This window comes from Pteronotus mesoamericanus, unplaced genomic scaffold, assembly GCF_021234165.1.
Source record: "Pteronotus mesoamericanus isolate MK-2021 breed Mesoamerican mustached bat unplaced genomic scaffold, CSHL_Meso_final contig_221, whole genome shotgun sequence".
In the NCBI taxonomy this organism is placed as follows: Eukaryota; Metazoa; Chordata; class Mammalia; order Chiroptera; family Mormoopidae; genus Pteronotus; species Pteronotus mesoamericanus.
This window is the reverse complement of record NW_026555092.1, coordinates 8,559,128-8,614,738: the sequence shown is the minus strand read 5'-3', so window position 1 is coordinate 8,614,738 and position 55,611 is coordinate 8,559,128. Positions and strand designations below refer to the sequence as shown.

The following is a 55,611-nucleotide window of genomic DNA, read 5'->3' as shown; positions in this document are numbered from 1 at the left end:
TAAGATCCACATACCTCGCAATTAGTCCAGTGCCCTCCGCTCACCCATCTTTCTTGGCTTGGGCTAAAATAAGACTTGAACCTTAACATTGCACTTTTAAAAACCTAATTAATAATCGGCAGCGATATGGTAGAACAAAGGCCCTGGAGACTGCAAGGGCTTTCCTCCAACCTTAGCCTCTTCACTCCTGCCAAGTGCCTACAGAGGCTGGGTAGAGGCCATTAGCAGGAAATAGCACCACTTAGAATGTGAAGGAAATAGAGGCCCTAGCCTGGGGAATAAAGATTTGAGTATAAAATATCCCCAGAGGGTGCAAATTGTATTCTCACTTTGGGAGAGATAGATTGCTCCCGAATGAGTAATGGCATCTCTGGTTTTCAGTTAATTTCCCTTTATGACTTCTCCCATCTCTAGCACTTAATACTGTTGGCACTTAAAAGAGCCAAGTCTTTTTTTTTGCCACTGGTTGGTTGAGTTTTGTGGACTGAATTGTCAGGTGGGTTTGGACAGGCCAGGGCTTTTGTCAGAGTTGCTTCTAAACAGTGCAACTACGAGCTGTTTCTCACAGGTAGACCTGGAGTCTGCTGCTTGTTAATACCTCAAGGTGTGTGATTGGGAGACCGAGGTGAGGGCTCTGGGCAATTTTGGGCTGCAGGCAGCAAAGTCTGAGGGGAAAGCTGTCGGGCCATTTGAGTTGGGACAAGATGGCTCCTTCCAAGAGACTTAGGGTTTGACAGCTGTGTCCCAGGACAGAGGGAGGAGCCACACTTGAAAGACAGCCCCTATTCCTGTGGAACCGAACGAAGCCAGGTCTGAGTTCTGAGCCTGCCCTCTGGTCAGTTGTCTCTGTACCCTAGACCCATAATGATCTGTCTCCAAAAAAGCTCCAGGTGGGCACCCATTCTCTGCATCAAGCCCTGAGCTACCCAAACTTTTCTTCAGGCTTCAACGTCTTTTTCTCACTTGCCTCTGAAACCCCGTAGGCTCTTAGATTTTTCTGTCACTTTTGTCCTCTAGAGCAGTAGTTCTTAAAACAGGGCAATTTTTGCCCCCCAAGGGACATTTAGCAATGTCTAGAGACACTTTCGATTATCACAACTGGAGAGATGCTATGCACACCTAATGGACAGAGGCCAAAAGCGCTCAAAGAATTAGGTGCTCCAAAATGTCCTTAGTGGTGCTGTTGAGAACCCTCTGCTCTAGAACAGTGATCCTCTAAGTGTGGCCTCTGGAACAGCAGCAGCAGCATCACCTGAGAACTTGCTAGGAATGCAAATTTTAGATCCCCACCTGAGACCTACTGAATCAGAAACTTCGGGGAAAGGAGGTATTCAGCCATCTGTTTTAACAAGTCTTCAAGTGATTTTGATACAAGTTGGAGAAAGTTTTCCTCTTTCCAAGAAGAGCCACAAAGGCACCTCCTGGTCACTCATTAATGATTGTCCTTATTAACTATATAGCTGTTCTTTTGGGGTTAGTGCTGTATGCATTATCTCACTGGATTGTCACATTTGGGTCAACAAGTTCAAAAAGAACTAACAGCCAAGATCAACCAACGGGGCAATGGCAAAGCCAGGATGCAAACCCAGCGAGAGCCCTTAGCCCATCACTATGATGTAGGCCTTAGTGGTTTTTAGTCCTAGAATGCACGTAGAAGCACCTTGGGAGCCTTTAAAAATCCAGATGCTTGGCTCGTACCCTAGACCAATTAAATCAGAATCCCTGGAGTAAAAATCAGTATTTTTTAAAGCTTCCTTAACTGATTACAATGTGCAACCAAGGTGGAGGACACTGGTATTTGCCATGGCTATGACTATAACCAAGAGGATGGTAGAAAGCTAAGTTGCTTCCCCTGCTTATCACATGTTCTGTATGGCTAAGAACACTTCTCCCAAAGCCCATGGCTGACCTAAAACTTGGGGGCTTGACCAGGGAGCAGAGGCTGATTCACTGGTCATTTCTGCCTTGTGGGAGTTGGGGGTTCTGTGTAGAAAGAAAACTGCTGACTTTTCCTTCAAAGCCTCAAGTATAGCATCCGAAGGTGCTGTGGCCGGAAAGGACCTTAAGTCATCTAGTCCAGCCTTCTTTTACAAAAGGGGAGACGGTCTAGGTGCAGTTTTGCCAAGGTCACATGCACATAAGTTCGTGATATTCAGGGAGCATTTATTCAACATCCCTCTATGGCAGACACTGTACTGGGCTCCGAGATTACAGACTGAGTCCTAGGCTCTTTGGGAGCTCACAGAACAGAATGGTGGGGAGAAAAAAAAGAGGGCTTCTCACGCTTCTCCAGCAAGTGTCCTTAATTGGCAGAGGAGAAAGAACTGGAGCCAGTAGGAGGGACTCCTGAAATTAATAACTTTGAAATTTTACCGTGAATTTGTAAAATGGATGATTCTCCCACCCCACAACTTTTTAGCTGGAAATTTTTCAAACATAATTATCTATACACAGACAGCCCCTGGCATACAATGGTTCGTCTTTCCCCTTTACAGTGTACAAAAGCAATACATGTTCAGTAGTAAGTATACTTCCAGTTTTGAATTTTGATCTTTTCCTGCACTAGCAATATGTAGTAAGGAACTCCCTCGTGATGTTGGGCAGGGGCAGCAAGCCACAGCTCCCAGTCAGCCACGCAGTCATGAGGGTAAACAACTGACCCTCCAGAGTGTAGTATTAAGTGCCCTTTGGACTTAATGATATTTTCAATTTGCGATGCGTTAAAACCCATCTGTACATTCCATCTGGGTTCCGTAATCTCTGTCTCACATGCACACGTGCTGGTATATATAACTTTCAGTGACTGTTGAAAGTAAGCTGATGACGTAATTCTTTACTCCCAAATATTCCTAAATACTCCAGCAGTTACCTACTACGAACATTCTCTTCTATAACCACAATACCATTACCACACCTAAGAAAATTAACATTGATTCCATAATATCTAATGATCATATTAAAATTTCTTCAGTATCAAAAATGCCTTTATAGCATTTTTCAATCTAGAATCAATCCAGTTTTCATGCATTTGGTATTCTGTCTCCCTGGTGTCTCTTAATCTAAAGTAGTCCCCCTACCTCTTTTTCCCGGTGAAATTGACTATTTAAATATGTGTTTTGTGTATTGCTTCATAAAAATAGTTGTGCTTGTTTTACATTACTAAGTGTTTTAAATCACTGAGCACCAAGTAGAGTTGACACTCCAGAAAAATGTACCACATTTATTTGTGCTTTGTGTCTTCTCATGTACATGTTTTAGTAACATATAAATAAGCAATTCAAATACAATCTAATCCATACTGTCGGAGGTACACCAACAAACTAGGACGCGGTACCTAAGGAGCAGTTAGAGAAAATTTTACTAAAGAAATGACACTTAAAGTGAGTCCTAAAGGATGAGTGGAAATTAGGAAGAAGGGAGGGAGACAGGAGGGGGGTAAATACAGTCTTGGGGTAGAAAAAACATGGATAAGAAACAAGGATGAGCACAGATCAAATCTGGTGTATTCAAAAATGACGCAGCACACGGGGTAACAGCATATTGGGGGAATGACAGATGAGTAGGAACCTTGAAAAATGTTGGAACCTGACTGCAAAGGGGCTTCAAAGCTGGGCTGGCAGCTCCAGGTTTTGTCCTTTGGAAAGAGAACCAGCAGAGGTTTCTTGGTTGTGGTCAGAAGACCACTCCTGAGGACGCTTTGGTTCCGAGTGCCCACTGAGAAGATCATGTGGGGAATGGTTGTAGGAAGTAGGGAAGATAGTTGAGATTGCTGTCTTTAAACATCAAAAGGCTATCTTGGAAAAGAGACACCATTCATTCTGGGAGGCCTCAAAGTGCAGAGCCAAGACGAGGTGTAAGGAGGCCGGTTTTCACTCGGCAGAGAGAGCAGCTGAATCAGCGGTGTCCAAGAATGGTGCGGTGTCCTCCCCTCCGGAGGCGCGCGAGCAGAAGCTGGGTGGCCGTTCGGCAGGAATGCCTGTGTTGTCTCGATGTGGAGGGTTAGAGCTGCTCGTCGGAATCCCTGCGCAGCGAATTTTTAAAATACCCATAATCAGGTCCCACCTGCAGAGAGTTTGCTTGAGTTGGGCTGGCGTGGGGCCCTGATTCAGGTGCAGGTCTGTACACTACCATTTGAGAGCCGCTTGATTAGGGGGACCTCTGTGGTCTTTTCCTGAGACTCTAAGATGGTAATTTTAGGATTAGACGAATTGGTTGGCTGTGAGTGAGGCCTGGGTGAGGGCTTCTGGAAAACCAGGGGCGGGGGAGCCAGCAGGAGGTTGAGAATCCTACGAGGGCACTTGGGACCTGCTGGAGGAGCCGCCGTGAGCTGCTTTCTTTTCCCCAGTTGGCCCTCAGACAAGCCCAGTACAGCACAATAAAGGGCCAGCGAGGTATGGGGCCAATTGGAGGGGACTGCTTATCATCTTTCAATGTCCCCAGCTGAGCTGGCCTAAGGGCAGAATTTAACCGAAAGCCCTGTGGCTTCCAAGACTAGTGCGAAGGGAGATTTGTCTTGACTGTCAGAAGATTCTGTGCTAGGGATTCTGGACCCCACGGGCCCAGATAAGGGGAAGAAACTTTCTACAGGCGTTACTGCCACCCAGGCTGTTTAGGCCCTGGCTGGTACGGCTCAGTGGGTTGGGCGCCGGCAAGGCACATGCCTGGGTTTCGGGACCAGGTCCCCAGATGGGGGCGTGTGAGAGGCAGCCGATCAATATATCTCTGAAACATCAATATTTCCCTCTCTTTCTCCCTTCCCCTCTCTCTAAAAATAAATAAATAAAATCTTTTTAAAAAAAGAAAAACACTCCAGAAAGTATAATTAATGAGTACATTCAGTCCTCTCACTTGGAAGAAGGGGAATAGGTTTAACCTTTTTGACTATCTTCTGAGTAAACTTTCTCAAAAGTGTTTCAACCCCCAGAGGGACGAAGATCCAAACACCAACTAGCCTTGGTTTAGATCAAGGGAGGAACTTCACACCCTACGAATGTCATCCCTTCAGCGGCTCCTGCTGTGCCTCTCTAGGGCTGACCATGGTTCTGCCTTCTTACTCAGGAGGCGTGGGTACGTTCTGAATCATCTCTGTCCTGTATTACTAAATTCTGCTTCATTTTCCCCACAACCTTTCCCTAGTTGAGGGGTTAGTCATCCTTCGTGTGGACTCACAGCACCCACCCACCCATGTTGTCCCCAGCTCCTAAACCCGTCCAACTTCTTGCCAAGACCATCCCATCTGCTCCTATAATTAGATCGCCCTCCCTCTTTGAACCCTGGACATCCAGGTGGTAAAAAGGGCACAAGATACACTGGGCCCTGAGGCTGGGAAGATCATTCATTCACCACATATTTGCTGACTCCTGACATGATCCAAGCCCTGTTGGATGTAGAGGTAATTTATAACACAGTCACTGTCCTCGTAGAGCTCACAGTCTATCGGGGGAAACAAACAAAATCAGACAAGTGCAGTAAATCTCAGTAAAAGCTATAATAAAGCTATCACAAACCACATGTGAGCCCAAAGGAAGGACACTCCCCGTGCCCCTCCCCCGCTACCCCCCCCCACAGTGTTAAGGAAGGCCTCCAGGAGGAAGCAACAGTTGAGCTGAGATGTGAAATTTAAATAGGAATTCTTCAGACAAGAATTCCTAGTTAAGGAAGACTTGTCATAGGTGGGAATGACCCAGGACCAGAGGCTAGTTCTGCTGAGGTCAGACAGGCCATCCCCCGTCCCATAGGACAGACTTAAGAGTGAGTCAGTCAGGCCTTAGAACAGGTGTTACAGGCCCACAATACAGCCAAAAGCCTGGCAAGGGCTAATCACAGCCCCAGTGGAATCCACTGTTATTATAAGGGTTAAATGAGATAGTGTATGTGAAGTGCCTAGCTGAGAGAGAGCACTCAACAAATGGTAGCTGTTATTGTTACTGAACTGCATCAATAGCAGTCATAGCGGCAACTGGCAGAGGCTCTGTCTGGAAGAGGCCCCGTAAGAGGATCTGGTAGAGAACTGTTCCATCTGAGCTGATCCTTTTTGTGGTTGTTGTTCTTTTGTGGAAATGAAGTCTTTGGAGAATTTGATGAAAGCTGTGGACCCTCTCCCCAGAAAAAGGCACATCTGCTCGTAGGAAGCTTTGCATATTTCAGGGACTTCATAGACTCCTGGGAACCTGCTACTCATGGAACCTGGTTGGACACAGCTGTTTCTCACCCAAGCATGGCTGAGAAAAGTTCCCACTATTATCTCACCTTGTTATCACAAGTGAAAGCCTCAGAACATGTTGTTTCAATTCTATGAGTAACCTGTTTGCTTTAAAATACCAAGTGGAACACAAAGGAATTGGGTGGAGGAGGGAGACCAGTGAAGAGATCATCTTAATAGTCCAGGGAGAAGATAGGGCTGCCTTTAGTCATGCAAGGCCCTCCCTGTGTTTGGTGTAATGCTCTGCTCTGTCATCACTCTGAATTTTGTAACAAGGAGCCTTGCATTTTTATTTTGCACTGGACCTCACAAATCATGTAGCCAGTCCTAGGAAGCAGATGATAATGCATTTGGGTGCTTACTATGTAAGCAGCTTACAAGTGGCAGTGCTGGATCTGGAACCCAGGCTGTTTGGGTCCAAATCATGGGCTTAATCGATACTATACTGCCCTCTGAGTCAAGAGGGCTAGTGAGAGTGGAGAGGAAGGGCAAGAATAAGAAATGTTCTGTTTCTTCTGCCGGAACACACTACTCTCCACTTCTCGGCTGTCTCCTTCCCTCCTATTGTCTTCTCAAGTATCAACGTCATTTCCTCAAGGAGGTCTTTCCTGGTCTCCAAACCTGAATTATGCCCCTTTATTCTTTCATTCCTTGTTATCCTTTATGACACTCATCAGAATTTGTCATTATGTATTTATGTGTGTGTTTTCTTGTTTAACTGACAATTCCCCACTAGACTGTTCTCTCTGTGAGTGCACACAGAGAGTGCACACAGTGCTGGCGTGTCCTCTTCTCTCCAGCAGAGAGCCTGGCACATTGTAGGTATTTCATAAATACTGGCTAGAGGTACACTTCACAGGTCAGACGGGATAGAGAAGCGTGGAGAGAGGATGGGGATTCCCAGCCGAGTGATTTGGACTTGAGGTGTGCTTGAGGGTTAAGTGCTTTCCCAGGGCGTCTTAGAGAAGATGGTTTTACGCTGGCAAGCCCTTCCTGACTCCCTTCTCGACTGCAGCCTGGGTTAGGGGCTGGCCATAGCCCACCTCTGCCGACCTGCCCCTAGGAGTCTGACCCGGAAGAAGCTCCTTCAGTGGGTTCTGGAACAGCGTGGCTCATCTCTGGATCCCAGGACTCCCAGGTGTATGTAGTCAGGGCTCAGTAAATGCTAGGAGAAAAGAGGGAAGGAAGAAAATGGCACCAGGCATTCAGGAGGGAAGCTGGGGTGCGGAGCAACAGATCTGAGGACTGGCGTGGAAATGGAGGGCCTGGGTTTGAACACTAAGACCCTAAAGATAGAATGGACAGAGGGACGCTCCAGCACCCTCAGGAGGCCAGGCGCGGGGCGAAGTGCTTTGTTCACAGAAATCCATTTTATCTTCGTGACAACACTGAAGCAGACATTACTATTCCTACTTTGTTTAAGAAATCTGAGGCCCAGAGAGGTGACGCGATTTGCCCAAGGTCACACAGAGAGTGAGCAACCAGTGAAGTCCGGGTTTGACCGAAGGCTCTCAGCCTCCAAGCCCATACTCTCTTCTCACTTTACTCCCGGCCTCTCCCCTCCAACTCCGCACTTCCCTACCCCTTCCCACCTCCCCTCCGCTCCCGCCCCGCCCCACCTCTCCCCTCCCTCTCTCCCTTCCTCCCTCCCAGGCGGCGGCGGCAGCGGCGGAGCCACGTGGTGGGGCCGGGAAGCCGCGGCCGCGGAGCGCCCGGGCGGCTGCCCCAGCTGGGCAGTGCTTCTCTGCGCTGCGCTGCGCCGCGCTCGGTATCTCCGCTCCCCGCTCCGCGCTCCCCGCCAGCCGCCCCGGGGCAGGAGGCGCGTCTGGCTGCCGGCCGGTCAGACAAAGAAGGCGCGGCTTGGTAGAGCCAGCACGCGGGTGGACGGACCATGGACTCAGAGCGCAGGCGGCCCGCCTCAGCCCTGAGGACCCGGCGCTCCCGGGCCCGGCCCTAGGCGCCCAGACCCGCCGCCCGGGGCGCCCAGAGGGAAGAACGCGGAGCCCGCGCGGTGCGGAGGAGGAGGCGGCCGCTGAGCTAGAGGGGCGCCGAGGCGGACGGCCTGCGCGGCCCCTGGAGCCATGGGCAAGTGCAGCGGGCGCTGCACGCTTGTCGCCTTCTGCTGCCTGCAGCTGGTGAGAGCCGCGCTCCCGGGCGGCCGGAGCAGGGTGGGGCGCGGCGGGGCGGGGTCCCAGGGCGTGCGGGTGGGGTGCTGTGTCTCTCTCTGTGGGTCCGGTGAGAGTGCCGGCGTGGGGAAGGTGGTCTGGAGTCAAGGAGTGGACAGGCGGAGCCTGCTTCTGCTGGCCGTGCAGTCTCTTTGTGTGCGCTTCTCGCCCGGCGCTCCCCAGACCCGGAGTGCGCCCTGTGCGCGAGTCCCCGGCCCGCCTCGCGCCTGGGGCTCCACGCTCTGGCCCACACTGTACCAGTGCCCTCCTGTTGGGAGGTGCGCTGTGGGACTGTGGCTAGTTGGGACTGCGGGTGTGCCCGGGGCTGGTTTACGGAGCCCTTGAGGTCCCTGCCGTTTGTTTTCCTCTAGATCACTCGTTTGCATGGGTTTCCCTTCCTCTGGGTTTCTGCCTCTTGGTCTCCGCCCCTGTGAGTGTTTCTCACAAAAGTCTCTGCTCCTGTGTGTCTCTCTCTCCGGGTTTCTCTTTGGTATGTGTCTCTAGATCGCTGACCGTTTCTCGTCCATGTACAACTGTGTGTGTTGGGATCTTGTTGGGATAATAGGCTCCAAGAACCGTTCACTCCTTTGTGTTGTTTCTGCCTCCCTTCACCCTCCTGACTGGGCAGGCCCGGGAAAGGAGAGCCTCCTCCCTGGAAAGGGTCACAAGGAGCTGCCAGGTACCGAGCCAGTCTGACAAACTGGGTGTTGCACTATCCTCCCTGCTCTCTGTGGCCACTGTGGCCACGGGTGTTCTGTCCGTTGTCAGGTCCACCAGAGCATCGGGGCTGAGGGCGGGCAGAACAGCTCTTCTGCCCGGGGCTGACACTGATGGTGGTGGGGATACTTGGGTGCTCTGGGGAGGATGGGAGCGTCTGAGGACACTATGCCTAACCCCAGCCCAGGGAACTCAGGCTGTGGTCACAGGGAGGCTAGTGGAATGAATTCAGAAGCTGAAGGGGACTGACTGTCCTTCAATTCAGTCTCTGGCAGGTGGATTTGGGAAGGTGGTTAAGGAGAGGCCAGGGTCCTGCCTACCCTACAGCTGAGGCCCAACAACAAGAGGCTTTTGAAGCTGTGCTGCTCCTCGAAATAGAGATGCATGGGGACCTCCATGGGCAAAACTCCCAAGTCTGAGTGTGAGTTATGCCTGCCTCGCTGATCTGAGTCTCCACTTCCGCCTGCACCGTTGCCCCTTCACCCTAGGTGCGTACGGTAATACAGAGAAAAGCTTTGAGCCTGGATGTGCAGGCCTCCTCGCTCATCTTGCTTCTCACCTCTTGGGGACACCAGCTCCAAACTTGCCACACACAGACCTGCCCTCTTGGGCAGTGGTAGAAACAGCCCAGCCTAGGTGTTTGTAGCCCTGCTCCCAGCTGTGGGATGCAGGCAAATGACTTCCCTTCCCTGGACCGCCTTGGTGTGCCTATCTGTAAATTGCTCATCCTTGAGGGTTACGGAGGAGATTAATTAAGATCATGTAGAATGGAAACTCCAGAAGGGTAGAAATGATCTGTTTTGTTCCCTGCTAAATCCCCAGCAGCTGGAACAGTGCCTGGCACTCCATTAATATTTGTAAAATAAATGAATGAATCAGTTATTTTGGCAACTCCTGCCTCACAGTAGAAACACCCTTCTTTATGTACTTTGAGGAACATAAAATGCCAAGAAGTGCTGAAACAGAGGATTCTTTTTTTCTGTGTTTGTTCATCTTTAAATTTTAAACTAGGACTTTTTTTTCATTAGAAACTAATATACACATATTGTAAAAATGAGCAAATCACTAAATATTCAAACAGAGCAGCAAATAAAGGTAAGTTTCCCTCCATGCCCAGTTCCATGCCCCAAAGGTAAGCACTACTACTAGCTTGTCCCATGCTCATTCCGTTAATGATAATAACAAGGGTTAGCTTTAAGGAGCACTTACTAGATGCGGGGCACCTTTGTAAGCACTTTTCCATGTGAATCCTCATAATGACCCTAAAAAGTAACTTCCCTAAAGTTCTACAGTTAGGAGCCAGGCTCTGCAGCCAGGCAGCTGACCAGCATCCTCTGCTGCCTTCTTGGTTATAAAATAAGTAGCTCTGGCCCTGATTAAGTCAGTGGTCCGTTGGGAGGTGCTTGCTACTCTCTGTAGAGAGCTGATGGTGGTGGGTGGATGGAAGCAGTCTCCCTGCCTCCCCCTCACCTGCCTCCATAGCTCTCACCAGCTAAGCAGAACCCGCCCCTCCACATAGAGGGTTCACCAGAACAAGGTCTTCTGGAGTTAGACATGACCTGGCTGGGATTCTGAATTCTTCTATGTCTTGGCTGGGTGGCTTTGGACAGCTCGTGAGGGTTACATGAGATAACATGAGGAGGTGCTCAGAAGAGGGATTTGAAAATCGGTCTCTTGACTCTGTTGCTCTGTCTGGGCTGGTTGGAGAGTGGGTCCCTTCAGTTGTCACCCCCAAGAGCCTCTGCTAACTGGCACCTTCCGTAATGTGCTCCTGGATTCTGGAATTCACCAACCTGACATCATCCTAGGGAAAAGGGAGCCTGTTTTCTCACCCAGTGGAAAGGGGCAGAGAAGGAAGAGGCTGTGGGTTTGTTGGCTGAAAACTTTATAAGACGAACTGTGTCATTTTCCTTTTTCGAGTGGGGTTTGATCATTAAAACAAAACCAGTTCTAAACATTCTTCTGCAGTTGGGGTAGACTTGCTTTGCGTGAGGGAATAGGGTGAGAGGGTGTGCTGGTGAGTAGGAGAAGCAGGTGGGCGCTGTCCCATTCAGGTGGACAAGTATAGGGACAAGGCTCCGGAGTTTGACAGGTCAGAACTGGGTTTGAGTCCTGTCACTTTCTAGCCATGTGATCTTAGGCAAGTTGCTTACCCTCACTGAGCCACAGTTTTGTCATCGGTTAAATAGAGATAATGTTCCCAATTCTTAGGGTTGTGAGGATTAAATGCTTCTCATGAACTTAGCACTGTGCCAGGCACGGAGTGAGAGTCAACAAAACTATAGCATCTTTGTCATGTTCACACCACGGAGTGCTTTCTTGGAGTTGTGGCCCAAACTTCCCAGTGCCCCTTTGTACTCTCCCTTTGTCGTGCATAGCAGTACCGGGCCCTGAGCTGAGTGGCAGGAGGCCTGGATTTCAAGCCCGCCTCTACCACTGATGTCCTGTGAACTTGGGCAAGTCTTTTCCTCACTGCAAGCCTCGGTTTTCCCATTTGTAAAATGGGAAGAACCGTTAGTCTGTGTCTCCAGGGTCCTGCCAGCTCCGCCCACCTGGGACCCTGCGGGGAGATCTGGGCTGTCCTGGAGGTTCTGCTCTGTAGACCATATTTGGTCCCTTGCTTTCCTGGATCCTTACTTGATGTATCATCTTGACATTATTACTGCTCTTCAGTCCCTAATTTTTATGTTTCCCTTTCCCTTCTCCTGTCCAGACCCTGCCCTTCTTTCCTAGTCCACCTCCTTCCTGAAACTTTACAGGCCACTCTCTTCTTCCCGTAAGAGGATGCACCGAGGAGATTTGCCCCAGGGAGTCATCATCAATTTCTTCATCATTGCCATTATTACTCCTATTTCTGTAGTCCTGTGCTAAGCACTTTATATGCATTACCTCATTTAACCAAATGAGCTTACATATATAAAGTGCTTGGCAGAGTGCCTGGGACATGTTCAATGATCGCTAAACATTAGCTCTTTTACCATTTTTCTCCTTCTTATTCTTATTCCATACAATGGGAAGTATGTTGTTATCCCCCTTCTCAGATGAGGAAACTGAGGCTCAGAGAGGTGATGAGGTTTGCCCTCGACCACTAAGCTAGTTAGTGATGGAACCAGGATGCGGGCACTCCTCTCCCTGAACAGAGCCACCCTCTCTGCCCTGTGCCACTCTGCGGTTCCCATTTAAGCGGTGTTTGACCTCAGACAGGTCTGTTCATTGCTTCAAGCCTCAGTTTCCTCATCTGAAAATGAAAATGGTAATATTTCAATCGGATCATGCTCGTGCCTGGCACTGTGAGCCAGTGAGTGCCGGTGATACATCACTGCCATAGCTGATTTTGTCCTAGCTGAGTGTGACCTTGGACACATGCATTCACTCCTCTGGACCCCAGTGTCATCCTCTGTCAAAGAGAGTCATCCCTACCTCTCAGTGGTAAAAAGGGCTTAGCCAGGTGCCATATATGTAGTAAGTCCTCAGAAAAACGTCAGTTTTCATTCTCTTCCCTTCTGGAATGCTCTTTGCTTTCTGGAAGGTGGTGGGTGAGGGGGAAAATATGTAGTTTCCTGCTGAGCTGCGAGTAATGGTGTGAAACATGGTCAACCTGATTGATGTCGTTATTAGCCATAGTGATGGCGAAGACCGGAGGGAGACGGCTCCTGTGGGGGCCTGCACTCTGAAGCAGCTGCGTCTGCAAGCTCATGGCTTCCTGGGGAGTGGCTGGCTCTGCCCTGGGTGCTTACAGGCTTCAGAGTCAGGAGCATGAAATTGTCCAGGCCGCTAACCCCTTTAGACAGGTGGGGGCTGGGATGATCAACTCCCTTTTGCAGATGAACAGACTGAGGCCAAACAGCTCTCAAGACCCTTGTGATGCTGGCAGAACAGGGTAGAGTGGAGAAGGGGCCTCCGTGGGACAGGGTGATGGCTCTGGTTCTCCTTGGCAGGGGTGAGTGGGTGATTTTGAGATAAGCTCCCCATAAATGGCAGCTGCTGTAAAAGCTAGCACAGGGATTAAGAGCAACACCTCTCAGATCAGACATTCATTGCTGCCTTTCTTTGTGACTTCCAGAAAGTCCCTTACCCTATCTGAGCCTCTGCCTCTCTCCTATAAAGTAGTCAGAACAACAGCTCCTACCCCATGGCAGTTTGGAGGATTCCATGGGACAGTGTCCGAAGAGCACAGTGCCTGGCCGAGGGGATGTACTCCCGGTGGCAAGCTCTTATTTGCCTTGAGGCTTGGACAAGTCACTTCTGTCCCCATCTTTGCATGGATTAGAGATTTAGTGATCAGTCATGCCCATAAGCTTCTCAAGTGTTATTTTGTTTCTTCTTCTTCTTCTTCTTTTTTTTTAAGGTATTTATTTATTTATTTTTAGAGAGAGAGGAAGGGAGGGAGAAAGAGAGGGAGAGAAACATCGATTGATTGCCTCCCGCATGCCTCCAACCAGGGACCTGGCCCACAATGCAGGCATATGCCCTGACCAGAAATCAAACCATGACCTTTCAGTTTGCGGATGATGCCCAACCCACTGAGCCACACCAGTCAGAGCAAGCTTTAGTCCCTTCCTTCCTTCCTTCCTTCCTTCCTTCCTTCCTTCCTTCCTTCCTTCCTTCCTTCCTTCCTTTTTCTTTTCCCTCCCTTCCTCCCTCCCTCCCTCCCTCCCTCTTTCTTTCTTTCTTTCTTTCTTTCTTTCTTTCTTTCTTTCTTTCTTTCTTTCTTTCTTTCTTTCTACTTTTAGAGAGAGGGGAAGGTTAGGGAGGAAGAGAGGGAGAGAAACATCAATGTGCGAGAGATACATCAATTGGTTGCCTCTCACACACCCTCGACCTACTGGGGACCCAGGCCACAACCGAGGCATGTGCCCCAAACAGAAATCGAACCAGCAGCCTTTTGGTTTGCAGACTGGCATTCAGTCTGCTGAGCCACACCAGCCAGGGCTTAGTTTCTTTATATGGAAAACATATGGCTTGGTGGGAAATAATAATAACAAAAACAATAATAAACAACTTCTTTAATTCGGTGTCTGCTCTGAGCCAGGGACTGTGTTGAGCATTTTGTATACCTGTCTCTTGTTACTGTCTGGCTTATTCATGGCCACGTATTTAGTGGGGACAGAATGAGGATTCAAAGCCAGATCTAGGACTCCTAGCTTCTACCTTGCCTGGCCCATTGGCTCCCCCTGCAAGATTGTGGGGATGCTGCGATGTGGAAGCCAATGGAGAAATCTAAATCCTTCCTCAGCCTCTAGGGGTTGATACTAGATACCAGATATTCTATACCACCAACCCTCATCCTGTACCCATTTCTACTCATCCAACCTCTACCTCTACCCCATACCCATTTCTCCTCATCCCAAGGCCTGTTTTGGGTTTAAGGAAACTATGATGTGGGTTGAGAAAAAGTTACTCAGGGAAGAAATTAACCCATATTGAAGACTTATCAGCCTTCATGACAACTCTATGAAGTAGGTATGTTTTTTATACCCATTCACTGATGAGCATGCTGAGGCTCAGAAGAATGAAGTGACTTATTACCAAGGAAACAAGACACTTGTCTAGGCCTCCAATGAGTGATCAAGGGGTAAGGATTTGAGGACAGTTGTAAAATCTGGACCAAACTGTAATAATTGAAGTCTTTTCTTTCCTCTAGTTTCAGGAAGAGGTGGGTCTTGGGAGAGCAGGCTGAGACCAGACATGTGTTTTTTTTCAAAGCCAGTTCTAGGCCACAGGGAGTGGAGCTGCCTTTGGCCCTGGGAACCCCAGTCCCAGTGCCATTGGCCTCCCTCCTTGATCTGGAAAGGGAGGGGGATGGTGATTTGGAAACTGAGGGAGAGTCTCAGACAGCAAAGCAACATCCCTGAGACATGCTTCTGCCAGCGAGCACCAAGGTTTTAGAAGATTAGTAACTGTAGTTGCAGGTTTTAATGGGTTGCTATGGCCTCCTGACTCCTTCCCCTCAAAGCAGGTGGTGAATCTTGGGGCAGGGAGGTTGACCAGGAAGAGCTTGGGCTTTGGCATCAGGCCGGTGTTTGAGTTCCATCTCTGCCTTTTTGTAGTTGGGTGACCTTGGGCAAGACACTTAACCTCTCTGAGCTTCCACCTGCATTTCTCTAAATCAGGATAATAATCATCTGCCACAAAGAGTTGTAGGAGGCTCCTTTGAGGTAAGATACGCTGAGTATGCCCTGGCTGAGTGGTGGTCTGACATGCCAAAGTTGTGGGTTCGATCCCTGATCGGGTTACATATAAGAATCAACTGACGAATGCATAAATAAGTGGAACAACAAATCAATATTTCTCTCTCTCTTTTAAAAAAAATTTTAAAAAATATATGCTGAGTAGGAGCTCACAAAGGGTTCGTACTCTTGAATGTCCCGGAAATGAGAAAGCAGGTTCAGTGAATCTGAATACTGTGGGGGTAGGAAATGGGACATGGTGGCCTTGTGACCTTGGCCTTGACTGCCCCTTGGTCTTCTTTTCCATAATACGGGGGCTGTAGTGAGAGTGACCTGAGATAATGCAGGGAGAGCGGGCACTGAGCCCGGCGCTCACTCAGAGGGAATCTGAGAGAGAGGTTTGACCCTGTGTGTTCCCCTCTGTAAAGAGAGAAGGTTGGCCTCCAGCTCTGAGTCATCAGTGAGTTCTGTCCCTCCCCGGGCAGAGATCAGAGCTGCTGCCACACGGGCCCACCTTGCTGCAGGCAGCAGCCACTGGTGGCAGTGTCAGGCTCTGGACAGAGGAGGCGACTCCACCTTCGATGGCCTGCTCCAGGCTTTACATCTGGGTGTCAGGTTCTTGGGGACCCAGGTGACACCTTTCCTCTTTCTGTTTGAGTATTTCTACCGTCCCCATCCCAAATGCCCATGTGGCATGTTTGGTAGTAAAATAAAGTCTCAGAGCAGGAGTTCCTGACTCATCATTATCCCCTGGCCGCCACAGGTGAGCTCCCTGAACTCCAGAAAAGCGAAATACCGTTGGGTCAGAGAGTAAGAATTGCCACCAGCTGTTCCTACCCGGAGCTGCATTCAGCAAATATTTGTGAAGAGCCCACAAAGTCCTGGGTATAATCCCAAGTGCTGATTCATCTTCGGGTATAGAATATGCCCTCACCTGCAAGCCAAAACCCCACAGTTCTCTACTCAATTGCTGTGCAACTTTGAGCTGGCTCTGCCTCTCTCTGAGCCTCATTTCCTCCGGTCTGGGACACTGGGGGATGGAGGAGAGAGCATTACAGTGGTTTGCACACTGTCTACAGAGGCTCTGCAGTGGCAGACTGACAGGTGGTGAGTTCCCTGTCCCTGGCAGTGGTAAAGAATTTATATATAGGTTGGATGACCACTTGGACATGCAGTGGACCTAATGGACCCCTTGGAGCCACTGGATGTGGTTCTGGGTCCTGAGAGGACAGTGGCAATAGCATAAAATGGTATCTAGTATGAATAATTAAAATTGTAAGCATTTTTGTGCTCTAACCATGTGCCTCCTACCCCCACCCCAAATCACAGAACCTGGCACAGGAAGTAGGGGAAATGGGAGTCTATAGGCGCTTTTCCCTGGGACTGCTGTGGCTGCCTTTTGCCCTAGAATGGAAGGCAGCTCAGGGGTTTTTAGGGTAGGGATAGTTCTTAAGCCTCTTTTTTTTTTTTTTTTTTTTTTAGACATTGGGGGGGTAGATTCTGCAGCCCCAGCCTGAACCAGATATGTGGGTTTTCAATTACACAATTAAATGCACAATTAGGCATAATTACCAGTGCTCAGAGCCCGAGACTGCTCATAATAGGCGTGTAATCTACTGCAGCCTCTGTTTATACTACTCAGTGCGCTCCCTAATGATGCCAGGATGCCTTCACACTGCACTGTTGCCATGGAGATGAGCCCGCCACCTCCATGCAGGGCTGACAAATGGTGTTCCGGTCTGGGTCCCTGGGTTGTTTCTGAGGCCTCTGCAGCCAGCCAGGTGGGCCAGAAAGGTGGGTCAGTCCTCCCTGCCTTCTGACATGCCCCACTGGTTCGGGCCAGCTTTGGAGCCACCAGGGAGGGCAGGAGAGGGGAACTCCAGCCTCCCCCCACCTCCTGGAGTCCTCGAGCCTTGGGTCGGATGGTCCAGGTGCTGTGAAAGGTCTCGTGATCATCCGTGCAAGCCGAGGTCTGGACAGGGGGCCCCGCATGCAGCTGGTTCCCATGTAGGCCCGGGCCTGCCGTGAACTGGCTTTCGGACCTTGGACAAGGCCTCACCTCTTTGGGGCTCTGTTTCCCATCGTGTGAGATGAACTGCAGGGCCTCTGCACGTGGTGTATCTAATAGAGGAGATTTATTGAGCACTTACAGCACACTGCCTACTGTTGTAACGGCTTCACCTGTAGTGGCTCATCCACCCTCGCTGTCCCTTTATGCGTAGAAGCAGAACCTGGGGCTGCAGGCAGTCCAACTCGAGGCCGCCACTCCGAGCACCTGACATATGGCCTTACCCATGTCATCTCATATCTCCCTTGCAGCAGCCCCAGGGGTGGACCATTATCATCCCCTTTCCGAGGTGAGGGCTCTGAGGCTCAGAGAACTGAAGTCATTGGCAGAAAGTCACACAGCAGTGCCAAATTCCTAACTTTGACTTCTTAGTGGAAATCAGGAAGGGGTAAAAAGATTCCCTTCCACAAGCACATACCAAGGATCCCATTATCCCACCTGGCCTGGCCCCAGTAGCTGCGGAAGCAGGGAGTCCGGAGGTCCCTCAGACCCAGCACTTTGCTTTGACCTTGAAGGAAATTTTGGCCTCATTTTCATGGCCCTGGATGAACCTTCATAACGTATAGTTTGTCATTCCCGTTTAACGAATGAAGCAACTGAGGCTCAAGAAGCTCAAGCGCCTTGCCCAGGGCCTCCCAGCTGGTGAGTGGCTGAGCACGCCTCCTCGCCCAGGGCCCCTGCCCGTTCCCAGCAGGTGTCCGCCAGCATGGAGGATGGGCGCTCTCCCTGCCACACTCCCTGGATCTCCCGGCTGCTTGGCCCGTTCTTAGAGAATGAGGCATCTGGGTGAAAGGGCAGTCTGAGGGTGAGAGGGACAGTGCCCACCTGGCCCAGCTCAGGGTTCTCTCTAACCGGATGGTTCCCCCATTGACATCCAGACGTCTTGGTTTTCTGAAAGGGGGCTGTCAGACATTACCATTGCCCCCACTCTGCAGCCAGGGAAACTAGGAAATTGCCTGAGACCACAGTGCAAGTCAGTGGCAGAGTTGGGACTGGGACTCAAAGCCAATTTAGGGCACTTGTTACCTTCATTTTATATCCCCACCCATCCTTTGGAGAGAGGGGATGGGGGGCTGTGGTGTGTATGTTTGTGTTTCTGTGTATGTATTCAAAACTGCACCCAGCTCCGTGCCTCAGCGTTTGTGGGGCAGACACCAGCACGTAGAGATTTGTGGATCAATAAACATCCCTTCCCGCTTCCTCCCTCTTCATTTATTCATGAACTCTGAACTCCTTGGCTCCAGAGAAACTGCCTGGAAGAAAGCAATTAGAGCATAATTAGAATCACTTCTATTATCAACTCTCAGCGGGAGGGGAAGCGGGGCTGCTAGGGCGTGGGGGTGGCCCTGGGAGTCCCCTCCAGCCCCAACTCCAGCAGCTGCCCATTCAGCTTCTGCTCACCCCGTGGAGCTCAGCCCCCCTCGAGTCCTGGGCACCAGTCCACCTTCAACAGGGAGTGAGGACCTCATCCCCAGAGGTATCCAAGCGCTTGATAAGGCTAGGGAGCAGGGTTTTCTGCTTGCATACTAAGTTAGAGTAGATGATTTCTAAGTCCCTTTCATGCTGAGCTTCTTGGGTGCTTCCTGCCAGGGCCTGGGCTGGATATTGCAGGAAAACTAAGAAGCTCATGGCTTCTGCTTTCCAGAAAACATCCTTGTATCAGGTTGTAGTGAGTGAAGACGGCCATGACAATAGGAGATGCAAATTACCACGAGGAAGCAATTTACCAGACAGGATTCCATTCATAGCCAGATGATTAGTAGTAAAATAACAGTATGAGCAGTTGATGTTTATGGAGCATTTCTGACCCCATAGCTACTGCTCTTCCCCACCAGATGTCCCACCAGCAGAGAGAGGTCACCCAGGAGCCACATCCCTCCCTTCTCCCTGAGAAAGAGAAAAACAAAAGCCACAGGGAGGTGTCAGGCGCTGTGTTTCTCACTTCAGATGAATTTCCTCAATTGGGCGGGACCCCTAGGTGGTAGATACTAATATTATCCATGATATACAGGTGAGGAAACAGGCTCAGGAAGTGACAAAGCCTGCCCAAGATTACACAGTCCTGGTACAGGACTCAAATCAGGCCTTTTGGACTCTAGAACCCTCACGCTTTATGCTTCACTGGGTTTGGCAGTGCAGTTTGCTCTCCTTTGAGCTTCAGTTTTGGCCCAAGTTGTTCTGAGCTTCCTTATTGGGCCGTTTAATGTGCCCAGTGCATCCGCCTCCTGGTTGCAGGTAACACATTGAATCCTCTTGTTCCTCTTTTTGTCTCTCTGTCAGCTGAAGAGAGTGGGAGAGCCCTGCCACTGATCTGGGTCACCGCCCCCAGAACCAGCCTGGCAAAGGAAAGTGAAGGCCTGGCAGCTGAGGGTCTCGGGCCTCTTGAGAGAGGGTCACCATGGATACAGGAGCCCCTGCTGTAACCAAGGAGATAGACCCCAGCCCTTAGGCCATGACAAGGAAGGTGTGGCTTCATGATGGGAAACTGCCGTCCAGGGCCCAGATGGACAGAGGAAGGGATGAAGGGCCAGATGCCGCCAGAGAGGGGCTGTGGGCCCAGTGGGGCTCCCTCCTGGGTGTGGGGACGGGGTACCCGGGAGCAGCCAGGCTTCCCTCTTCCCTTATCCTGCCCCACCTGAGGGGACGTTGCCATGATAACCGGTTCCCCTTCACTGACCCTCTGTAAGGAGCTGTCCCTTTTCTCCCAGTGACAGGTGGTTACCCTGGCAACAGGCCTTGTGCCCAGCAGGGGTCTCTGACTTCCCAGTGGCCCCTTCCTCCACTGCCGCACCAAGCAGCTCTGACCAGTTGGAGGTGAAACTCCAAGTGGGGCGAGTTGCAGATGTGGGCCTTTCACCGGCCCCTCCAGGACTGCCCAGTGGTCACAATAGGTGCCGTTCTGATGTTCTGATTTACCCACCCCCCTCCATTTTATAACCTGTCTATGGCTCCTCCTTGCCTTCAGGAGGAAATCTAACAGGGGGTGGGGGTGCAGTCTCACATGTGCGCCAGAATCAGCTAGAGGGCTTATTAAAATACACATTTCTGGGCCTTGCCCCATGTTTTCTGATTTAATAGGTCTGAGACAGGGTCTGAGAATTTGCTTTCCTAAGAAGTTCCAAGGTGCTGCTGATGCTGCTGGTCTGGGGGCCACACTGAGACTCAGCAGTCTAACCAGTGGACACGGGGCTGCCCAGCGGGCCTGCCATCCCTAACGCTAACCACCTCTGGTCCCTGAGCTCGGGTGGCCGGCTGCATCTCATACCTCAGTGCCTTTGCATATGCCATTCTGGCCTCTGGAAATCCTCTCCCCTCCGCATCTCTTCAAGGCCAGCTCACCCACCATTTCCTCTCTGAAGCTTCTCTGGATTCTGCAGCCCACCCATACAGTGATGTCTCCCTTTGGGCTCTGGCAGCACCTTGCCCCCACCGCCTCCATTACTGCAGGTGCCATACTGTTGGAATGCGTTCCTGTTTCCACATGGACTTTCTCTCCCTTGATTGAGTTCTTTGAGGCCTGGAAAGGTGTGTGAGCCATCTGGACCTCAGGGCCTGGCCCTCAGAAGGCCCTCCTTGAATGTGTGGTGCTTGAATGAAACCCACAAGCCGATGGAAAACCCAGGTGCATAGCCACAAAGCTTCATTTACTCAGCCCGTCAGATACTCATTGTTGCTCAGTCCGGGCCAGGTACTGTACTAGGCGCTGGGGGTTCAGTGGTGTGGGAGGCACAGTCCCTGCCCCTGTGGGCTTAGATGCTATCAGCGATCTAGTTGCGACGTGGCCAGTGCTATGCAGGAGAAGAAGGTGTTGAAGGATCTGGGTGTTACAGAGAGGGCTTCTTAGAGATGGTGGTCAGTGTAGAGCTGAACAGTCTGCAAGCAAAGCACGAACCTGTGCGCAGACCTCTCTGCATTGACTCCTCACTGCAACCCTACCAGGCAGAAACTGTCATCCCTGTTTTACAGATGAGCAAATGGGACCCAAGAGGGGAATTCGCAGGGCCACGTGGCAGAGCTGTGGTTTGCCGGGATTCCAACGCTAAATCCCAAGCTCTCTCTGTCCCCCTGTGCTGCCCTCAGCCCCCTGTGTGGCCTGAGACTCTGGTTTGGGAACCTGTCTTCAGTGAGGATTTACTAGTTTACTCATGACAGATCCCAGGGCCCCCTGCCCAGTCAGCCCCAAGCCCACTTTCAGGACCTGCCAGGGTTTCTCCAGAGGACAGCCTGCGTGGCTACCGTGAGCACCCTCAGGCCCCAGGGTCAAAAGCCTACCGACTGTGTGGGGGAGGAGGGCAGGTGTGGGTGTTGCCCACAGTGTGTCCAGACCTGTGTGTGAGGCCCTTGCCCAGAAGGAAGCCGGAAGGGGCAGTGCTGGCTGGAGCTGGAAGGGGCTACTTTCTTCTAGCACAGAACTCGAAGGAGTCAGAGAAATTTAAATTCAGAGCCTGGCCTTCCAGACCATTATGCCTGGGTAAGAAGGTAGAACATATTTTATTTAAGAGATTGTTAGCTTACTTTGTAACTTAAATATTTAGACACCCTTGCTTCGGTCCCAAAGACCCCCAGCGTTAGAGAGAAAGGTCTGGACGTGGTGTGGGGTACAGGCAGAGGCCCCCACGTGCCTGATCTGCCTCCGGCGGGTCCGGCTGCTCCAGCCTGTCACTGCCTGTCTGTTGTCAGCAGCCCTGTGTGCCACCTGAGTAGGCTGCTGTCCCCAAGCTGCTACAAGCTGTCATCCCCAAGATAGGCCATCAGGGACATGGGTCCCCCACTACAGTGAGATGTTGTCTGGGGCTGATCCTGGGCATCACACTGTGGTTGTCAGCTGTGACAGGCTGGGCTGGTCACCCCCACCCCGGGCCTAATGGGACAGGATTGGGGTGGGAGGCGGGGCAGGGCGGGGCATGGTTTATCAAGGCCTGCACCAGGCGATGTTGGGGCGTCCTACTTCTGCTATTCCTTAGGAGTGTGAGTGCAGTCAAGTTGCTCAGCCTCTCTGAGCCGAGTTTTTTCATCTGTAAGATGCCTCTTAGGGCTACTGAGCAAACTCAGTGAGAGAATCCATGAAAAGCTCTCAGCACAGCACCTGGCACTTAGCCAATGCTGAGGACGCCGTAGCTGCTGTAATTATGGCTAGCTGGGATCACGCACCAACCCCCGGAAGGTGGTGTGTATAAAAGGCACATAGTCAGGACTGTTTGCTGAGTGGAGAGCGTCCTGGCAGAGGATCCTGGACTTTGGAAGCCAGGAGGGTCCCCAGGGAACATCCCCTCAACCTTTTATTTGAACAGACAGGTCCAACCCCTGTGCCGAGCATCAGGGCCCTTCGCGACTGTTCTGCAAAGTGGGCCGATGCCATTTCTGGAAAGAATTGCAGTTGGGTGTGTGATTTCAGGCAAAAATACCCTGAGCAAAAATAAACCCCCCCAGGTGGGTGGAAGTGGTCAGCTCCTCTGCTCAGTTCTGGGCAGCCGTGGGCAGGTCTGCAGCTAGAGCCCTTCCCCTGGTCTCGATGTTTCCTGGCAGATGGTGAAGGAGCAGGGGCAAAGGGGGCTCATAAGTTCAGGGGGTGCCACTAAATATGTCATGATGCCACATACATTCCCATGAGATGGGGCTCAAACCCCACTCGACACCTGGTGACCTCAAGAAAGGGCCTCACTCTCCGCCTCCAGAAAACGGGGACACCGCTCCCCGAGCAGGACAGTGAGTCCATTCCTCATGGACACTGAGGCCAGAAGACCTGGTTCAGATCCCTAGCAGCCACATGACCTTTGGCAGTTCTCTTCCTTGGGCTTCAGTTTCCCACGTGGGAAGCCAAGATGATCTCAGTCTCTACCTGGCATGTTTTCTGTGTGGATTAAATGAATCAAAGCCTGTTAATCAGTCAAGAGATACTTGGCATATAATGTGTTAGCTATTACCTCTGAGGATAAAATGAAAGGCCACCTGTAAAGTGTAATGCTCTGCGTATGCACATAGTAGGCACTTAGGAACCGTTTCCTCCTCTTCCTTCCTCCCGTGAACCCCAGGCCTGGAGATCAGGCAGGGACCCGGTTCTCAGGAAGGGCCCCGCCCCCCTTGTTACCACCGCACACCTCTTCCTCCAGCAGGCTCTGGCCCAGGGCCAGGAAGCGATTGCAGGAGTCAGCTCCCCTCCCTCTTCTGGGCTCCTCTGCCCTCCCTGTAATCTTCAGCCTGCCTGGGGGCAGAGGGATGGGGAGGCGAGGCTGCAGTATCTGTTAAGAGCCTGGACTCTGGGGTCAAACCCACCTGGGTTTGCCACAGTTCTGCCCCCCTCCAGCTCTGATGTCTTAGGCCGCGCTCCCTTCTCTAGAACTGGGGCGGTGACCCATCCCTCACTCGTGGTTGAGGACTACATGAGATGACGCACGCAAAGTGCTTGGCACAGAGCCTGAAACAGTAAGTGCGCACAAAATATTAGCTATCGTTATTAATACCAGCGTTAAAGTTCAGGTGCAGGCATTTTGAAGGGAAATACTTCAGCCCAGTTCCCTGGGAGGGGGTAACCCGCTCAGGGGCCAGGGCCGGACCCTGCACAGGACCTCTCCTTCACCCCTTCTTACTGCCCTGGCTCTCACAGGCACCACATGAACCCTCCCCTGGCCTTCTTTTGGGTTAGACCAGAACAGAGCACCCCTGCCCCCCAGAACTGGTAGATTACAAGGAAGGAAAGCGGAAGACAGGGTAGGGGGGTGATAGTCCTTCCATTCATTCATTCCTTTGTACTGCAGGTGAATCGGCAGGAGACCTGCATACATGAGCAGAACCTTTACCATGCTGTAGAGTAAGGGCAGTGCCAAGGGAAGGGTCCAGGCTGGCAGGCCCCCGCTTCGCCTCTCTGCACCTCAGCGTCTTTATCTGTCCAATGGGGCTTATAATCCCACCTTACGACGCAGCATAAGTCACAAACTGAGCTGCAAAGGCCTATTTAAATGTTGGTGGCTGTGTGATTCTCCACTGGAAGGAGAAGTGGGGAAGCTGGGATGGGAGCCAAGGCTGGGATGGTAATGGAAGGGGAATCCGGAAGCCCTAGGGGAGCTCCTGATGCCCACCACTGTTGCTAGGCAGACTTCCCCACCTGGCCTTTAGTCAGGGAAGTCAGAAGTGTTTGCTGTTGCCATAGCAAAGAGGCTGGTTTTCATCAGTATTTTCTTGCGAGCTTCAGTACAGGAGGTGCCACTAAATAAGTCAGGGAATTGGATTTTTTCCTCTCTCTATCAGGTCACATCAAGAGCGGCTCAGCCCAGAGAAATGACCTCCCAGCTTGTTTCCAGATGTTGACTGGAAACACTGACCTGATACCTCTGGTATGACGCTTGACCGAAGGAGGCACTCAGGGGGCTTTGTGCCCCCTCTCCAGCTATAAGCTGTTTTCCTGCGCAGCCTCCGACACTGCCACATTGGCCTCTGGCCATGGGACACAGAAACCCTCCCAGCCCTTCCCTCTGTTGCCCCTCTCCCTCTCTTTTCCCCTGCCCTAGCCACAGAGGTCTTTTCTGGATCCTTCTACTTGCCAAGCTCCCTCCCATCACAAGAACGTGGCACACACTCTTTCTTCCTCCCCAACCTTTTTCCCTCGATAGCCCCTCTTCCTTCAGATCACTTCCTCTAGAAAGTCTTCTTTGACCAGTTGCATGATGGCTCTCATTCTTGGCACCTCTCCTTCAGAGCAGGTAACACAACAGCATTTTGCTCTGTGTGAGTGTGTATTTGGTTTTCCCTCCCCCCCACCCTCACTGAATGAAAGCTCCATGAGGGCAAGAGCTGTGTCTGAGGTTTTCCTCCTCCTCCTGCTCATTCTTTATTGAGGTATGATTCATATACCATAAAATTCACCATTTGAAAGTATAAAAGGCGGCAGTTTCTAGTATGTTCACAGGATATGTGCAGCCATCCCCACTATCCATCTGACTCTAGAACATTCTCATCCCTCCAAAAAAAGCCTGAAACCCTTTAGCAATCACTCCCCATTTCCCCACCTGCCAGCCCTTGGCTGCCACTAATCTACTTTCTGTCCCTCTGGATTTGCCTATTCTGGACATCGTGCGTAGGTGGAAGCGTGCAATATGTGGTCCTTTCTGACTAGCTTCTTTCACTTCACATAATGTTTTTAAGATTTGTTGATGTTGTAGCATGTGCCCATACTTTGTTCCTTTTTATGGCTTAATAGTCCTTGTGTGGACATACCACGTTTTGTTTGTCAGTTAAGCAGTTGTTTCCACTTGTGGTCACTGTGAATAATGCTGCTGTGGACCTCCCTGTAGCAGTTCTGTGTAAACTCTGTTTTCAGTTCTCAGGTGTTACACCGAGAAATAAAATTTCTGGGCCATATGATAACTGTTTAATTTTGGGGGGAACCAGCCTGTCTTCCACAGCAGCTGCACCATTTTATGTTCCCACTAGCAATGCAAAGGGTTCTGTTTTCTATATGTCCTTACCCAAATTTGTCATTATCTGCCTTTTTTCTTTTAGCTATCCTTGTTGGTGTACTATAGTTTCTGTCGTTTTGATTTTTATTTCTCTATTGACTGATGATATTGAGTACTTTTCATGTGCTTATAGGCCATTTGTACATCTTCTCTGGAGAAATTTCTGTTCAAATCTTTTGCCCATTTTTTAATTGGGTTGTTTGTTATTTTATTGTTGAGCAGTAAGAGTTCTTACATATTCTGGATTCTAGACACCTATCACACCTATGATTTGCAATATTTTCTCCCATTCTGTGGGTTGACTTTTCACTATCTTGATAGTATCCTTTGATGTTCAAAAGTTTTTTTATTTTGATGATGTTCAATTTACCTAGTTTTTCTTTGTCTGCTTGTGCTTTTGGTATCATATTTAAGACATACCGTATTTTGCAGTGTATAATATACACCCATGTTTTTGGCTGAAACTTTCAAGAAAAAAATCTTTGTTTTAATTCAATTTTTTAATTTATTTATATTTAGATACTTGCTTTTTATAGTATAAAGGAATTTATTTTTGAATATATTATACAAGAAATTTTATGTAACAATTATAAAACACAAGAACACATACAAAGTACAAGGAATTTAAAACATTTATATAGCTATGTAATTAGTACTACCCATGTATAATGTGCATCCTTATTTTTCCCTCAAAAACTTGGGCAAAAAAGTGCATATTATACATGGCAAAATACCGTTCCTATTGCAAGGTCCCTCAGATTTAGGCCTATGGTTTCTTCCAACAGTTTTATCTCTTACATTAGGTCTGTGATCCATTTTGAGTTAATTTTTGTATATGGTTGAGGTAGGGATCCAACTTAATTCCTTTGCATGTGGGTACATAGACATCCCACCACAACTTGTTGAAAAGACTTTGCTTTTTGCATTGAATGGTCTTGGAACCTTTGTTGAAAATCAAATAACTCTAAATATATGGGTTTATTTTTGGACCCTAAATATTCCATTAATTTATCTACCTAACCTTATGTCAATAGCATACTGTCTTGATTACTGTAGTGTCATCATACGTTTTGAAATCAAGAAGTGTAAGTCTTCCAACTTTGTTCTTTCTCAGGATTATTTTGGTTATTCTGTGTCCCTTGTGTTTCTATATGAATTTTCTGACCAGTGTATCCATTTCTGGGGGAAAAAAAGGTAGTTGGAATTTTGACAGAGATTGTATTGAATCTATAAAATCAATTTGGGAATATCGCCACCTTAAGAATATTATGTTCTAATCCATGAACGCTAAATGCCTTTCTATTTATTTAATTCCTTTCAACAATATTTATAGTTTTCAGTGTATGAATCTTTCATGTCCTTGGTTAAATTTATCCTAAACACTTCGTTCTTTTTGCTGCTATTGTGAATGGAATTTTCTCAAATAAATTTTGGGTTGTTCATTGCTAATGTATAGAAATACCACTGTTTTTTTGTATATTGATCTTGGATCTTGCAACATTGCTAATCTAACTTAGTAGCTCTAAGTTTTTTACAGATTCTTTAGGGTTTTCTATATACAAGATCATGTCATCTGCATATAGATCTAGTTTGATTTCTTCCTTTCCGATCCAGCTGCCTTTGATTGATTTCTTTTTCTTGCCTAATCGTCTTGGCTAGAGCCTTCAATGTAATGTTGAACAGAGTGAGGAGAGTGGACATTCTTGCCTTGTTCCAAAATTTAGGGTGAACACGTTCAGACTTGCACCATTGAATATAATGTTTGTGGGTTTTTCATACATGCCTTTAACCAGTTTGAAAAAATTCCCTTCCCATTTTGTTCCCATTTTGTTGAGTGTTTATGTCGTGAAAAGGGCTGTGTGTGTTTTTGCTCTCTCGCCACTGTGTCTCCAATACCCAGGGTTGTGACAACTAATGGCCAATAGAGCCAGTCTTCTCAAGACCCTTCCTACAGTGACTCCAGCCAGCCATGGCTGGAGTCCTTTCTTGACCTCAGGCTTGGATCCTTTCTTCTCACTCCTCTCAGCCTTACCCTGGCCTAGATTTAAGTTCTGGTATAAATTATCCCCATTTCAGATGAGAAAACAGCCTCAGCCATGCTGAGTGGCGTACTTGCCATGTGGCCTGTAAGTGGTAGAGGCAGGATTCATACCCAGTCTGATAGCATCTCAGATTGCAGATCCCTACCTGCCAGGTTGGGGAAGGAGGACATTAAGCCACAGGATACAGATGCTGTGCATCTATGCAGAGCGTTGACTCTATCCTGATTTCCAGGGAAATGAACGGAAGAGGAGGCTCTATTTCAGAGCAGAATGCTGGATGCATATTCTTTTAAGATAAAACAGACTTGCAGAAGAGTCCTCTCTTGCAGCTGTTGGGGTTACTCAGATGGGAAGGGGGCGGGGCATGAGCATTGCTGTGCTGCTACCCTGGGCCCAGTTGGAACAGGAAGTGTGAGTCCTGAGGGTCTCCCCTATGAGGGGATAGCTTGATGGTTCCTTGATCTCAGTTATCCTATGGATCCACCCTTAACCCAGGAGGCAAGAAGGGTAGGGATTATAATTCCCATTTTACAGATGAGAAAACAGAGGCCCTAAAAGGTCATGCAGTTTGCCTAAGGTCTCAGCAACATAATTCTGAGTCAGACAGGCTGTCCCAGATGCACACCAGAGCCCAGGAAGGAAAAGCCAGAGTTGGGAGGTGGCACAGAAAGTCAGGAGAGTTCCATGGGGCAGCATCTTGTCCTGTATCTGCTGGAGTGCCTCTGCCCCAGGCCAGGGCTGACCACAGCCAAAGGCTGGCGGGCATGAGGGAGCCCGATGTTAGCTTCACGGGAGCCTTGGGAGGGAGCCCTAAGGCCCAGTCACGAGTACTGGGAAGCAGGCAGGCACCCTGCTTGAGGAGATAGCAAAAGGGCTGCAGGAAGGACGCTGTCTGTGTTCTCTCATGAGCAAGGAAGAAAAGCTTTCAGAAAAAGAAACCTTCCCCAAAGGAAGGCAGCCAGGAATGAGAAAGCTTCAGCGGCAGCTGAGCTAGGTCAGAGCACACGTCTCCAGGAGCATGGAGTGCAGAGTGGCAGGAGGAGGCAGGGAGGATTGGCCTGAGAGCTGATGAAAGAATGGCATTTGTCAGGTGCCCCTTCTCTGCCAAGTGCTATATTTTGCATCCTTTAATGTCAACTCTGAAAGGTAGGCTTTAATCTTTTCTTTGTTATAGATAAGGAAACTGAGGCTTAGGGGCCGTTTAGACGGTTCCTGGCTGTCACATGGCTAGTGAACGACAGATCTGAACAGAACACATCTCAGCATGCCCTCGGTGGCCTTAGCACGTTCCTTAGGAAGGTTGCCGGTTTCGGCAGTAAGGGGGTCAGGCTGTGGGGGCCCAGCAGCCATTGGTGGACCAGAAGAGCTAATAGGGAAATATGGGGTGGTCATGGGCAGGCCTCGGAGCCCGCAGGTCTGAGTTCAAATCCTGCCTCTGCCACATACCCACTGTGCAACCTAGGATCTATTGCTCTGCTCCCTGGGCCTCTGTTTCCACATATGGAAATGACCCTGCTCAATAGTTGAGAGGAGTAAATGAAGAGGACATAGGCAGCCTGTACAGGGCAGGCTCCACGCCAGTCCCCGAAGGGAAGCCCTTGCTCTCGGGGCCTGCGCAACACTGACACTTGAAGTCCATCATCTGTGCCATGCGCGGAGGTGTGTGCTGTGAATGCTTGGTGGGTGGGTAAGGAGAGAAAGGGCAGAGCAAGGAGCCAGGTGGAGGTGGGGGGAACTCTACCAGGCCTCAAAGGGGCCTGCACACCAGGAATCTGTGCCTCTTCAGAACATAAGTCCTCGGTGGGGGACTCAAGCCCAGAATCTTCACTGTGGGTAACATCATCCAAGCTCTCCCAGGAGAAGCTGGCTGCAGACAAATGGACATTTGGAGAAATAGAAAGGTGATGAATAAGATCTCCCCGTTAAGTACCATCAATGACATTATATAATTAAGCCAGAAACTCATGGTAGAAAGCATCTTTTTTTGTTGTTTTTTAAAAAAATATTTTGTTTATCTTTAGAGAGAGGGGAAGAGAGGGAGAAAAACAGAGAGAGGAATGTCAGTGTGCGAGAGAAACATGATTGGTTGCCTTTTCCATACCCTGAACTGGAGGCCAGCCAGCAACCCAGCCTTTACCCATGCTTTTACCCGTGGCTCCAGGCCAGGCAAAGTCCTGAGCATTTTACACATATTCCCTCATTGAGGCCTCACAACAACCCCATGAGATAGGTACTCTTATCATTATCCCCATTTTATAGATGGAGGCATTAAAGCACAGAGAGGTTAAGTGACTCACTGAAGGTCACACAGCCAAGAAGTGTTAAAGGTAGCACTCAAGTCCTAATAGCCTGCCTCCTAGTCCATACTTTTAACCACTACATTCTATAGCTTCTCAGGGAAGAAGCAGCAAGAATCTGACCTGGTATGAAACAAAGGACTTAATAATTATCCTAGTAATGTGGGCACAGAACTTTACAGTTTAAAAAGCACATTAGAGTATATAAATTGCTTTCATGGTTGGGATCTTACTTGATCTCTAATTTCTCTGGGAAGAAGACAGGACATTATTATCCTGGTTTGCCAGTGAGAAATTAAGATATAGAGAGAGAAAGTGGCTTGTTCAATTAACGATAGTTTACTGAGCACTTACTATATGGCAAGTCCCTTACTCACCTTACCTCATTGAATCCTCACACAACCCCAGGTGTTATTAGCAGTAGTATTCCCATTTTATAGATGAGGAAACTGAGGCTTCAGGCAATGACTTTCCCAGATCCAAAACAGATAAGTAAGAGCTGGGACTCCATCCCAGGTCTGCCTGACTCCCAGAGCCTGAGCTAGTAACTGCTGGGCTCAGACCTTGGTCCCATGCTGGGCAGATGTTAACACCCAGTTGTTTTTGTCTACCTTCTGGTTTTTTCCACCCCAACTCCATCCTTATAGCCGCCCCTTAAACTCTCAATGCCTCCTTAATTAATTCTCCTGCCTAAGTGCTCCATTAAGATGCTTTCTGCCACCCTGACTGGTGTGGCTCAGTGGGTTGGGCATCATCCCATTAACTGAAAGACTGTGGGTTTGATTCCCAGTCAAGGCACATGCCTGGGTTGCCAGCCAGTCCCTGGTTTGGGGCATGCAAGGGGCAACCAATCAATGTTTCTCTCCCTGTCTTTCTCCCTCCCTCCTCTTCTCTCAAAAAATAAATAAATCTTAAAAAAAAAATGCTTTCTACCGTGAGTTTTTGACTTAATTATATAGTGTCATTGATGGTGCTTAAGGAGGAGATCTGATTCATCACCTTTCTATTTCTCCAAATGTCCATTTGTCTGCAGCCAGCGTCTCCTGGGAGAGCCTGTTTTTTTCTGGGCTTTCTCCACCCTGATTGCTCCCTCATCCCCATCTGAAATGCTCCTCTTGGAGGGCTCCCTCTTCCTCTGCCCGCCCCAGAGCCTGCTGGGAGCCTCAGCCTCTGGGGCCTGAGACTGGCACTGCCCCAACAGTTTGGACGTGGAGGTATGCGCAGAGGCAGAGCGGACACTGCCAAGAAGGCGGGAGTCCTGGGAGAGCGGGGCCCCAAGCAAGGAAGGCCGTGGCACCTCCACCTGATGTCCCAGCTCCAACTCGTCCTCCACTCCCCTGCCCCCTTGCCAGAGAGCACCGCAGCGGAAGCGCTCGGCCTCCACATCCCTCTGCTCAAGCCTTCCCTGGCTCCTAGGGGCCAGTGGGATAAAGCTTTGGGTCTGCGGGCCAGCAGCAGGTCTTCACCCCCCTGCCACTCCCCATAGTCACTCAAGCCACCCCCAAAGTCGTCCATGCCCTGCCACATCCGAGGTGACCAACTCGTCCAAGTTTGCCTGGGATTTTTTATTTCTTTTTAAATTGATTTGAGAGAGAGAGAGAGGGAAAATCGGTCTGTTGTCCCATTTATGTATTCATTGGTCGATTCTTATATGTGCCCTGACCGAGGATCAAAGCCACAACCTTAGCGTATCAGGATGATGCTCAAACCAGCTGAGCTATTTGGCCAGGGCTTTGCCTGGCACTTTGGATTTCATCCTTTAAAGTGGTGCACCCTAAGGAACTGCACAGTCCCAGGCAAACCAGGAGAGTCGGTCACCTCGCTCACACCTCAGGGTTTTGTCCATGCTCGTTTGTTCCCTTGCAATTCCTTCTTTACTTTGTTTTCTCATAAAAGTATTACCCCTCCATGTGAAACCTTGCAGAAATATCTCTGGCTCCCCCGAGTCCCACTCTCCAGAGTTAACAGTGTCTCATGCACAAAAACAGGATCACACGACTCTGGTGGCCCTGCGGCCTGCCTGCCCTCTCCTCCCGCTCGGCCTCTTTCCTTACCCCGTCGTAAGTGGCTGCGTTGTGTTCCGTCCTGTGGAGGTGCCGTAATTTACTGTGAGTCCTTCTTAGGGACACCAAGAGTGTTTCCAGTGTTTCATTATTATAGTCAGTTCAAGGCCAAATGTAAACATTACCTCCTCTATAAACCCTTCCATGACCTTGCAGGTAGTCCCAGGTTTTTTTCTCATTACTGTCTTTACTGTAATAATAATTGTTAATATTTATGGAGCGCTTACTGTGTCAGGGACTTGACATATATTATCTCATTTAACTTTAACACTAACTCTAGGAATTGTGGAGGCCCTTTATCTACATTATGCAGATGGGAAGACTGAGGCTCTTCTGGGTGATAAACCGAAGCAGTCTGACTCTAGAGCGCCCCCCAGTGCCCCATCCCCTCAACTGCCTCGCACGGCCTCCAAAGAGTGCACTGGAGTGGGCAGTGCAGGTCAGAGGCCCCCTGCTCCCTGGCTGTGCATCAGCACAAGGGCAAAGCCCAGAGATGTGATGAAAGGCCAAGGTTGGTAGCCTCCAGTTTCTAATCCGCTTCCTGCCAGAACCCAGAAAGTAGTGGGGGAATAGGGCCTGGTAAGAGGAGGGTGGCAGGATCCAAGGTGCATGCTCTGCTGGGCTCCTGCTGGCTTTTCTGGGCCTGTAAGAGGGGTCTGCCTGCAGGCAGGAAGCAAGAAGCTGCAGGAGTGGGGATTAGGGGTTGGTGGGGGCAGAGCAGGGCCTGGGCTCGGGAACGATGGAGAAGACCCCTCAAGTCTTCTGAACACCTGCGTGAAGTAGACACCCTGTCCCATTCTGCAGAGGAGGAGCCTGTGCCACAGAGCGTTGCTGGCCTGCAGGTCCTCTGCGCTGCCCATGCCGCCTCCCACTGTGCAGCCTGTGGGTTTGGACCAGATGGTGCATAAGGAGATAAGCCCTGTGAGATGGAGGGACCCTTTGATTTTTTTTAGACTGACCTTGGTATCACCCTGGGTTGCCAGGCCCAGGGTTTATGTAAATTAATGTAGATATATGTTAATTAGACCACTACCAATCCCTTCTTTCTAACGGAGCTGCCAGTTCAGGGGTGCAATGGGATAGATCTGCCCAGAAGGGGCCTGAGGAGTCCTCCCGCTGGGGATGGGTCAAGCAGTCACTGAATTGGGGTTGCCATGGAAACTGAGGCCAAGCCCTAGTGGCTGCCTCCCGACAGGACTGGGGCTGGCCAGATCAGCCCTCCAAGACGGTCCTGGGCCTCCCTAACAGCTCCAAGCTGGCCTCTGAGGACTAATTACCCGGAAGGTGGTGACCAGCTGCTCCCTGGCTCCCCAGGCCCCACTGAGGTGGAGGGTTGGGCCACAGTGGGAGGGTGTGAGGAAAGACAGATGGCAGCCCGGGGGCTTGGGGGGGGGGTGGCGAGCTGTCCTGAGGAGGGGGCAGGACTGTAAGGGGTGAGGTTCCCAAATGCAAGGGCATGCAAACAGGCTCCAGAGCAAGTCAGGGAGCTACGTGGTAGGGAAGGGCCAGGCCTTGGCCCCAAACTGACTGTTGGAGCCACAGCTCTTCCCTGTGTCCTTGGGCGAGCCCCTTCTCTTCTCTGCGCCTTGTCTGTCAGCGGGGGCAAGATTAAGAGACGTGATTTGAGTATGAGGGGTCCTATACAATAGGTGCTCAATAAATGAGTCTCTAGTTGTAAGACCCATTGAGAGAGGGTATTAATCTTCAGGGAGAATATGTTTTGTTTTCTAATGGGGAAGGATTTACCCTCTTTTTGCCCTGCTGTCTGCGCGGGGGCAGGTGTCCTGTGTGTACTGAGGAGGGAACTGTCATCAATGAGGACAGGAGCTGGGTTGTCACTATTCACCACTGAGTTCTCAGCACTCAGCACACGAAAGGCACTCGAGAACTATTTGTAGAATGAATGAATGAACAGATGTGAAGCGCTCAGAACAGTGTCTGGCGCTAATTGGAGATGAATAAATGTTCGCTGTTACATCACTGCCCACGGGAGGCTGGGTTCGGTGACTCACGGGAGGCGCTTGATCCAGAGCAGGCTCTACCCCACTTCCTCTCTGTCCCTTCCTGTGCCCCTGTCTCTGGAGAGATGGCTGACAGGTGTAGAAGAGCAGTGGGTGTAGAGACAAGGACTCAGATCTCGGCTCTGCCTCTTTCTGTCTGAGTGATTTCAGGAGATTCAGATGACCGCTGAGTCCCCTCTAGAAAAGGGGAACCTTCATATTGATGCAGCGGCACGAGGGCTGTGGGGAGAAGGCACCCTTGGCTGGTAGAACCTCCAGGAGGGTGGCGATGGGTCTGGGCATAGTCAGGTAGGGGAAGCAGAGCTGTGATGACTCAGGCAGAACCTGGTGACAGGCTGTACCAGGGGCCGGCAGATGCCACTTCCGGGGCAAAAGGGCCATTCGGCTCTCAGCAGAGGTCACAGGACCCGAAGGCCAGTCCTCCCAGCAGCCACCACCAGGCCTAGATAGTGGTATGGGACGACAGATGCCGCCGCAGTACAGATGACAACACTGAGGCTCGGAGGAGGAGACTGCAGACCCTCTGAGCCGCCTCAGCGCCTCTTTTACAGGGTCTAAGTGATGAGTCAACATTTAAAAACATTCTTTGAAAAAAAATATATAACTTTGGCCCTGACTGGTGTGGCTCAGTGGGTTGGGCATTGACCTGCAAACTAAAAGGTCTCCAGTCCAATTCCGAGTCAGGGCAGATGCCTGGGTTGCAGGCCACGTCCCCTGTTGGGGGCATGAGAGAGATAACTAATCATTGTTTCTCTTTCACATGTTAGTGTTTCTCTCCCTCTTTCTCCCTCCCTCCCCTCTCTTTAAAAATAAATAAATAAATAAAAATCCTTTTTAAAAAAAACGATTGCAAAAAAAAAATGTCCGAAATACAGAAGTGTGTACATTTAAAAGTAAGTCTCCCCATCTCCCTATTCCCACTTCCTAGAAAGACCTTCTCATTATCATGTGTTGTGTTTCCCTGGCTCCTGACTGCGTTTACAGTCACACACATTGCATGATGTGTGTGACTGTAAATGTCGCTCTCTCTTTTTATTTTTTTAACACAAATGGAATCATATTGTTCTGTAGCTGTTTTTTTGTTTTTTTGGTTTTTTCACTTAACAGTTCCTGCTTTGGCCATTTTCCAGCAGGACCCATGCTGGGACAGAGAGAGACAGAAGGGCTGTGGGAGCCCTGGAGAACAAAGCGGGGGGGGGGGGGTGTCTGAGTCTGTGTGTGTGTGTGTGTGTGTGTGTGTGTGAGAGAGAGAGAGAGAGAAACCTGCCAGAGAAACCCGCCTCATCGGCTCCTAGAGGACTGTGGTATCTGTCTCTAGACTTGAACTCCCTGAGGCAGGAGCCACACCAACTTGTTCATGGCCACATACCCTGCACAGGGACTGGCACGTAGTAGGTGCTCAAGAAATATTTTTTCAGCGAATTGAGTCCCTGCGAAGCCCCTCTCCCCTGGCCCTAACAAAGACTAACTGGTCTCCATGACTGTACCTCTTTCAGTCTCTCGTTGGGTGTTTATTTCAACTCCTGCTCAAAAAGCTCCCAGATGGCCCCGGGAGATGGGGGCACAGCTCAGGAAGGGTGAGAAGACCCTTCCCTTAGCCGAGTCGCTGCCCCCTTCTGCTGTCAGTTCGCTCACCTCCCCAGTGCGGGGGCTGGGCCAGCAGATCTGCAGGGGCCCTTCCAGCTCTGCTGGCTGTGGCTTCAATCCCCCTCCCTCATTTCACGGATGAGGGCCTGAGTCGAGTTTAATTTTGTCAGCTGCCGCAGAAATCCATTGGGAAAAGCGGGGCTTCAGTTTGGGGATGCAGAAAAAGCTGTTGCCATATACTGAGCACCGACTGTGTGCCAGGCACCGGCCTGAGAGTTCTAGGTGTCCTGTCCGAATCCTCAGCATGTTTTCTAGGCTCAGGGAGGGAGAGAACTTGCCCAAGGTCACAGCAGGACTGAGCTGGGATGGAACCCAGGTCTGCCTGATCCCAAATGGGGAACTCTTCCCAATGCAGCCCTCTGAGAACTAAAGTCAGTAAAAAAATAGTACCAGGCTGGACCAAACCATCCTCTAGGAACCTCAAGGGCCTCTCCCTCATCATTCCTCAGACAGCCTGACTTATGTGTCCAAGTCCCATGACGACAGGCCTGGAATTTTGGCCAGGAAAGTAGTTGACTCGCAGAATTGGCGGCAAGGGCTTGGGCCCAAGAGACCTCTGATGGGTTCGGTGGCCCCCAGCCCGACCCCCGCCCTGCCCTCTCCCCAGCCAGCTTCCTGGGGCTGGGGTGCGCCCGCCTCCATTATTCATTCCTTGCCCCCCACCTGGTGTTGGGCTCCTGGGGTTGGCGTCTAGACAGACAAGAGCATCCTACTGAGAACAGAGGCAGCCCTGACTCAGGGCTGAAGGTTCCCATGGCAACTGCATCCCCCTTAGCTGGCAGCTACCAGATAAATAAATAATCAGAGTGGGGGTGGGGAGAGAAGGGAAGGGGGAGGGGCAGCAGGGGAGCCTCATGGAGGCTTCACTCTGGAAAGAGAAGGGTGGGTTAGGCTTGAAGGCGCATGGGCTGGCGGGGCAGTGGTGGGTGCAGGCTTTGCAGTGGCCCCGGAGAGAAGACCACAGGGGGAGGAAAGTGGCCAGGTGTGGAAGAGACTCAGCAGACCAGCGAGCCAGGACTTGATGGCAGGCCCAGCATGGAAGTGAGGGAGCAGGAGGGAGACCAGGACCTAGAGTTTAGCTCTCTAGCTCATGGAGCTGGACACATCCTGGGGCCCCAAAGCACTGGGAATGGACAAGGTTTGGGCATATTAAGTTCATGATGAGCCACCTGATGGGTAGTTGGTTATGAAGGGCCTGGAGGCTGAAACATGAGCGGGTAGTCCCCGAAGCTTGGGTAAGTGTGTGTTTGCTGAGACTCGCGGAGCATGAACGACTGGATATTTGATATTTAGGGCCTTGAGTGCATGGGAGGATGAGCCGCACTGGAGCCGTCAGGAAGGTGGGGGGTGGGGTTAGCCTGAGCACCTGCAGTGTGCCAGGCGTGGCCCTAGCCACTAGATGCAGCAGTGAACGTCGCAGGCAGGAATCCCTGCTCTCATGGAGTTTGCCTTCTAATGCAGCAAACAGTCCATAAGCAGTGGGCGGTATGTTAATCCATGATAAGTGCTATGGGAAAAAAATCAAACAAGTGAGGAGGAAGGGAGTTCTGCAGTGGAGTATAATTTTAAATAATACTCTCCTCACAACTGTATGAGGAAAGTATTGTGAATCACACCCATTTTGTTGGTGAGTAAACTGAGGCACAGGGAGGTTAAGTGACTTGCGCTGAGTAGTATAAAAACCAGTGGCACCAAGATTCTAACCCTGGCTCTGCTTCTAACCTCTGGACCGAATTATAATCGCAAGTGGGCAGAGGAGGGGGTGTCAGGCTATGGAGACCTTGAAATAAGAGCGTTGAGATAGATAGGGTACTAGCGGGAAGGGGGTGAGTGGACTTTGTTTAATAGGAAAGGCTTGGGCATGTTTAGGAGCCAGTGGGCAGGGAGAGGTTGAGTTTACAGGAGAGAAGGGACCATGGATGGTGTGGACACGTGAGAAGACAGAAGATGAGGTTCAGTGCACAGGAGGAGGGATTGGCCTTGGTTAGGAGGGGGGTCAGTGCTTTAGATATAGCAGGTTGGACGGGAGAGAGAGGTCCTCCCAAGAGGGTTGAGGACAGTGATAAGATCTGATAATAGTCATTGAGAAGAGTGAGTTCCCCAGAGAAGGCAGGAGGGTAGTGGGACAGCACCGGGGCACCTCTCGAGGTCGATGGTTACGGATCTACAATGGACCCAGCCTGCCTTCTTGGAGTGGCTTCCTCCAACAGCACTCGGATGCTTTGCAAGCACAGAAAGCTATTCATTGGGTGTATCTAGATGTGGGTTTTCCTGACGTGTGGGATGAAAAGGCAGAGCAGTACGACGGTTTGGGTTGCCGACAAAGTAGATGTTGGAATGAGGGATTGTGGGATCCCAGCAGGTTAAGAGCTGGGACGTGAAGAACCTGGGAATGGGGTAGAGCAAAGGGGTGGGGCCGGGACCTGATGCACCAGGCGGGGCTCATCATTGTGAAGGATGTTGGGAAGCTACCTGGGTGGCTTGAGTGGGGCTATTGAATTGGTGACTTTGGAGGCGAGGCAGTTACAGTTGATGACACAATCCAAGGGGTGATGATAAGATGAGACGGAATGGAGGGAAAGGTCATGGGGGAGGAGTTTGAGAGACTGAGAGGTTGGGGTGCCAGATGGAGGGGCTGCAGATGTCAGAGTGGACCAGAGTGATGCGTGGATGAAACTCGCTTTCAAAGAAGGGAGGCCCGTGGATGAGGAGGCCAGCAGTGGGAGAGGGTGGCAAAGGCCACCGGGCTGTACAGTTCCACAAGCAGCTTGGGGACCCCAGAGGACACCAACGTCATCTTTGAGCTTGGGGAACGGGAGGTGAGAGAAGAGAAACAGAGTCACTTGAGAAGACTACAGAAAAAGCAGCACCCTTAGGTGCAACATGTAAGGGGTTGGGGGATGCCACAGCAGGGAAGGACTTAGCGCTGTGGGGGGACTTGCAGAAAAGGGGCAGGGCAGCTGAGTCAGAGGGGGCAGCACAAGGCCTTGTGGACATGCAGCGAGGAGAGGACTGTGTGGCAGGCATGCAGGACTTACTCCGTGGGTGAGACCCAGAGAGGATCTTGTTCCCATCTGTCACTCTGGGACTGTGTTCTGGGGACCCAGCCTGCTTGTCTGGGGTATGGTATGGCTGGGGACTTGGGAGACTCTGAGGCTTGTAGGGATCACCCCAAACTCTCTGGGCTGCCTTGATGACAAAGCCAGATTCGTATTCTGAAAAGGGCACTCAACAGAGGTGGCCAGCCCCCCTCCCAGAAGCTGGGAGAGGAGGAGGCTGCATCGGCAGCCCCCAGAAGCCCCTGTACCGGCCCACTTAGGGGACAGACTCAAGAAGCCAGCTTGACTTGGCTTATAGGCTGACCAGGTAAAAATGTCCCTCAAATTGATTTTGTCCCTCAGCGCACGTGCACTTGAAATTTTGGCAAAGGTTTCTGTTGTCTCCACACAGTTCCTGTCATCAAAGTACAAAAGACTCACCAACGCCAGTTATGACAAACAGTCACCAGAGCCCTCAGGTGCAATGAGATGGGGAAGTTATTCCTCCTATTTTGTTGTTCTCATCTGTATTTGTCCATTAGCTGCACATCACTACAGCACAAGGAGTTTTGGAAAATTTGATTATTTATAAGACAGTGAATCTCAATTTTAAATATACTGTATACCATATATATGTTTATATATATTAACATTAAATCTATCTCTGCACTTACCATTGGAGGGAGAGGCGACATCACTCAGGCCTGGGTTACAACGCTGACTACACTGGTGTGTAACTGTCCGATTTTCCATCCAACTCCCCTGCCAGACTCTGAGTTGCCAAAGGGCGAGGAGCACAACTGCGTCACATCTGCATCCCAGTGCTAGCATAGGGCCTGATTCAGACTAAACGTTCTGTGACTAAATAATGGATGGATCCTGGACGGATGAGGGCATGTCAGATGTCGGGAGGATGGATAAATGGATGTGCTTGGGGCGTAGATGAATGAGTGAGGGTATTGTGTGTGGAGATGGAGGGATGGCTAAGAGTGACAAGAACAGCTGTTGTTCCATATTCAGTGGAAGCAGATTGGGCCAGTCAAGACGCCTTCCTAGAAAAGTGGGGGGTTGTGCTGTATTTTGAAGACCAAGGAGGATTTGGATATAGGAAAAGGGAAATGAAGATGGGACTTCAACTGTTATTTCAACCACTTGGGGGCAGGAGCTGAACTGGAATAAGGGATTAAACTGATCCTAATAAACCTTCGATACCAAACTAAGAAGCTTTGACTATTAGGTCTTCTACTAATTAGCACCATTTATTAAGTCTAATTGTCTGTTTATGTGATGTCTCCATAGCTTGACAACTTCTCAGGGGAGGCATTATCGTCCCTATTTACTCTTGAAGAAATAGGCCCAGAGAGGGAATGTAATTTGCCCTAAATCACACAGCAGAGTTACAATTTGAACCTGAGTTTTAGTGACTCCAAAGCTACTGCCTTTTTTTTTTTTTTCTTTTTCTTTTTTTTTTGGTAACTATTTCATGCTGCTCATTCCATCAGGGAGGTCCCTGAGAGCACAGAGGAGTGCGGAGCAAGGGCCGGGGCGGGAGTGGGGGTGATGTTGTGTTTTATCAGTAGCCATATCCCGGCAGAGTATCTCCCCAGCTACACTGAGCCTGGGCAACTCTGTCACAGCCCTTCACCCTCTGATGGCAGCCTCCTTGCCAGAATCATGTGCCAGCCATGCTGAAAGAGCATCAAGCTGGACCTCAAACCAGCAGGCTCCCTAAGGTCTAGCAGAGTCAGGGTAGAAAGGAAAAGGAAGGGGGCACTGGAGGGGGCAGCCTGGGGTTTCCCCCCCAAGGTCGGCAGGCCATTGGAGTCAAAACCAGAAGGGCCCTTAGAAGCCATATAGTCCAGCGACCTTTATGTATAGAGGACCCCGCAGGAAGGGGGCCCACCCCAGGTCACCCATGGTCAATGTCAGACTCTCAACCAAAACTACAGCCCTTAAGTCCCAGGCCACTGCCACCTGGGAAAGGTTGTGTATTGGTGCCAAGATGAGACAGGTGGCAGAGAAAGGCAGAATGGTTGCCTGGCTCTGCCACCAGCCTGCTGTGTGACCTTGGGCAAGTCACTTCCCCTCTCTGAGCCTCATGGTCTCTTTCTCCAAAATGAGATAATGATCTCAGCTCTCCCTCTGCCAAGGAGTATCCAGTGAGAAATGAACTTGGAATGCTCTTTACAATCTGCAGGGCCCTGGGATGAGAATCACCAACCAGAGACATGCTGGCGCCATGTGGGTGGGTGCCAGGGTTGAGCCCGCAGCTTCCTGGGTTTCTGCCCAGCCTTGCCATCTGTGTGGTAGCATCAGCTCCACCTCCTCCTGCCTCCCTGCCAGGAAAGAAGCTTCTGGGATCTTTTTACTTGGTCAGAATCTCCCTCCTCTCCCTCCACCCAGACCCTTTTCTCTCCCCTTCTATTTTACTCAAGACTTTTGGTGGCAAGTGACAGAAATCACAAGTACAGAGAGGGACAATTAGTTTTAGGCATGGCTTGCTCCTTAATAATGTCCCCAGGAACACTCTCCCTGCTTGTTCATCTTCCTTCCTCACTCTCTCTGTCCCTTAGCTTCGGTGACTCTCAGGAGCAGGGCACACAGTGCATGCCCATCCCTGAACAGATCACTGTGTGTGGATTATTTGGTTAGGCTTCAGTCACAAGCCCATTGTGGAAGTTAGAAGTGAGCTCAGCCCCACCCAAGCCACATGGACTGAGTATGTGGGAGGCAGCTCCCAAAACAAAGACGTGGGTTCTGTCACCAGAAGAAGGGATATTGGTCAGTTAAGATCAATAGGTGCCTTTGGCACCTTTGTTCCTAAGTGTATCAGCTGAAAGATTGAACTAGGGGCTGCTAGAAAGGGAGTGTTGATAGTATCATGTATCAGTTAGCTTTTGCTTCATAACAAATGACTCCAAAATGTATTAAAAGAACCATTTTATTCAGCTCATGATTGTGTGGGTCAGCCGGGAGATTCTTCTGGTCTGGGCTCTGCGTGTGATCAACTGGTGGGTTGGCTAGCATCTGAATGAGCTAGTATGGCCTCACTGTGGTAGTTGCCTGGTTGCCACATAGGGTGCCTCAGTGCCCCTCCATGTAGCCTTTCATAATCCAGCAGGTCAGCTCTGTTTTACAAGGGTAGCAAGTGAGCAAGCTCACAAGCATTTGCACAAGTGCACAGCATTTTTCAAGCCTTCACTTGCTTGGAGTGTGCTTAGCTCCCATTGGATAAAGCAAATCACGTGACCAGGTATAGCATTAGCGTGATTGGGCTCTGTCAAAGAACATGGAAACAGGAAAAAGAATTCAAGGACAATTTTGCAGTCTACTACAGCAGTCTTGGGGAGGGAGAGTGAAAAAAAAAAATCTCTGTGGCCCATAGATCCCGTAAGCCAAGACAGCCTCCAGAGAGGGGGCCTTGGAAGACATGACTCAGACCCAGCAGCTTCCCTAGGGCCCCCAGAGCCAGGGCTTAGCCCTTGGGCAGGGCTGGGGGTGGACTCTGGATCCTGACTCCACCACCTGAGAACTCCATATAAGGAAGGTGCCAGTGGGAAGGGCCTCTTGGCAGGGAGGTAGGTGTTCTGAACCCTGTCTCTCGCCTCCCTTCAGCCCACCCCAGAGTCATGATCCGGGCTCAGTCCCACCCCCACCCCACGGACTTGCGTCACCTCCCAGCATCCCTTTGGTTGTGTGGGCTGGGATGGCTCTAAGATTTGTGCATAATCAGGCCATGGTGCCTCATTACCACAATAACTGGTATCACCTTCTCCACAAGGTCAAGGAGGAGTCACTGCCCTTCCCTTTTAGTGAGTGACTGTGGCCTCAGTCTGCTCTTTCCCACAGGTGGCTGCACTGGAGCGGCAGATCTTTGACTTCCTGGGCTACCAATGGGCTCCTATCCTAGCCAACTTCCTGCACATCATGGCCGTCATCCTGGGCATCTTTGGCACGGTGCAGTACCGCTCCCGGTACCTCATTCTGGTATGGCTCGCTTGGCTCCCTCCCTAGCCAACCCCTCTCCTCACCCCTACCCATCTGCCCCACTCTTCCAGCCGGAACTGCCCCCCACCCTGGGCACCAGGACCCCTACTCTGTTTTGCCTCCAGCCTAGTTAGTAGGAGTACCCAAATGCCAATGCTTCGTTGTTCGGCAGAGACAAGGTTGATATTTTTCCTGAAGAATTTCCTAGGGAAAAAATCCAAACATTAACATGATATATTATTTAGTGAGTGCCTACCATGGGTCACGCACTCTGCTAAGAGTCTCACATGCTTTATTGGATCTTTACAACAGCTCTACAAGGTATATCATACCATCTCCACTTTCTAGATGAGGAAATGAGTCTCAGAAAGATTACGACACTTCCTAAGGTCACACAACTAATCAGTGGCAGAGCCAGGACTAGAGCCTCAGATCCAGAGTGAAGGCTCCTGCCACATCCCCCAACTGCGTCAGAAAGCCAGTGGGAGGAGGGAGCCTTGTCTTGTTTAGTTTCTTAGGTTGTTTCAGGAAAGCTTGGCTTTGTCCCTTGGTGTTCATCAAGATTATGGTCTAGCCCTGGCTGGTGTGGCTCAGTTGTTGAGCGCCAGACTGCAAACCAAAAGGTCACTGATTTGATTCCTGGTCAGGGCACGTGCCTGGATTGAAGGCCAGGTCCCCATGTGGGGGTGTGCGAGAGGCAGCTGATCGATGTTACTCTCACGCATCGATGTTTCTCGCCCGCTTTCTCCCTCCCTTTCTGTCTAAACAAGATAAATAAAATCTTTTTAAAAAAAAAAAAAAAAAGGAAGAAGAAGAATATGTTCTAGCCCAGGTGGCTTAGTCGGTTGGAGCATCATCCTGTACACCAGAAAGTTTGCAGGTTTGACCCCTGGTTGGGGCACATAAGGGAGGCAACTAATCCATGTTTTTCTGTCATGTGGATGTTTCTCTCTCTCTTCCACTCTCTCTAAAATCAATAAACATATCCTCGGATGAGGATTAAAAAAAAAAATATGGTTGAGAGTGGCTTTGAGGTGAGTACCGTACTGGTACACCCATCCCACAAGTGGATTGTGTCCCTGGCTCCTTCCTCCTGCTTCCTTTTCTAAGTCCTGGTCCTTGATGGTCTCTGTCAAACTCCTATTTTCAGCTCAGCTTTGTCCCCTGCTCTCCCTCAGTGACCCATTCACACACCTTTCTTGAAGAAAAAACCTTTTCATATTTACTACAGAAATGCTCAAAACCTACAATAACAGTGACACATAGTGTCCTGCTGCCACCAGGAACCACTGGCACCCCTTCTAGGGCTTCTCCGCACCTCCCACGGGTTCAGCGCTCAGAAGCCTGGCGAACAGGGCCCTTCCAGAGTTTTCTCTGTCTGAGCGAGATATGAGAGTCCTTCCCTCCAGTCCTCAGGAAGCCCCAGGCACCAGTGTAGACCAGTGGCTGCCAGGTGGCGGCCACTGGAATTGTAGGCACAGTGCTTGGGTGGAAATAGCCAGTTTTCCTCCAGCTCTTTGCTGAACAGATAGTATTAGCTACCCAAGGACTTGGTCTGCATGCCAGCCCTACCTCTTTCTAGCTGTGTGATTTTGGAAAAAAGACCCTTTCTAGGCCTTAAATTAGTCATCTCTGAAGAGAAGACATTCCCCGCAGGGCTGTTGTAAAGACTGGATAGGTATAAAAATGATTTGTAAACTACCCTCAGTGCTCTATAAGTGACATATTGTTGTAACTTCCCCTGCAAATGTCTTCTCAGTCCATTAGCTCTGTTTCCACGGACATACCCCACACACACTCCCCCAGGCCCCACCCTGACGCCACCTCTGTTTTCCCCAGTATGCAGCCTGGCTGGTGCTTTGGGTTGGCTGGAATGCATTTATCATCTGCTTCTACCTGGAGGTTGGGCAGCTGTCCCAGGTAAGCCTCAGGCCTGGCAGCGCCAGAGGGCAGAGCCTGACCTTTCCCGTCCCCCACCCTAAGGGCTCCCAGGGTGGTGTGGGTCTGGGCGTATCATCTCTTGAAGAAACCTCCTTTTACACACCCAGATGATCTGTGTCCCATCCCCCACTCCACAGTTCTGTTTCTGGCCCCTTCTGCACTTCTCAGACACAAATGATGATGGAGCAGATAAGGGTGAGGATCAGTCTGTGTGAAGATGGGCTGGGGTCCCACTTGATGACAGGCTCAGCAGAAACCAGCAGTGTGTGGTGCCCAGAAAGCTACCCGAAAGCCCCATGCATGTTCAGTGCAAGGGAAGTGAAAATCCCATGCACTTTGTACTGTTTAGATCACAAAAATTTGATCCAGTGCTAATCGCTATTTTTCAGAAGAGAAGGAGATTAGGTAGAGTTCGTTCAGGAAAAATTGAACAGACCATGTCATGTGGAGAAATAGCGAAGAAAGTAGGAGTATTTAGCTTCGAGATGAGCAAGCCCAGAGGGCACAAATTTCATTTTTAGATATAAAGAAGGCAACGGATATGAATGACAGCATTTGGCTTTGAAGTTTGACCCTCTAGATTCAAATTCTAGCTCTCATACTTCTAGCTGTGTGATCTTGGGCAAGTGTTTTACCCTCTCTGAGCTTCAGTTCCCCATCTAGTAAATGCAAATAAGAACAACTCCAAGTTCCTTAGGTTGTGGAGGGGATCAACAGGATCACACATCTCAGTGCTTGACACGTGTCAGCATCCAGTGAATATTTGTTAGCGGCTGGTGTGAGTGGGTGGGTTGATGAACGCATGGGTGCTCCCCATGGATAGCATCTTCATTTCAAATGGGGAGGCTGAGGACCAGAGAGGGAAGAAGTTTGCCCAGGATCACACATAGCGAGACTGAACGGGCTGTGAAGGGACCTGTATTGAAAATTTCAGCAGTGGCTGGAGAATTGTACCTGGTCACTGTTAACGTCCTTTCCAGCCCTGAAATTCTGGGTTCCTGCGCGTACCAGCCCCTTCCATCGTTGGTAGAAGAGTGAGGCCTGCGTGGTCACCGGGCGCCACCTACTGGCCAGATGTAGATCTGCAGATACAGGCTCCCCCCCGCCCCCAACTACCATGCCCTCCACAAATCAAGCCAGGGGAGTCCAGATATTAAGTAGGCTTTATATACAGTCTCCTGGGACCTGGGGAGGATTCCCCAACCCTAGCTCAGCGTTCTAGGCCTCTGCCCCAGGACCGGGACTTCATCATGACCTTCAACACATCCCTGCACCGCTCCTGGTGGATGGAGAACGGGCCAGGCTGCCTGGTGACACCTGTACTGAATTCCCGCCTGGCCCTGGAGGACCACCATGTCATCTCTGTCACTGGCTGCCTGCTTGACTATCCCTACATTGAAGCCCTCAGCAGCGCCCTGCAGATCTTCCTGGCTGTGAGTCTTCCTGTCCCCCCACCTCACAACACTCCCAAAAGTGGAGTCTGCAAACCCCTTTGTTTAGCCCAGTTAAGAAGGGCCAAACCTAGGTCTTCCAGCCTGCCTGTGCTTCTGCCTGACTCTGTTTCTGTGTCCTGTACCTCCTCCCTCCACCCATGCCGCTGTCCCCATTCAGAGAATATGCAGATTTAATGAATAGGGTGAGGCATCAAACCATATACCCACTGTGCGACCTTGCCATCTCCAAGCTTGTTTCCTTAGTCAAAAAAAGGAATGACAGGCCCTGGCTGGGTAGCTCAGTTGGTTAGAGTGTTTCCCAATATGCTGAGGTTGTGGGTTCAATCCCTAGTCAGGGCACATACAAGAATCAACCAACCACTGAAGGCATAAATAAGTGGAACAGCAAATTGATGTTTCTGTTTCTAAAATCAACTAAAAGAAATAAAATATGCTTATTGTGTATTATTTTTTTAAAAAAAGAGGAATGACAGTATCAATCAAAAGTTGTAAAAATACAATAAGAATGGCTTCCAGTTAGTCATAGTTCATTTCTAGAAGGACCAGCCCTGCCCAGGCACTTCACACATACAAAGCCACATGATTCTCTTTACTCCTAACAAGCCAGTAAAGTAGTGCCCAGATCCAACTGGGGAAACTGAGGCTCCAAGAGGTAAAAGAATTCCTTGTCCAAAGTCACACTCCCAGAACGGAGATTGGAACGAGGTTATGTTTGACTTTTGAGGCCCAGTCATTAACCTGAATTCATTACGGGTTTGCCTTCATCTTAGCACACCCTCCAGTCCGGCTAGGCAGGGCCAGGCAGAGGGTGCAGGAAGAGCTTCCCTCTCCTCGTTCCCTTCCTCCCTCAGCTGTTCGGCTTTGTGTTCGCCTGCTACGTGAGCAAAGTGTTCCTGGAGGAGGAGGACAGCTGTGAGTGTGCGGCGTCCCTTAGGGAAGCGGTAAAACCTGGCCGCGGGCCTCCGCGCGCCTTCAGCACCCTGGACAGGGGCCCGAGCGGCCTCAGTGGGAGTCCTTGGTCGGCCCTCAAAGAGAGAGGAAGAGGAGGCAGGGGTGGGTGAGGATTTGCATAGCCAGCCCCTTTTGGGCTGAGACCCAGTCGTCCAGGAGACCAGTTCATGGCCCCAGTACCGCCCCCTACCTGTCTCTTAATCCCTGCCCCTTGCAGGGCCTTCACGAGGATGGCCCTTGTGAGACACTGCCCATTCCCAGCGTTTCCACTCCTCTATCTCCTTCCCTTAAGTGGCTCAAGCCCTGCCCCCAAGAGGCATCTCCCTTAATAATGCCCCGCCCTCCCTCCTCCCGCCCCCCAGGTTCTCTACACTCCTGGAACTTAGGCTGGGAACTGGAGGAGATCCTCTGTTTCCCCGCCCGCCTAGGCCCATCCCTCGGGCAGCAGGGCCCCGCCCCTAAGGCCCCTAACGTGATGTGCCCCCAGATTCTTCCCTTTCAAAGCCCAGCCGCGTATAACTCGCCCGCAACAGGCCTATTCCTAACTATGTGCCACCTCCCCTTGTGCAGTTGACTTCATCGGTGGTTTTGATTCCTATGGATACCAGGCGCCCCAGAAGACGTCACATTTACAACTGCAGCCTTTGTACACGTGGGTCATGGCGCCGAGCAGGGTGGGGTGGGGGACCTGGGCGTTAGTGTCTGGGAACAAACGGGAGGGGGAATGGGAAGAGCAGCTGGGACAATCTGCTCCCTTGTTTTAGGGGTCCACTTTCCTAACCTGCCTTTGTTTCCTGCAGGTCGGGGTAGCTTCTGCCCCGCGCCCACCCCGGCGCCGCGTGCTTTGTGGCTAGACTGACAGCCACTGCCACGAGCTCGGGCCAAGATGGCAAGCGCGCCCCCTGGCGGCTCGCGGACCGACTGCAGCTTGCGGGGCTCGATCTGGGTCTGCCGCTGGCCTGGACTTGGCCCTTCACAGCCTGGACTTCAGGGGTGGGGCGGGGTGGGACAAGGGAGGGGAATCTCGAGGTTTGTATTTTTTTTATCTCAGCCTTGGCTTGCGCTGGGGCCTCCCTCCCTTCTCCAGCCTCTCCCTTTCAGCCATCACGCAGCATCTGTCCACTGTCCAGAGTAAAGGCAAGATGGACAGACTCATCCCATCTCACCACGCCCATTCACCAGCTCTGAGGAAGGTTACTGTGAACTAGGAGCAGGAGTCCTGGGTTCTAATCGCAGCTTCAACACTGACTCTCTGTGTGACGACTGGCAAGACCCTTGCCCTCTTTGGTCCTCAGTTTCCCCACCTCAAATAATTAAAATTATCCCTTAGCAGATGGAGCTCTTTCTAGCCTTCTCTCTCATTTGAGTATCAGTTCCCTGGGTTAGGCTAGGATTATAATCTTTATAATTCCCATTTTGCAGATAAGGAAACTGAGGCCCAGAGATGTGAAGTGATTTGCTTCGAGACCACACAGCTAGGCTTTTGGTGGAGGCAGGCCTTGAACGCAGTGTACTTTCTGTAGTTACAGCCTCCAAAACCCAGTGTCTGGTCTCTGAATTCCATTTTCAAGCCCCTTTCTAGCTTGGACATTCTAGAATCCATGTGACCTACACCACATTGATCCATCACTGCCACCGCTTGCCAATGCCTCTCTTAAAGCAATACACCCGTTCTCTTGTTGGGAACCAGACATACAGAGCCCAGAGCCCTGAATTCAGCCCCACCCTCAGGGAAGCCTTGCTAGACTTGGCTTCTCTCCACCCTTGGCACACATTTTTAGCTCCAGGAAAGGGGGTCCACAACTGAGTCACCACACCCCCTTCCAGGTCCCTGAAGCTGCTACACCCATGATATCCTACCCCTTCAGCAACCCCACCAACGCCTGACGGCTCCATCCACCTCGCCATTTGGAAGACCTATGGTTTAAAAGTGGAAAAGCGCTGGTCAGCACAGCTGGTCACCAGTGCTCGCAGATCACTAGTGTTTATGACTGCTCCAGTGTCCGGGAGTTCTGAAGATGCAGAATGCAGGCGTGGGGCATGGCGAGGGGTCAGGAGGGCCCACACGCTTCCTTGAGAGCAAGGAGAGATGAGAGCTCATTCTTTCCACCTCCTTCCACAGACATCCCTGAGCACCCTGCATCCTGTGCCCTGGCTGGTGAGTCCAAGGGCGAGAGGATCAGGCCTCAGCCCCCCCAGTCTGTGAAATAGGGGTGGCCCTGGGGAAAGAAGGAGGGCAGGAGGCATCAGGGAACGGGAGGGAGCGCAGACGGGTTGCACACCCGAGCCTGTCCATAGTGGCTACTTTGTTCCACGCTCTCCACCCTCCAGTCTAGTGGTCCCTGCTGTCTAAGGCCAAAATATCCTGAGCTAAGACCCCACCCCACCATCCCAACTGCAGCTCTGTGCCAAGGAACCAGCCCCAGGAGCTCTTCTGGTCACCAAGGCACCGAGGTCTAATGTGGTCAGCCCAGTTAACCGATGGATGCAGTCTTCTTCAGGCCTGGCTGCTGCCCTACCACTTCTCCAGCCCCGCCTTCTCCCACCTGCAGCCAGCTGTCATCTCACATCCACTCCCCAAACCCCCTTCTACTCAAGGGGTTTAGCCACTGGTGCTTTGAAAGCCTTTTGTTTTTATAAGACGGTTTTTGCAAGGCGACCAAGTTCTCACTGGGGCCTTGCACAGCAGGGACTGTTCCCCTGGTTTCTGTGCAGGTGGGTTGATTAAAGATGGTGTTTTGTTCTCTATATTCCTGTCCTGCCCTGTGAGTCAGCAGGGTCCCTGCATGGGGGTGGGTGGGGCTGGAAGTCAATGTCATTTTCACTGTCAGACACTCCTGGGGCACTGGCCTGTGCCTCTTGATTGGCTGTGTAGCTTTGGGCAAGTTACTCTGCCTCTCTTTCCTGGTCCGTAAAATGCAGACATGGGACTGAATCAGTGGGTTGCCCGGGCTTTCCAATCCCTTAAAGAGCTTTCTGTTTATTTTTCTGGTTAAGTATGTTTTCAGTTTACGTTTCCAAATATCCTTTGCTTCTTGGCTCTGCCCTCTTCCTGACATTCAGTTCCTGACTTGGAATGAGCTGGCAGGCAATGCTTTAGAAAGAAATCCTGTGCCCCACTTGGGGCATCCTGGATCCTTTCTGGAGATACACTAGAATCAGTATTTTGAATTTTTTAAATTTTACATGTGTGAACAGGTATTATGTGTATATGGTACAGAATTCAGAAAGTTGCAAGGGGTTATATTCTCTTATTTTTTTATAGCATTCCAAAGATAGTCAATTTTTAAATTTATTTATCTTAGAAAGAGAAACATTGATATGTTTTTCCACTGATTGATGCATTCATTGGTTGCTTCTTGTTTGTGCCCTGACCAGGGTCAAACTTGCAGTCTTGGCATATCGGGACGATGCTCTAATCAACTGAGCCAGGGTGATAGTCAATTTTTTTAATTATATAAATATTTGTTTTTCCCCCTTTTCACACAAATGACAACATATTCCACTTATTTTCAACTCCCTGCTTTTTTCACTTTCTGAATCTTGGAAATCTTCCCCCAATAATTCATACATAGCTGTCTTCCCTTCTTCCACAGTGATTTGGTAGAATTGGAGGTTTTGTAGAGATCCCCAGGTGATCCTGAGCTAGGGACTAAGAACCAGGGCTTCTGCAAAAGGATGCCCCGGGCCCATTTTGCAAACCCCCACGGACCGCTCCTGGTTGTGGAGTCCAGAGGAAAATAAGTCACAGACCCTACCTGTAAGAAGCTTATGGTCTAGAGGGGAGCCCACAGGATGGGCAGGCAAAAGGGTGAACGCTGAAAGCAGGTGGCCAATACTGAGAGCCGTGTAGAGTGAAAGACAGTTGCTCGTAGCTCTGGCGGGGGGGGGGGGGGAGATACCCTGAGTATCCTGACTGGCAACAGCGTGAGCAGAGCTGTAGGGGGAGGAAGACGCATGGGATCTGGAGGACGACTAGCCAGAGACTGACTGGCTAGTTGGAGGAAGCTTCCATGGGAAACGTACTTCTTGTTCTCTATTGCTGTTGTAAGTTGTCACAGCTCTAGTGTCTTTAAAAAAATACAAATATATTACCTTACAGAGGTTCCACATGGGTATCACAGGGTCCAAATCAAGATGTAGGGCTCCATTTCTTCCCGGCAGTTCTAGGGCAGAATCCCCTTCCTTGCCTTTTCCAGTTCCTAGAGGCTGCTCTCATTTCTTGGCTCGTGGCCAGCCTTCATCCTCAAAGCCAGCAATGTCACATCTGACCTTTCTTCCATCATCACATCTTTCTCTTAACCACAGCCAGGAAAGGCTTTCCGCTTTTGAGGCCTTGTGGCATTAGATGGGGCCCATCCACACAGTCCAGGAAAATCTCAAAAGTCCTTCATCACATCTGTAAAATCCCTGTGGCACATTGACAAGCTCCAAGGATTAGACTGGGGACAACGTTGGGCTACCGTACTATTCTGCCTTCCACAGGGTAGTTGTGTCCGGGTTATAGCAGCCCTGAACGTCACACCAGGGTGCATCAGCCTGATGTGATGACTCTTGAAGGATTTTGAACAGAGGCTACCCAGTTAGAGCTGTCCTCGAGAGAGAACTGGTAGGGCCGAAGAGGGCGGTTGGAGGAGGAACGCATGAAGCAGTGTTTTTTTGGAAGAGGCGTAGGGTTTCTTTGCTGTGTAAATGTGTGTGACCATGAACTGTAAACTTGGTGTGGGGTGAGGGGGGGCTAGTACAGTAATGAAGAGCATGAAATGCCAGCATACGTGGGTCCAAATTTGTCACTCTGGAACCCGACAAGCGGGTCTTTCCACCAAGCCCAGGGAAGCCCCCAGCTCCTGCCGTCCCCGGGGGCCACCTCCCAGCAACCTCTGCACATCAGAATAATCCAGACAGGGCAGGCCATCGGTAACGGCTCAGTCACAAAGGTGCTCAAAGCATTTTTTGAAGCAACAGAATATTAATTCTCCAAGGTGCATTTGACAAGCACAATAGTCTACTGGGATTTATAGACATACTTGGAGTTTAACATGTTGGAATCGGGTTTTGCGGTTTCTAAACAGATTAGAAATGAGGGAGGGCCCGATGCCAAGGCCTTGCTGCCTTGCATGATTCATGACTCCACAGGCTACTGGGCTAGACAGTATTTCTCAAACTTGCAAACATAAGTCCATTAAAATCCAAATTTCTGAACCTAACACCTGGGCAATGACAGGAATCTGCATTGTTTTCCTCGCAGGTGCGCCCAGGCGACCCAGCTTTGGTAAATCCTAGGCCGCGGGAAAGAGGCGTGCAGACATTGCTGAATCTTCCTTTACACCAATGTCATGGTGGCCCCGCCAAATTATGCCTGTCGGCTCTCCTGTCAGAGCTAGATTCTAGTTCTCTCCCCAAAGCTCAATTTCATGTGTTAGAAATGTTTTTAATGGATTGGGCATTTCAAAGGCTTTGATCAACTCTTGAACTTAACCATTGCTGTAACTTCACCACTAAGTTAGTCGGGGGAAAGGCAGGACCACCCAGCCTCCCAGCCTCAGTCGCCAGGAGGAGGTGAGTGCACCTTCGATTTCATGGGGCTGGGGGCCACACCCTGCCCTAAGCCCAGGTTCCACTGACTCAGCAGTTCCTGCTCAGAAGGCCCTGGAATCCGACTGGGCAGGCCCAGACAGACCAGAGCTGCAGCGAGAGCCCTGTGCTGGCTGTCCAATACCTGAATTCTCCTGCTTCCTCTGCCCCTCCCACCTGGGGCCTGGGGTAACTCCTCCCACCTTTGGCTTTGGTGAGAGAAGAGGGCTGAACTTTGCATGATGACTTCTTTCCTGCTGACATTCTGAGGAAGCGCTTCTCACCCCTTGGGTTGCCTTTTTAAAACACAGATGTCTGGGCTCCACTCACATACCAGTTCTAAATCATTGGTACCCAAGCACCTGAATTAATTCTTTAACTTTATTAAGCACCTACTATATGCCAAAAATTGGAGATACAACAGTGAAAAAGACAGAAAGTAATCCCTGCTCTCTGGGAGGATATCTGTTGGGAGGAAACGTATAAATAAACCAGCAAAATCTATGGCATACCACCTAAGTGTCAGAGAGTAAAACAAGGCAGGGAAGGGAATGCAGGAAAAGGATTGATTCTAGTTTTAAATTGGACTTTAGGTCACTTAGAGAAGGTCTCACTGAGAAGGGCTTTTGATAACCTGACGGAGGTTAGGTAGAAAGCAAAGGGATCAGCAAGTGCAAAGGTCCTGAGGTGGGAGCACACCTGAATATTGGAGAGAAGCAAGGGGGGCGGTGTGGTTTAAAGCAAGGAAAGGGGACACTGGTCGGAGATAAAGTCAGAGATGGGACAGGGGAGGCATGTCAGACACTGTATTAGCCTTAACGGACATGATACGGGCCAGCTTCTAATCGGAATGAGATGGGACGCCACTGGAGGAATATAACACAGTGCTGGGGGAAATCCCTTTGGATACTATGTGGAGCATAGACTAGGAAGTTAAGGCTGTCAGAGAGACCAGGTCCAATGCCACCAAGATAATCTAGGTGAGAGATGCTGGCGGTTCAATCAGGGCGGCAGCAGTGGGGAACGTGAGAAGTGGCTGGATTCCAGTCTATTTAGTGGGTAGGACCAACAGGACGTGCTGGTAGATTGGATGTGAGATGTGAGTGAAAGAGAAGAACCAAAGAGGACCCCCCACTTTCTGGCCTGAGCAAGTAGAAGGAGAGAGCTGCCCTTACGATAGGGATGACAGCAGGAGGAGAAGCTTTGAGGGCAGATTTCAACATTTTGGTTTTGGACACGTTAAATTGGAGATGCCTGCTAGACATTCAAGTGGAGGTGTCAAGGAGACAGCTGAGCGTTATGGGCTGAAGATAGTAAGTGTGGAATCACTGGTGTTGGGATGGTGTGTCAAGTCTTGACAATGGATAAAGTCACCAGCGAGTGACTGTAGACGTAGACAGGGATGAGGGTTGAAGACTGGGTGCTGGGCACCTCCACATTTAGAGTTGGAGGAACCAGCAGAGAAGGCTAGGTAGGAAAACCAAGTTGCTGATATGAACTAGCATTTCTAAGTTGTTTCCAGGTTTACAGATTTCATTCTATGTCAAGAAATATTAACTGAGCCTCTACTATGCTCCAGACACTGTTTTAGACACTGAGGTTACAGCAATGAACAAGACAGACAAGGCCCTGGCTTGCTTTCCAGCTTCTCTTCTAGGCAGAATTGACATATTTTCTTGTTACTCTTCCTAACAATCAAAAAAAGTAAATTCTATTACCATCATCTTATATAGATGGAACCACTAAAGCTGGGGGAGACTCAGTCATTTATCCAAAGTGACACAGCTGGTAAGCAACAGTCAGTGTTTAAACCCAGCCACTCTGATCCCTGAGCTCATTCTCTAGCCAGTGACCACACTGCCTCATGGGCATTCTGATGCCCAGCCAGGGTTGAGAACCACTGCTCTAAGACTTGGCAAGAAAACCTAGCGGCTTAAGGAAACCTTGTCTCAGTTTCTGTGGGTCAGAAATGTGGAAGCAGCTTAGCCCGGTGGTGCTGGCCAGGGTCTCTCATGAGCTTGCACTTAAGACTCCGGCCAGGACTGCAGGTGTATGGAGCCTTGGCTGGACTGGAGATTCCTCCGCCAAGACTGCTTAATCGCGTGGCTGTTGACAGGAAGCCTCGGATCTTTACACAGACCTCTCCATTGGACTGCTTGACTCCATAACATGGCTATTGTGCTCATCACATGGCAGCCAGCAGGCCCCAGATCTAGTGGTGAGAGAGAGAGGGAGAGCGAGGAAGACTAGCAAGACCTATCTCAGACGTCACAGGCCGTCACTTCCACCACATTCTCTTCATTAGGAGTGAGTCACGATGTCCAGTCCACACTGAAAGGGTTAGCAATTCATCTCCCTCCACCTTTTGAGGAGAGGGTTGTCAAAGAATTTGTAGACATACTTTGAAACCCCTACAGGGACTCTGATTATTGTTATAATACTCATATTATTTTTAAGAAAACAAACAGATGCTTAGAAGAAATAGATGGTCAGTTTCCTTCCTGTCACTCATCCTTGTGACCTTCTGGATTCAAAAGCTCAAAACCTGGAGCACTGGGGGAAAGCAGATCTGATCTGCTCACCGGTGGAGAGTGCGGTGCCTGGGATGTGGTAGACGCTTGATAAATAGCTATGGGAGCAGCCTGCTGGAGGGCCTCATGTAATCAGACCCAGTGGGTTCACTCCATGGATGTTTCTTGCTGCTTCCATAGGTCTGGTGCTGGTGTGCAAGATAGATCTGGCCTAGTCCCTATCCCTGGGGGGAGCCCTCAGACTGGATAGGGGGGAACTTAATACAAAAAAATTCAATACCAAAGACCTG

At 50.3% G+C, this 55,611-nt stretch overlaps 1 protein-coding gene across 1 annotated transcript; it reads left to right on the top strand.

Moving 5' to 3' along the window:
- The first annotated feature begins 8,266 nt into the window (after positions 1-8,266).
- NKAIN1 (sodium/potassium transporting ATPase interacting 1) lies at positions 8,267-48,180 on the top strand. The gene is made up of 7 exons (XM_054571518.1): positions 8,267-8,337; positions 42,733-42,870; positions 44,710-44,790; positions 46,047-46,244; positions 47,117-47,177; positions 47,787-47,868; positions 48,017-48,180. The coding sequence occupies exons 1-7, from the start codon at positions 8,284-8,286 to the stop codon at positions 48,024-48,026; spliced, it is 624 nt and encodes a 207-aa protein (XP_054427493.1). The 5' UTR covers positions 8,267-8,283; the 3' UTR covers positions 48,027-48,180.
- Positions 48,181-55,611: the final 7,431 nt, after the last annotated feature.

Excerpts from the sequence above, each read along its gene's own strand:
- NKAIN1 (XM_054571518.1), top strand. The coding sequence starts at position 8,284 with ATGGGCAAGTGCAGCGGGCGCTGCACGCTTGTCGCCTTCTGCTGCCTG. Across the intron at positions 42,871-44,709 it reads GCTCCCGGTACCTCATTCTG|TATGCAGCCTGGCTGGTGCT; the intron begins GTATGGCTCGCT and ends TGTTTTCCCCAG. Across the intron at positions 47,178-47,786 it reads CCTGGAGGAGGAGGACAGCT|TTGACTTCATCGGTGGTTTT; the intron begins GTGAGTGTGCGG and ends CCCCTTGTGCAG.